Genomic DNA, 70926 nt, shown 5'->3' with positions numbered 1-70926 from the left:
AAGGCATGCATGCACTGTTCTATCTCTCTGGGCCTCCCCGAAGAATTTAGAAGGGCACTGGGAGAAAAAGAAATGGTTTAGAGTGCATGCTGTGCTTGTCCCACCTCATATAGCTGAGACCTATTTCTGTCCGGTGGTAAGTGGCTTGCCAGGAGTATGATGTACACTCTCCCAGCTGGGGCTAAGGCCACGGCTTCTAGAATGGCATTGTTTGGGGATACTGTGGAATTTCCACTGAGCTTCTAACACAGGGCTCAAGGTAGCTGCCTGCCACTCTGGGATGCTCTTGTGACAGTCACAGCCTTACGGAATTATTTCCCCGTGTCCTCGGCACCCAAGTGTTTGCCCACCTCAAGAATGACAATCGCTGGGGCTGGAGTGATAGCACAGTGGGTAGGGCATTTGCCTTGCACATTGTGGCCGACCCGGGTTCGATTCCCAGCATCCCAAATGGTGCCCTGAGTACCTCCAGGAGTAATTCCTGAGTACAAAGCCAGGAGTAACTCCTGTGCATCACCAGGTGTGAACCAAAAAAAAAGCAAAAGAAAAAAAAAAAAAAAGGAATGACAATCGCTATCGGTACCACTGCTGGGCATTCAGTCACTGCTCAGCAACGATTTTTTTTTTATTTACTTATTTGAGGGCCACATATGGCAGTGCTCGGGACTTACTCCTGGCTCTGAGCTCAGGGGTCACTCCTGGAAGGGCCTGGGGGACCATATGGGGTGTTGGGGATTGAGATGGGGTTGTCTTAACCCCTGTGCTCTCTCTCTCTTTGGTCCCAAACAATGGTTTTGACTTCAGACAAGCAGGATAGGACCATCCTCTGGGCCAGGACGCCAAAGTTAACAGCCCCAAACCAGGCTAAGGCAGAAGCAAAGAGGTTGATGGTGTCAGGGTGTCTGACAGTGACCTTGGCAGTGTCTGGAAAGTTGTGTCCAGGAGATGAGCATCAAGCATGGGCATTTCAATTATTCTGGGCATGTTTCTATTTCTGGGAGTGCTTACAAACTCTTTATTCACAAAAATGTCAGAATGTTAAGAGCAGCTGAGGGAGCCTTATAGGATTCTTTCCAGCTGTGGGTTTGGGTTTTGGGCCACATCTGGCAGTGCTCGGAGTAGCTTGTGGGCTCCTCTTTGGGGTGCTGGGGCCACGCAGTAACCTGGGATCACCCTTTGAGCTCTCTCTGGTCCCAGCTGAGAGTTTTGAAAGTCCTGGCACTCATGGACCAATGAATGGTTTCCTTTTAGTGTTTTTGTTTTGAGGCCACACCCAGCAGTGCTCAGGGCTTACTCCTGCGCTCAAGGATTTTCCTGGTGGTGCCTAGGGAACTGTATGTGGTATCAGGGATTCGAAATTCCAGCTGGATTTTGCAGGAAGTAAGGCAAGCGCCTCACCCTTGCACTATCTCTCTGATCCATGTTTCCTACCTTTCTGAGTTTCAGTTTCTACATCTGCCTACTAGGCTGTCATCAGGTTCTTGTTGGCATTTGTGGTTGAGCTATTTCTAGTCAGGCCTTCTATATGCATCAAAATGCAACTCCGTCCAGAAGGGGCTCAGAGAATGAGCCGGGAAGCCATGAGGCTGGCTTCTTCCTTTCATGTTGACAGAGAACTATGAGGTTCAGGACATTGGACCATCAGTGTCCTTCACCTGCCATCCTGAGGGAGAGGAGGGCAGGAGTGGGGTGACTATCTTTCTCACTGTCCTCCATTCAGCCTTCTGTGGGTTCTCAGCACCCTAGACTTAACTGCCTCCTAATGCTTGCTTAATGCTTGCTAATGTTTGGGTTCTTGGTTCAGAGAAGTCAAGTCCTTTAAAAATTATGTTTCTGGGGGCTGGGGAGATGGCTCAGTGGGTAGAGTGAGTTCCCTCTCCAGCACTGCATGATCCCTCAAGCACTGCCACTAATGACCCACCTCTTCCCAGTACCATCCCCAAAATAAAAAAAATATTATGTTCCTAGAATTCCTGGACAGTGCTAGGAGCAGACCACAACTCAAAGCTTTGTTACTGGCTCCAGACCAAAGCTGTACACTGGTTTCTTCAAACCTAAAAGTCCAGCCTGGGCCTGGGTATGTACCACTGGGCTAAAATTAGCTTGGCCATCTGCTGAGACAGCAGCTGGGCTATTCTGGGCCCAGCAGGCCTGCCTACAAGTGGGTATGGGTCTGGGGTGTGTGTGTGTGTGTGTGTGTGTGTGTGTGTGTGTGTGTGTGTGTGTGTGTGTGTGTGTGTGTGTGTGTGTGTGTGTGTACTTGGTGGGGGTGACAGTGTGGGAGAGGCTCATGGCTTCACAGTCATGGTGGATGACAGGAAGTGGGAGGGATAGAGCCACACTGAGGGGGAGACGTGTGTGATGGAAGCTGCAGCCTGAAAAGCCTCATAGCCTTGGGTTATACTACCCAAGACAGTGCAACAGGTCCCATGAAGCACAAGACCTTGATTCTTTTTTTTTTCCTCTTCTGCTCTTGGCTCAGTTTCTTTCCAACCTGGCACTATAGGGTGAGGGTTTTAGGGATCCAAATTCCTGAACACTTCTGAGCACTCCATTACTAGGAAGCCAGTCGCATATAAACTCAGCCATTCTAGCCCTCAGCTGGTCTATGGCTCCTGCCCGTTTGCTCTGGCTCAGGGCACACCTGCTCGGGGCCATGCTCTTGTGTCCCGTGGCTTTCTCTCTCTGCCAGCCACTGCTGACCAGCACTCTCAGCTGGACTAGCTCCACCCTTCAAACAGAGTCAGATTTACTGTTGGATTTTACAGGTTTACTCTGAGGATCTTTGTGGCTCTGGTTCTTTTCATCTCCATGGTGCCAGTCTCACCTTGGCTATTCAGTTGCTCCAGCTGGTGAGTTGTGACAGAACAAATGGGAGCGGGGTGGGGGGAAGATCAAGACCTATCATTGGTCTCTTAGTTATCTCTCTCTTAGTACTATCTCATTTGTTGTCTTATAAACCCTGATTTATATAGGGCATATTGGACCTGATTTGTTAGTTTCCACAAACACATTTTATTTAGTTATTTATTTTATTTATTTTGCTTTTTGGGTCACACCTGGCGATGCACAGGAGTTACTCCTGGCTCATGCACTCAGGAATTACTACTTTTGGCAGTGCTCGGGGGACCATTTGGGATGCTGGGAATCAAACCTGGGTGGGCCATGTGCAAGGCAAATGCCCCACCCACTGTGCTATAGCCCCAGCCCCAATTTTCACAAACACATTTTTACATAGGCATAATCAACTGGATCACAAAAACAATTAAGGGAGGAGAAACATTATAAATACCACATATAGGGGCTGGAGCGATAGCACAGCGGGTAAGGCGTTTGCCTTGCACGCGGCCGACCCGGGTTCTAATCCCAGCATCCCATATGGTCCCCTGAGTACCGCCAGGGGTAATTCCTGAGTGAAGAGCCAGGAGTAACCCCTGTGCATCGCCAGGTGTGACCCAAAAACCAAAAAAAAAAAAAAAAAAAAAAAAAAAAAAAAAAATAAATACCACATATATACATATATATTTATACACACACACACATACGCACATACATACTCAAGTCACTGTAAAGAACAGCAGACAGTGTGGAGGGTAAAAAAGCCCAGAGAACTGGTAAGAACAAAAAAGAGGAGGGGGCCCGGGGAAATAGTACAGCGGGAAGGCGCTTGCCTTGCATGCTCAGCACCTCATCTGGCCCCCCAAGCCCGCCAATAGTAAGCCCTGAGCACAAGTGGGTGTGGCCAAAAAACAGAACAAAACAAAAAATGGGACTGGAGCATTAACCTACGTAGGGCATTTGCCTGCACACGGCCGACCAACCCGGGTCCGATGCCTCAGGTCCTCTGAGCACTGCCGGGAGTGATTCTTGAGTGTAGAGCAAGGAGTAACCCCTGAAATAACCAGTGGGCGTGACCTACCTCCTCCACGGCCCCCAAAAAAGGAGAGAAAAGAAGGGCTTGCTGTCTCTGTCGTGAAGGTTCCTATATTTGCTGCTCCTATGAGTCGGACTGCAGAGCTGTATCTATGAGCTGTAAAACACAGCGCTGTCTAACACAGAAGACATCTGCTGGTTGGCGTGCGAATTACATAGCCTTTACAAGAACCAGAAGGTAGGGAGGAGGGCTGATCCTGAGTGACCGCTTTCTCTGTACAACGGGTCAGTGGCCTGTGCGGAGGCCCAGGCAGTGGGTGAAGGCGATACCTTTCATCAGAACCTTTGATGGGTCTCTGGGGAAGCCTTTCTCTCTCAGGGACTAAGATCTCCAACCCCACAGAACTCAAGGACGGGAAGCACCCGGTGGCTAGGGAATGTGGCTTGAGGAGCTCTTGGTGCTCGCTTCGGTTCCCAGACCTGTGCTTTGCTGTAGGGGAGAAAGCCGTGGAGATTCTTTACAAGCCAGAATCAAGGCTCTGGAGAGAGAGTAAGCCAGGAGGGCACTAGTCTTGCACGCAGCCAATCCAGATTCAATCCCTGGCATCCCATATGGTCCCAAGCCAGTAATGATCCCTGAGTGCAGAGTCAGGAGTAACCCCTGAGCACCGCCAGGTGTAGCCCCCAAACCAAGAAATGAAGTAACAGTGAAATGTTAATTCATTTTATTTTGAGACAAAGAGACAGAGAGACAGAGAGAGAGAAACAGAGAGGGAGAGAGAGAGAGAGAGAGAGAGAGAGAGAGAGAGAGAGAGAGAGAGAGAGAGAGAGAGAGAGAGAGATGTTCAAGAGTGAACGTGAACTTGAAAGAGTACCTCTTCATTTTTTTTTTTTTTGTTTGGCTTTTTGGATCACACACAATGATGCTCAGGGCTTACTCCTGGCTCTGCACTCAGGAATTACTCCTGGCAGTGCTCAGGGGACCATATGGAATGCCAGGAATCGAACCCAGATCAGCATCGTGCAAGGCAAATGCTCTACCCACTGTTCTATTGCTCCAGGCCCCTATTTTCTTATTCTTCATTCTGGGTCTGCCAAACAATTCTCAGGGGCCCAGGGAGCCCTTCCAGTGATACTTGGCTAACTAGCCAATAGTGCGATGCTAGAGACCAAGACTGTGGTGCTCTCAGGCCCTGAAGTTTTGTGGAGAGCACTGGGGCTGTGCTGGCAGAGTTTAGGGGACCATGTAATGCTGGGATCAAACCAGGATCCCACTAATGCAAAGTATGTGCTTCTGTTCCTGGTGTTATCTCCACAGCCCCGCATTATTCCTTAAAAGGAAAAAAAAAAACAACTGGGGAATTGAAATGGGACTTCACTGTATCATTGTATCACTGTCATCCCATTGTTCACCGATTTACTCGAGCGGGCACCAGTAATGTCTCCATTCATCCCAGCCCTGAGATTTTAGCAGCCTCTCCTTACTCATTTTTCCCAATGATTGGAGGCTCTTTTCAGGGTCAGGGGAATGAGACCTGTTATTGTTACTGTATTTGGCATATCGAATACGCCACAGGGAGCTTGCCAGGCGCTTCTGTGTCTATAATACTACTATCCTCAAATTTTGAAGCGTTGAGCACAGAAAAAAGGAATTGCTGCATTCTTCATGTATCTGAAGTTTCATTCCAATATGTACCACCTGGAAGACATTTAGAGTTGATTTACTAACACCATTTCCATTCATATCTCTACGCTTTTTTCACAGAATGAATTGCCTGATGCAGATTTAGGCCTGAGCACTGGGTGAAGGCTTTGCCACATTCTTTACATTTGTAAGGTTTCTCTCCAGAATGAATTCGCTGATGAGTAAGTACTGTTTAAAGGCCTTGCCACATTACTCACATTTGTTAGGTTCTGATCAGAATGAAACTTCTCATGTCAAGTCAGGAGTGATTTCCAGTTAAAGGCTTTGCCACATTTTTTGCACTGGTGAGGCTTCTCTCTGGAATGATGTGAGAGAGGCCTCACAAACATAAAAAATGTGGAAAAGATTGTAATCAACTCTCAAAAATGACTCAAGGTCAGAGAATTCACACTGGGGAGAAATCTACCAAATGTCAAGACTGTAGGAAGGTCTTCTGAGATTCATCATATCTAAGGAGACATAAGGTCATTCACTATGGAGCGAGGCCCTGCAAGTGTGGAGAATGTGGCAAAATCTTTAAATGGGCTACAAGCTTTCAATAGCGTCAGCAGCATCACAGTGGTGAGAAGCCTTACAAACGTAAAGAATGCAGTAGATCCTGTGCTGGAGCGATAGCACAGCGGGTAGGGCGTTTGTCTTGCACGAGGTTGAGGTCGACCCGGGTTCGATTCCCAGCATCCCATATGGTCCCCTGAGCACCGCCAGGAGTGATTCCTGAGTGCAGAGCCAGGAGTAACCCCTGTGCATCGCCGGGTATGACCAAAAAGCAAAAAAAAAAAAAAAAAAAAAAAAAGCAAGCAGGAAATCCTGCAGTTACTCCACAGGTTTGGCTGTGCATTATAGAACATATACTGGAAAGAAGGCTTATACAAGTCAACAATGTGGCAATTTTTTTTCCCATTAAATTAATTTTATTATTTTTATTTTAATTAATAGTTTATTTTTAATTAGTGAGTCAACATGAGGGTACAGTTACAGATTTATATATTTTTGTGCTCATGTTTCCCCCATACAAAGTTCGATAACCCATCCCTTCACCAGTGCCCATTCTCCACCACCCATAAACCCAACATCCCTCCCACCCTCCCCAGTCCTGTCTCCCCCCAACCCACACTGCCACTATGGCAGGGTATTTATTCCCTTTTGTTCTCTCTCTCTGATTAGGTGTTGTGGTTTGCAATAAAGGTGTTGAGTGGCCATTGTGTTCAGTCTCTAGTCTATATTCGGCCTGCATCATCCTTCCCCCACATGACCTCCAACCACAATTTACTTGATGTTCCCTTCTCTGAGTTGCCCAGAATGAGAGACCAGCCTCCAAGCCATGGAGACAACCTCCTGGTACTTATTTCTACTATTCTTGGGTGTTAGTCTTATAGTCTCCCATTAAATTTTTTTTAAGTCTCAGTCATATAATGATCAAATCCCCATCCCCTCACCAGTGCACAACATGTTCCACCACCAAGTACCCCAATATATCCCCCTCCCACACCCACCCCGCCACCTGAGTGGCTAATGATCTTCACTTTATTCTCTCTATACTTTGAATACTTTCAATATTTCAACAGAGAACTCACTATTATTATTTGGAATTTCCCCCCAACAATCAAACCTGCTGAAAAGGCATCATTTGATAATTTGTTTTCCATTGCTGAGAATGAAGATTATATGAGCTGCTGTGGCCACACAGTTTTGGATTTCTGTTATTTTAGCTCAGTTCACAGTCTAGATGCATTTCTATAAGAAGCCGTTGGGTGCCAAAATGGGTTAGTAGACCTCCCGGATCATAGTCTTTAAGGAGCAGAGATGCCGTTTTTGTGTGTGGCTGCTCCTGACCTCATCTGGGCAGAGAGCGTGCCTGTAACACCCTCATCCCATGATCTCCTGTGTGCCACGTCACTGCAAACTCATACCTCTGGGTTGTGAGTTCTAGAAGATGGCGGCCGCCACGTGGGCGTTGCTGCTGCCACTGCTGCCGCTGCCATCTCCCGAGTAGAAAGAGAGGGTTGAGAGAGTAAATCCTTTCCCCTCCCCGGGCGGCATGGGGTTGTAGCTCAGTTCAGTCTAGATGCATTCGTGGCAAATTTTTTAACCAGAAGGGAAACCAGGTTATACATCAGAAAAATCGTTCTGGAGAGAAATGTAAAGAATGTGGGAAAGTTTTTATCCAATACACAGACCTTACTCGGCATGAGATGATCCATTCTTTTTTTTTTTTTCAATTTTTTATTAGAGAATCACTGTGATGTACAGTTACAAACTTATGAACTTTTGTGTTTGCATTTCACTCATACAGTGATCGTTTACCCATCCCTCCACCAATGCCCATTCACCTCCACCAATGATCCCAGTATGCCTCTCACCACCCCTACCCCACCCCCCACCCCTACCCCACCCCCCACCACCCCACCCTGCCTCTGTGGCAGGGCATTCCCTTTTGTTCTCTCTCCTGTTGGGTGTTGTAATTTGCAGTAGAGGTATTGAGTGGCCTTCATGTTCGGTCTATAGTCTACTTTTAGTTCGCATCAGATGATCCATTCTGAGGATCACTGTCACTGTCAGTCATCCTGTTGCTCATCAATTTGTTCGAGCGGGCACCAGTAACATCTCCATTGTGAGATTTGTTGTTACTGTGTTTGGCATATTGGATAGGCCTTACAAATGTAAAGAATGTGGAAAAGCGTTTAGCCGATACTCAACTCTTATTCCACATCAGAGAAATGGGACTTAAGAGAAAGGAATTAACCCACTGTGGGGAATTCGAACTCCTAAGTACCTTGGTAACAAAACCAGCTCAACAGGTCAAAGCATTTCTGACGTTCAGATCTCAACGGTGAGAAGACCCAAGTTTCCAGTTTGCTTGGCAGGCTTAGGAGCGCCAATGTGAATCTAGCATATAGGACATGCCCTCTGCCATCCCAGGAGCTGCTGCTGTTGCTGCTGCTGCTGCGCGCGCGCGCGCGCGTGTGTGTGTGTGTAGGGGGGGGGGGTTTATGTGTGTGTGTGTGTGTGAGGGGGTGTTGCTTGATTTCACCTAGGGAACTGCTGAAAGGCACCATGGATGCTCATTCTAAGGCAAGTTCCAGGTCAAGCCTTCTACCAGTCAGTGGTACCCCAGGAGAGTGAAGCAGCCCTTTAACTCCCAGAAGGAAAAAAAACACAAAGGATTGTGAAGAGAGCCTCAATATGCAACCCACTGGTTAACACATTAGATTAAGTGGATGTTTCTTAAAGTGTGGGTCTGGGGCCAGAGAGATTATACAGTTGGTAAGGCACTTATTTGCCTTGCATGCAACTGACCTGGGGTTTGATCCCTGACACCACGTATGTTTCTCTGAGCACTGTGAGGAGTGACCTGAGCCCAGAGTCAGGAGTAAGCCTTGAGCTACATTGAGTGTGGTCCAAAAAATAAACAAAGAAAAAAAGTATGGCCTGAGCCATTTGAACACGATCCAAACACTAGACCACGTTCCCAGTTGGCTACCTGCAGGGATGCTCCAGCAGCCTCAGGAAGGCCCCCAGGGGTACAGCCAGCCTCCTCTCACGCACAGCACAGCACAGCACAGCACAGCACGCTGCATTGCCTGACAGGTTGTTCTTTACTCAAAATGGATTCAGAAATGTGACTCCTTCACAAAATCAGTGTTGATTACAGGGAACTCATTAAGCAATCATTCCAATCTAAAAATACTGTTTAGTCAGGGACTGTGGGGGTACTTGCCTTCCTCTGCAGATATGGTATGAAGCAAGAACATCCAGGGAGCCTATGATGGTTAATGAATGGCAGGATGACTGGGAAGGTTCAGGTCCAAGAGTCTAAGGATTTTCATGGACAGTACAATCACTGGGTAAAAGAACTATGACTTAGGCAGCAGGCAGCACAGTGGCTAGGGAGCATGCTTAGCATGAGTCCACCTGGGTTCGATTCCCAGCGTCACATAATCCCCAGAGCACTGCCAGAGGCCCCCAGAGCAGCAGTGGGGTGGTCTGGGGTATCCCCAACATGTAAGGGCCAGAGCAGTATTATATTCTTGGACTCTTGCTTGGATCCAATGGCCCAGTTAGCTGGGCTGGTGGGGTCCCAAAATCTCTTGAACCCTGTCTGGCAGGTTCCTCATCATCTCCTCCACCCATTGCACCCCTCCCCGGGGAAACAAAAAAAAGGACTTTATCAAGTTTGCTCACCTGGGCTCTACAACTGAAATCTAATAGCTTAACCTGGATTTGTACGATTCATGGTTTTCTTTTGGTTATGCCTGGTAGTGCTCAGGGGACAATGAGATGTCTGGGATCAAACCCAGGTTGGCTGTGCACAAGGCAGGTGTTCTACCTGTCGTACTATTGCTCTGGCCCCATACCTGCTCTTTCTTTTTTTTTTTTTTTTGCTTTTTGGGTCACTCCTGGTTCTGCACTCAGGAACTACCCCTGGTGGTGCTCAGGGGACTGTATGGGATGCTGGGAATCAAACTCGGGTCGGCCACGTGCAAGGCAAATGCCCTACCCGCTGTGCTATCACTCCAGCCCCCATACCCGCTATTTCTTGAGATACCGGCCCTTGAACATACTCTTAGACTGCTAAGGGGGCTCCCTGGCCCCTTGTCATTCAAGTTTAATTGAAGCAAGTCAAACAAGGCTGCTTCAGGATACAGCGAGTTCAAACCTAGTACCTGGTGTTACTACTTTAATGGAATTTAATAGAGAACTTTTTTTCTTGGTCTCCGGGCCAAGCTGGCAGTGCTCAGGACTGAAACCCGGTCTTCTGCATGCAACAGATGGGCTTCAGTCAGTTGAGCTGTGTCCCCGGCCCTCACTTTTCTTCCTTGCTGTCTTTGAGTGATGTGCTATTTCCCTCATTGAAAACCCAGTGTCACTCTGGGCTTCAGATACTTTTGCTGCTATGTCTTGCCAGTGTCTACTGTCTGGTTCTCATTCCCCTTCCCTAACAGGTCAAATGCAAGGCACTGCGTGGTTTTCGGGGAACATGCATAAACATCTGAGCACCAGCCTTAAAAGCCATGCAACAGGGTGCTTGTGAAACATTACCCCGAGACTGAAGATGCTGACACCAGCTCAGCGGCACTATAGGGCTAGTAGGTTGAAGTAATAGCAATGCTATAGTAATAGGGCCACTGTCACACTAGGCTGTGGTGAGCTTTACTGCCACGCAAATGGGGCACTCCCCTCAGGGTGCCTGACTGCATCAGGAACATACTGGTGTAATAGTGGAGGTCGGGTGGGAGTGGCGCCAGGCAATTGAGAAAGAGAACTAGTTCTTTAAAATCCATTTTGTGGGGCTAGAGCCATAGTACTTCAGCTAAAGTGCTCGCCATGCATGTGCCTGATCTGGGTTCAACCTCCCACATACCTCCCTGAGTACCACCAGAAGTAATTCCTTAGTATCACCGGGTATGAACCAAAAATAAAATCCAAAGAAATCTATTTTGCTTACATGAACCAAGAGCCAGACCGATCAATGGAAATAAGATTAAGGAACGAGTACTTAAAAGGAAAATACACAGGGGCTGGAGTGATAGCACAGTGGGTAGGGTACTTGCCTTGCACGTGGCTGACCTGGGTTCAATTCCCAGCATCCCATATGGTCCCCTGAACACCACCAGGGGTAATTTCTGAGTGCAGAGCCAGGAGTGACCCCTGTGCATTGCCAGGTGTGACCCAAAAAAGCAAAAAACAAAAAAGAAAAAGGAAAATACACAGGGTAGGAGTGATTAGTACAGTGGAAAGGATTTGCCTTGCATGCAGCAAATCCAGGTCTGATCCCCAGCATGCTATATGGTCCTCTGAGCCCCACCAGGATTCCTGAGCAGAGCCAGGAGGGAGCACTGCCAGGTGTCACCCATGAACAAAAACAATCTGCAAACAGGGAAACACAGGTCAGGAAATGCCTCCCTGACCCAGTAGAGGGCAGGAAGGCAGTTTTCACCTATGGAGACTGAGAACAAGAGAAGCCAAGGGTGAGGGGGCTAGAGTGCTAAGTACAGAGAGTAGGACATCTACATTACACTCAGCCACCAAGGTTCCACCCAATATCCCAGACAGTCCCCCGAACACCATCAGGAGTAATTCCTGAGCACAGAGTCCAGAGTTAACCCCTGAGTATCCTGGGTGTGCCTTCCCTAAGCCCCCACCAAAAAGAGCACAGCCAAAGGGAATAAAGCCAAGGGACTGTGGGGCGCTGAGAGGCAGAATGCAGAGCACCGGTGAGAGACCACAGAGTAGCACTCACCAGCAAGGAGAAGGGTCCAGACTGCAGGACCCACCTCAGACTCAAAACAGTGGGTGGGAGACGGTACAGCAGGAAAGGCGCCTACGTTGCACATGGCTGGTCTGGCTTTGACTCCCAGTACCACAAACGGTCCCCTGAGCCCCTCTAGGAATGATCCCGGAGCATGGGGCCAGAAGTAAGCTCCCTGGGCGTGGCTCCCTCAGGCCTCCAAAATAATATATTAAAAGAAAAAATTCAAGCATCCATTTAGGAACAAGCCAGTTTCCCGGTAACAATGGGACTTCACAGGCAGAGGTGTGAGCAACGTCTCCGAAGACTTTGTGGACCGCGGTTGTAGCGATTAACCAGATTGCCCCAGACAGAGTAAGACCAGACACACCAAACATACACACACACGAAAGGCATTTCCATTTTAATGGAGAATTACTATTAGCCCTTGGGTAGATCGGTGCTATAGCTTTAATTTGGAAGACAAAATTGCTTATAGGAAAAGTTGAATCTCAAGTGCAATTGTGAATTTACTGCATATTTCAAGTTTCCACATTCAAGTGTCTCTAGAAAAGGAAAGCACTTTTGTTTCTGAGTAGAGAAATTTTGGATCTTTCCATCCAAACCCCTCAAAAACAACAATAACAAAAACAAAACAAAACCCGAACAAACCGCAAAGCAAACAGAAACCAATACCTGAAGACTAAAAGGATGGCAAAAAAATCAAAAGCAAAGGAAAAGAAACCCAAAATAGTATGAAATTAGTTTTTATTAACCTGAAAATAAAGGCTTAAGATTTTTCCAAAATTAAAACTAAAGGTGGAACACGGGTGAAAAACCAAAACCAGAAGCGAAACCACCACGCCCCAACTTTACTTCTATTGTCAGTTGTACCTACCAGGGTCACAGCTGGCAGGGAAAAGAACCCCGAACCACCCCCACCCCCGAAACCCAACTTGGAGAGCTGGGTAACCATTGAACATGTGACCGTGTGACAGTGTCAAACCCCTGGAAGGAGACTTGAGTCTCGAGTCTGTCCCCTCCACTGCCTGGCTGGAGTCTCCTCTGGGGAGAGGCCGCGTGGAGCCCAGGCGAGTCTGTGCCACATAGGCCGCGGCTCTGTTCACCACAGGGACGTCTTAAAATTGAATTTCAGCTTCAGTAGATACTTCAAATTTACCTGAGCGATATCATAGATGATGTACCTGGAGGGGGGGAGTGGGTCAAGGAGCAAACAGGTGTTGTACCCAGTATGGCCCCGGCAGGCGGAGGGCTCAGGGCGGCCCCACACGGGGAGTCAGTCTGCCGCCTCCAGCAGGCAGTGGCCACTCACGTCACCCTGGTGACAGCAGAGCCTGACAAGCCTGCCCCAGGCCAACTGGCTGCCGAGAAGCAACTACGGTTCTGAAGGGTGAGTGGGGCGTTCAGCAGGCTGAGGCCCTGTTTGGCCCAGAAGAGAGGCCGGGAGCACGGGCCTGGATTCCTGTCTGCCACGCATGCTGACCTGACCTCTGGGGCCCAGCCAAGCAGGCATAAGGCAGGCACTAACCGGGGGTGCTGCTGGCCAAGTCCCTGTCCACACACAGCCGAGCCCAGCCACCTCAGCTCCTCAGGGAGTTCTGGGCTCTGGTGCCTTGAGGGCATCCAGGTGTGTCGAGTTGGGACGGGCAGCACGGGTGTGTGTGTGTGTGTGTCCATCCCAGCACCCTCCAGATCCCCCATCACGTGAAAGGATACTCATTATACAGAAGGCAGGTGTCGTTAACACCGGAAGGAATGCCGGTGCCCAGGGGCACCTCGACCCCATCCATGGTAATACTGGCCGAAGGATCAGGGGTTGTTTTGCCCAAACCTGCAATGCAAAAGGCAACAGAGATGAACTGTGAGAACAGCTGCCAGAATGTTCCGTGCTGGTGTGGTCGCTTTGATGTATTCATTTAAAAGACATGGGCATCCCATGGGGCTGGAGCGATAGCACAGTGGGTAGGGCGTTTGCCTTGCACGCAGCCGACCCGGGTTCTAATCCCAGCATCCCATATGGTCCCCTGAGCACCGTCAGGGGTAATTCCTGAGTGAAGAGCCAGGAGTAACCCCTGTGCATCGCTGGGTGTGACCCAAAAACCAAAAAAAAAAAAGAGACATGGGCATCCCCTAATTCTTCCTAATTGAAACAGTGGGTTGTATACAATCAGGTTCCCAGGGCCTTGGCCTTAACTAATCTTAACAAGAATAGCAGCAACCGCCCCCTGCTACCATGAGGTAGCTACAGAGAACCCCAGAGCAGGCACGCTAGGCGGGCAGCTGGAGGCCCTCAATTAGTCATCGCCTGGTGCCAGCTCCAGTCCTCCAAGATGCTCTGGGCCCCTGATACCACGATGGGTACCTTAAGTGAAGTGTTGTGACTCTCCCACAACTGACCTTTTCAGTACTGGTTATGGTCAGAGCCAAATAGTTTTAATCAATTTATTTGGGGAAGCGGCTCCCGGCTTGGCGCTGGGATGAGGAGAGGAATGTTCATGTGGTGCCTGGGAATGAACCTGGGCCTCCTGCATGCAAAGCATGTATACCAGCCACTCTGGCTATCTCTCAGGCCCCCAAACTGCCTTTCAAATATACCTCCAGGGGTTGGAGAGGTAGTACAGTAGGAAAGGTGCTTGCCTTGCATGTGGCTGACATGGGTTCGATTCCCACTACCACAAATGGTTTCCCAAGACCTCCAAAAAACCCAAAGATAAAACCAAAAATAAATATGCCTCCAGCTGTTGAAGACTTAGCAGGGAAGTTGGGATGAGCGCCGTTCGGGGGACAAAACCGGGCCACGCCTACCTTTTTTTAATATTTATTTTTTAATTTTATTGAATCACCATGAGATAGTTATAAACTTTCATGTTTGAGTTCCAATCACACAATGATCAAACACCCATCCCTCCACCAGTGCACAGTCCCCACCACCAATACTCCCAGTACACCCCCACCTTTCCCACCCTCCCCATGCCTCCATGGCAGACAATATTCCCCCATGCCTACCTTTGACACTGTGCTTGCCCTTGGGTAACTTGCTGATGTGCGAAGCGTGCTTCAGCTCATGCCTGTTTGAGAGAGGACAGTCGGAGGGGGCCTGTGAGGAGCTGTGGCCTGCCTGCTGTCTTGGAACTTTCTGCCCAGCCTACCCACTCCTGACCCCGTCCTGCCGATCACTATACCCAGCTCTGAGGGGCTCAGCGGCCAGGATCAAGCAGGATGTGGAACGATGAGTGTGCCTGCATGGGGCAGGGAACTGGCCAAGCTTCCAACTTGATGGAAGCACCAATGAGACGCAGTGGGGCAGAAGGGCTCTGGGCCCCCCAAGAAGGACAGTGTCCAGGTGAGCGGTGTTTCTGCCTCGGGACTGGGAAGGCCTTCCCAACCGAAACTGGTGGTTTCTGCCACCAGCAACCGACAGGCGGCTCCGGGAACGGTGGCGCACCATTTTCAAGGCTGTCTCCCCAGCCTAGGCCAAGGGTGCCTCCTCTCTCCCACCCCCATACTGCCTGTCGTCCAGCTCCAAAGCCAACTCACATGTTTCCGAGGGCGACTTCTCCCAGTAGGATCAAGCCGATGGGGTCTCCCTGAGATGTGTGGCAGTAGTTAGCGCTCTTGGAGACCATGTCGGCGAAATAGATTCCTTTGCCGAACATATAGCCTGTCTGGAAGAGAAGGGACCAGTGAAAGGGACCCGGACGCCTCTGCCCTACCACATCCAACATCCCACTTCCGCTCCTGCACGGGAGCATGAGGCCCGAGCGACTGCCTGGACAGGCCCTGCAGATTCCGCTGGGCTGCTGGACGCAACAATCTATCGGGACCCCCCTTAGAACCGAGCAGGGTGAGGGGCAAGCTTCACAGAGCGGCCGTGAAGATGAAGTATGCCAACCAGTCACGGCTCAGGCTGGAGCCGGCGCAGGCACGGGCTGGCTGCTCTTTTATTTCCTTTGGTAAGCCAAGGGGGAGGGCACTGGGGTATCTGCTGCCCCTGGGCTTCTTCCCTGTTACAGGCGTCCAGCTGGGGGGGCCGTGGGAGAGGGAAGTCTAAACACAGCTCGACCTATTGCCTGGACGCTTGGCTTTTGTTCCAGAGGCCGCATGCTCAGAGGAGCCACTGGCGTCCCCATCTCACCAGCCCAGTGCAGGGGGAACACGGCCCCAGGCTGGGTACCTACCACGGGTGCTTCCGGCGGGGCTATCCGCAGACCCTGCGACAGGATGCCCGCGAAGTTGGTGGTCCTGGAGCCGTGCCACAGCAGCCTCCGGTTATGAAGCTGCTTGAAGGGCTTGTAGCGCTGGTTCTCTCCTTCCCGCTCGATCTTAAATATCTGGGGTGGGGTGTGGGACACATGTGAGAGAAGAGCAGGGCCACCAGGGACTCCCGTCACCCAAAAGATCTGACCAGAGGGTTGGAGAGGGGGCACAGGTTAAGGTGCTTGGGTTGCAGGTGGCCGACCTGGGTGCCATCCACAATCAGAGGCCGGAGGAAGCCCTGGGCAGTGCTGGGTGTGACCCAGAAGGAAAATAAAGAAAAGCAGCTCTGACTAGAAATGAGAGGTGCCGTGCTGTCCACACTGCTCCAAGCTCAAGGTCGGCGTGTGTATGCGGGGGTGGGGTTGGGGTGGGAGGGGTGCGGCTCAGCCAGGACAGGATGTACCACCATGGGTCCCAGGAACACCCCACTCAAAACACTAGGGCTCAGAGGACCACATGGGGTGCTGGGGACCAAACCTGGGTCAGCTGTGCAAGGCGTTCCCTACCTGTGTGTGTTCACTCTGGCCCTGTAACACTCTAATTCTCATACCAAGTCTGGGGGTTAGGAAATGGAGCTGAGAGATAGCACAGTGGTTAGGGAGCATGCTGAGCAATCACCTAACCCAGGTCTGAATCTCAGCAACACTTGGTCTCTTGAGCATTGGAGGGCACAACCTTGGCAGCCCCAGGGTCCCCATGGTGGTCCCGGTACCTTGGCTTGTAAGACCTGTCTCAGCAGGACAGTCCTACTGCCTGGCCAGAGTGTCACTCAGGCGTCACTCAGCAATAGCTCATTGCTGGTGGGGCCCTGGTTATTCTGAGCACTGTTCAGGAGCCTCTACCCCCCATTTTTTTTCTTTCTAGGTCACACCTGGTGATGCACAGGGGTCACTCCTGGCTCTGCACTCAGGAATTACCCCTGGCGGTGTTCAGGGGGACCATATGGGATGCTGGGAATTGAACCCGGGTCGGCTGCGTGCAAAGCAAACACCCTACCTGAGGTGCTATTGTCCAGCACCCCACCCCCCACCAAATTTAAGGAAAAAGACAGCTGGAGAGATAGTTGAGAGGGTAAGGCATGTGCCTGGCATTTGCCACCCCCAGTTCAATCTCTGTCACTGCCTATGGTCCCCTGAGTACCACCAGGAGTGATCCCTGAGCACTGCTGGGTGTGCCCCTCAACAAAAACAAAGAGAACCACCCCCAAGCATAGTGTTACTTTTCTTTCCCCCCAGTAAACAAAGGAGTCATTTCCTCAGGTTATTTAAAGCAAAGCAAACGGTTTCTCGCCCCCCTCCTGCTGCTGGAGGAAAGCACCGGTGGGAGCACCAAGGCGGGGGAGGACTCACGTCCAGGACTTCCAGGTCGTAGGCATTGTGCGTGGTCGCGTGTGTGTTCTTGACGTACTTCCTGATGGTCTGGGCTTCTTCGGAGTCTTTATCCACCACCTGGAAGGCAGGTACCGGGCATTAGCGCAGCACCCTGGCCTCATGGGTGCCCAGAACAACCCTGTGGTCCAGCACAAACAGCCTGGGCCAGGGGTCACTTTCCTGGACTGCAACCCCGTCTCTCCTATCTCACCGCCGGTGTGCCCAGAGCGCATGGCTGAGCTGCCCCCACCTCCGTAACTGTCATGTGATCAACACGGAAGCAACACGACTGAGTCCTGGGAGAGGCTAGGGGTGCTCTTATTTTCATGATCATATCTGAGTTTAATCCAGGAATTCTGGTCTTTCTCACTGCTTCAAAATGAAAAGGCTTCAGGGGCTGGAGATAGTCTAGTGGGCAAGGTGCTGGTTTGGCACGTGGCTGGCCTGGGCTCGACCCAACGCACCAGATGGTCCCTGAGCAGCAGGAAGCACAGTATGGAGTAATCCCTGAGCACTATGTGGGGCACCACCGGTGTGGCCCCAAACAAAACAAACCAAAGGCTCCAGGTTATCAGAGAAAACCTCCATCAAAAAATACCATCATAGGGGCTGGAGTGACAGCACAGCGGTTAGGGTATTTGCCTTGAACCTGGGTTCGATTCCCAGCATCCCATGTGGTCCCCTGAGCATCGCCAGTAGAAATTCCTGAGTGCAAAGCCAGGAGTAACCCCTGTGCATTGCCGGTGTGACCCAAAAAGCAACAAACGAACAAACAAACAAACAAAAAACCATCATAAAGGAGGTGAGCCGGCAGTCACGCAGGCGACACTGGGAGTTCTGCACTGTCCGGGCCTCACACGTGCTCTGACATGACCAAGGGGCAAAAGCTCTGTGGAGCAAGCTAAGCCCTGCACAACACAGAGCACTGAGCAGGGTGATGATGTGGTCACAGCTGGGCACTGGGCATATACATATCCACCACTGAGGGGGGACACCAGTGACCAGCACACCTGTATTGTCACCACATAAGTACCCGAACACAGAAATGGTCTCAAAGAGTGATAGCTTGTAGGTAGGGCAGGTAGGGCGCTTGCCACGCACGTGGCTGACCCAGGTTCAATCATCTCCAGCATCCCATATGGTCCCCTGAGCACTGCTAGGAGAGATTCCTGAGCACTGAGGAGCTAGGAGTAACCCAAACATCACTGGGTGTGGCCCCAAAACAAAATCATACAACAAAACAAAAAAAGCAAATGAGAGAGAATCCCAAGAACTCAGGTAAAGGAGAACTTTCTTTAGGAGCCTTCCCCAACCAATCCTGCCACCTTCCGAGGCCCAGGAGAGGAAGTCGCCAGGCACACACACAGCTTCTCCAAGGGCAGCCAGCAATCCGCCCAAATGCTCTCAGGAGAGCCTGATGCACGGCCAAGCTTGGGAAAGCCGTGCTCTGTGTTGTGGGGTTCAGACAACGCAGGTGGGGAGGGGCCCTGTCACCTTGATGTCAGTTTTAAGCTTCTCGTAGTTGACGTCAATGGGGTCCTTGCCCGTGTCGTCAGAGCCGGCCCTGAGCAGGCTGTAGGCCACCTCGATGTCCAGTAGGTTGTCCAGCATTTCCACTTTAGCCTGGGGAAGGCAAGAAAAACCAGCGCTAAGAGCGCGGCCAAAGGGGATGGAGATCCAGTCCCGGAAGAGAATGCACTCCAGAAAGGGGGCACGCTAGAGGGCCAGGAGCACAGGTGGGGAAAAGCATCGCTCTGACCTTGGTCAGAAACCCCACTGCAAAGGAAGGGCGCAGGGACCGTGACAGCACAGGGACTAAGGTGCGGGCGGTGCACGAGGCCAACCCTGGCTGAATCTCTGCCACTGCAAATGGCCCCGAGTCCCGTTGTTGGAAGTGATTCCTGAGAGCCAAGGGATGAGGCAAAAAACCCAAAATAAGAGTCGAGAAGCAGCCCCTCGGCCCCTGCCTGGCGGGGGCATAGCGTGGACGAACCATTCCTGAAGACCGGCCCCCCCCCATGGCCCCGCAGCCCCCGCCACTCTTCCTCGGCGCTACCTGCACACTGTCCGCGTTGCTCAGGAGAGGCGGCTTCTTCATGCCGAAGTCATGGGGGATGAGGGTGTAGAAGCGATTGGAGAGGTCCAGGATCTGGGAGTCGCTGCTCCCCTGGGACACGGCCTGTTCGAGGGACCCAAGAACCTGGCTGAGCCCCCGGCAGATGGGGGCTGGTACCCACTCAAGCCAGGAGCCACGCCTGGGGAGGGTAACCAGCCTTCACCCTGCGGTAACCGGGCAGGTTCAGCAGGGCCATGCCTGCCTCGGCCCCCCTGTCCCCACTCACCTGCTGGACCTCACTGAGGATGGAGTACGCCGCCTGGATCTGCCTTTTGCTCAGCTTCCCCAAGGGCATCTTCTGAAGGTCAATCTGTGGAGACAGGGAAGGTTTTTGCTTTTGGGGCACCACGCTGCAGCCTGGGGCCAAAGCGCAAGACCTCTCTCAGACCTCAACTCCCAAGAGCTTCAAGATTCATTCCCACAACTGCCCACATCACCTTGGGAACCAATACCTGGAAGTCAACAGGTTATGGAGGAAAAAGGATGAGAGTGGGAGGTGTGGGCAGATGGCCTGGGCACCAGTTACTGGCTGAAGATGCCTTCACTTTCTACGTGGACCGCCCCTCTGGAAAACAGGGGGCGCCTCTTCAAAAGGCCCCAGCCCCCTGGTGACCAATACAGCGTGGGATGCTGCCAAGGTGCTGAGCCACTACTGGACCAGAGGATCCCATAGTCGGGGGCCCAGTGCCTGGTGATCCAGTGCGACTTTGGGGGAGGCACAGGCAGGAGTAACAGCCAGGAAGAAAGCAGCGATTCCTAGTACTCACCCAAACGACCTGCGTGGCCTCTCTTAGTGGGAGTGACTTTTTTTGGTGGCTAAAACCGTGGGTAAGTGGGGGACGACTGTAATGATCCTCCAGTTGTGCCCTAGTCCCCAGGCTCTTGATATTAGAACACCCTCCTTGCGAGGGGAGCTCCGAATCCCAGGGGGAGACAAACAGCTTGGATGGGGGGCTGGCAAGAAAGCGGCTATGTAACTGATCTTGAGCCAAGGTAGAGTGAAGACCTTCACCCAGACTTCAGGAAGGTGCTGAGAACCTTGGGGTTGGTCTGGCACCACAGGGTCCCCCGAGCAACACTGGGAGCAGCTCTGAGCACTGGTGGGGGTGTTCCCCAAACAACAAGCAAGTAGAAAGTGGCCGCGGGAACCACTGGGACAGTCTGATCAGGGCAGCAGACGCAGACAGGAGGAGGGAAAGCCAGCTCGCCTCGACAGCCACCATGGAAGGGTTGCAAGTGACTTGAGGCTGCTCTCTAGCAAGACATAAGATGTCAGACTGGTCTTGGGTCTGTGCCCAAGGATGACTGGGCTCTAGGAAGAAGAGGCTGCCACTCAGGCATGTCCCCTGCCCTGCGCAGTGGCTGGCTGGGAGCCTCTAAAGGATCTGAAGGGGGGGAGGGTAGGAAGGGAGGCAGCTCTCTGGTAAAGGTGGGGAATGGCCGAGGCCCACCCAGGTCTCTCCCTTCCCACTGCTCGTTCTCAGGACCCCGGGACTAGGGAAGGAAGTGGCAGCAAGCTGTTTGTCAGCTGGAGCACCTGTCTGCAGTGCCCCTCTCTCCCCCACCCCGCAGCAAGGACAGGGTTTGCCTGTCCAACACCCAGCTGCCTCTCACCCACAGCGGGCATGATTTCACCGGTTGTACCAAAGCTCTCTGTGGTTCTTTTGCGGGAAGAACCATCCATGCCCTGTCTGGCCCACCTGATGGGGCAATAAATAACCACGTCCACACAGGCTACCCAGGCCACAGGAGGGGGGCCCGGAGCTTAGGGCCAGCGCAGCCTCAGCCCAATGTGCAGGTCACCAGAACCCTGCTGCACCCTGGGAACAGCAAGCCCCGGCCTGTGCAATGACCTCGTATTCCACCATGGCCTTCTTCATGCTCTCCACGTCGAAGATCATCTTAATGAGCTCCTGCACCGGCTTGGGCAGCTTCGACTTGGTGCCAGGGTTCACGGTTAGCTTCTTCACCGCCTCCTCGTCCTTTGGGGGAAAAGAAGGTTGTTACGAGGAGCAAGTGAAGAGGTGGTGGCGTGTGAAGGGTTCAGATACAGACAGTGGGGGCACAGGATGGGGCTGAGTGTCAGAATGATTTGTGCTATGGCTGTGAGAGGTTGTGTGTCTGCGGAGACCAGCCCTCCTTCTTTCCCCCAAAGGATGAGGAAGCGACATACAGGCCGTGGCCCCTGGGGCTGCTTCTCTGGCACTGGCTCAGCCCAGGGCCAGCGCAAAGCTGTGTGTATGTACAGCTTTTTCTCTGGTCCCAAGGCTCGACCAACCAGCCTCACCACCTCTGAAAGCACACAGAAACCAGAGACCATCCTGCTCTGAAATTTTCATCAGTCTTCTCAGCTTAGATTTATGTTTTTACTTTTGGGCCACACCCAGCAGTGTTCAGGGCTTACTCCCAGCTCAGGGAACCATATGGGTTACCGGGGATCAAACCTGGGTTGGACACACTCAAGGCTAGTTCCTTACATGCTGAATTCCTGCTTGGCTCCCCCAGTTCTGATTTGAACCCCACTTATGGACAGACATCGAGTGGGCTCGATCCAGCAGCATTCAATGACAGACCGAACAACGGATCGTTAAGTATTTCTATTTCCCTTGGGAGCAAGAAACTGGCTTGGACTTCTGGCTATGTGTGTGGATTCTCCAAGCTGCAGGGCTAACCTGGGCTGCCAGCTCTCAGGACTGAAACATAGAGTGAAAAATTTGGCCCTTCAGGGGCCAAAAATTAAGCCTCTGGAGTGACAGTGCAGCAAGTAGGGCATTTCCCTTGCACTTGGCTGACCCGGGTTTAATCCCTGACATCCCTTACAGTCCCTGAGTCGTCCAGGGGTGATCCCTGGAAGCACCACTGGGTGTGCCCCTCATCCCCCTAACAAAACAAAAGCCTCTAGCTGGAATGCAACAATCACCCTGTGTTTAGGAGAGCATCTTCTAAGAGTTTTTCCACTTCAGACTTCACTGGCATGGAGTTTACTCATGGAAAAGTGGGGGAGGTTTTATTACTCAAAACGGCAGTCTTTCTGTCACACCCTGCAATGCTCAGGGCTTACTCTTGGCTCATTCTTGGTGGGGCTTGACATACAGGGCGCCAGGGATGGAATCCGGGTCAACCACATACAAGGCAAGCACCCTACTCACTGCCTCCAAGATTTTATGAGACGCTGTCTATGACTGTGACTCTTTTCTTTTACTGCTTATATTTCCTGGGACTCTCTCCTACCTCTGTGTGGGAACCCCTCCTCGCCCCCTCCCCCCCAATACATACTATATATATAGATAGATAGATATATCTCCAAGACTGGGATAGAACCTGGGGCCAAAAAGGCTGAGATCTTAAAAATATAAATGGCCAGTGACAATTAAACCAGAAAAAAAAAGTGAAATAGTTTAGGGTATTCTAGACACAGAGGCCAACATGAACAAAAACAGAACAGGAAACTGTCAACTGTCATCACCTTGCTCTACACTTTTTTTTTTTTTTGGCTTTTTTGCGTCACACCTGGCAATGCACAGGGGCCACTCCTGGCTCTGCACTCAGGAATTACCCCTGGCCGTGCTCAGGGGACCATATGGGATGCTGGGAATCGAACCCGGGTTGGCCGCGTGCAAGGCAAACGCTCTACCCGCTGTGCTATCTCTCCAGCCCCACCTTGCTCTACACTTTGAGTATAGACTGACATGGGAAATACCCCAAGTCTCTGCTTTACCCATTCGATTTTGATGTGCTGATTAACTGTTCTCAAATGTCTCTGTCAACTTAAAACAACTCATGTTAAGAATGAGAACAGGGCAATATTGTATTGAGTAACTGGCCAGCATGTGTGCTCACTCAGAGCTGTCCAGGTGACCCTCAACTTTTAAGTCTGTGTTTGTTGCCTTCTCTTCGAGTGACCCCTGCTGGACAGAGGCCAAAGGTACCAATCTGACTGGCATCAGACACCTCTGGAGACATCTACATTCTCTTATGAATGTGTGTTACCTTTTCTCTGTACTTTTAATATAATTTCTTTACTTGAAAAAACAAACAAGACAGGGCTGGAGATACAGTACAGCGGGAAGGGCACTTGCCTTGTAGGCAGCCAACCCAGGTTTGATCCTGGTACTGTGAATGGTCCCCCTGACCACTGCCAGAGTGAGTCCTGAGTGTAGAGCCAGGAGTCAGCATTGAACATTCCCAGATATGGCCCCAAAGCAAAAACAAAACAAAAACAACAAAAAGAAGAGAAACAAACAAACCAAAAACCACACCAAAATCAATCATGTGGGGAGAGCTGGCCAGTGAGGGCCAACTTCCCACCTTTCTTTCCTCTGGGAGCTGCGTGCCAGTAATTCTTTTAAAATTTGGTAGCATTTTGCCAGTAAAGATTTCTGATGCTGGTTTAAATTTTTTAATTTTTGGGTGGGTGTCAGGAAAAACACACTTTTTAAGTACTAAAAGTATAGAGAAAGGGTAACACAATCCCTGGTGATGCTCAGGGATTACTACTGGCTCTGCACTCAGGAATCTGTCCGGGCAGTGCTCGGGGGATCACTTACAGGATACTTGGGATTAAACCTGGGTGAGCCATGTGCAAGCACCTCGCCTGCTGTCCTCTTTTCAGCCTCATCCTGGTTTATTTTTCAAGAATGTGTTTGGATTTCACCAGGGCACCCCAGATGGAGCAGGTGCAGTCTCCCCACCTACTCCAGATGGAATCCCAGCAACCAAAAGCTTCCACAAGCAAGGCCCAGGTATGCAGGTTCCAGGACTGAATCTCCAGGCCGCATGGCTCCAGGGTCCCCACCTGCCCAGCAGCCTGGCTGCCACGCCCACAATGTGCCTCCAGGTGCCATCTTAGTGCACCAACAGCCCTGGCCCAGAGACTCCCAACTGAATCCCAAAGTGAGTTAGTGCCATACAGAGATGTTTTCAGAACCCAAACATTTACAATCTAGAAATTTACATTTACAATCGTGGCCGTGCGAGCTCTCATGATATTCAAAATGAGCAATGGAAATAAATAAAATAAATTATCTAGCGTCTGCCCCTGGCAGGTAGGCTTGAATGGTGGTGGTAAATTTTGAGCAAAACAAAATGCCCTCAATTAGAGAGAGAATATTGGGGAAATTATCTACCACAGAGGAAGAGAGAGGACTGGGATGGGAGGTGGGGTGGGTTGGAGATACTGGGGACTGTGGTGATGGAAAATGTGCACTGGTGGAGGGATGGGTGTTCCATCATTGTATGGCTAAATCTCAAACACGAAAGCTTTGTAACTATCTCACGGTGATACAATTAAAAAAAAAAAAGTAATGTGGAGTTCATGCCCAATTCAATCGGCTTAATCAATGGCTGAACAAATAGCAGCACTCCTACATTATTAAAAAAAAGAAAAAAGAAAAAAAAGAAATGTGTTTGGAGAGATAGGTACAGTTAGTTGGTAGGTTGTTTGCCTTGTACATGGTCAACCCAGGTTCAAACCCATATGGTCCCCTGAGCTGGGCTGGGTATGATCCCTGAGTGCAGGGCCAGGAGTAAGCCCTGAGCACTGCGAGGTGTGGCCCCAAAATAGAATGAATGAGCTACCCCTCCCCTTACCTGGCCATAGTCAATCTCCAGAGGGTAGAACTTTTTGGGATACTTTGTGAAGTTTTTGGAATGCCAGGCGTTCCCAGTTTTCTCTTCATATAATTTCATAAAATGTTCAAGGGCATCCTCTTTGGATGGCATCGCCTCCAGTTTGTTGCTGCCAATCACGGTGCCCACACGGCCCCAGGACCTGAATATCCAGTACCTGTGGAGGAGAGAGGGCAGCAGCGGGAATCAGTCCCACACTGTTCACTTGAGCAAGTCAGAAGGCTGTGACAGAGAACAACAGGAGCCCGTGCCACCCCCAGGGCCCTCCTTTTCAGGCCTTCTATTCAACCTTTGCTTGAATAGAAAGATCCCTTTAAAAGGAATTAAAGAAATTTGAAAATGTGTTGCAAAGAGGAGCCTGAGCTATAGCACAGTGGGTAGGGCATTCGCCTTGCACATGGCCGACAGAATTCTATCCCTGGCATTGGAATATAGTCTGCCAAGCCAACCAGGAGTGATCCCTGAGTACAGAGCCAGGGGTAAGTCTTTGAGCACTGCTGCATGTGGCCCAAAGCCAAAAACAAACAAAATGCCAAATAACAGGATTTAACAGCCAAGTTTAAGGAGCACTTGGGGAGATGGGGGGGTGTTTGGCACTGCGGGCTCTGACCTCTACAGAGTCATATAGCTAGCAAGTATTATCTGAGAGTCAGTGCTCAAGGTGCCCCATCACAGACCTTTTCTAAAAATAACCAGGTGCTTTGGGCTCAGACCAGAGACCAAGATGCAACAGGACACACAGTGGCTTGAAGGACAGGACAACTCACCTGGAGACCCATCATCTCCATCCCTACCAATCAAGGGCAATGAGTCACACGTGCCCAGCTCCCCATTCATTTTTCTTGGAAGAACCTGAACTTGAAATTAAGGTGGCGATGCACATAGCTGTATTAGGAAACAAGATTTACGCTTTTTTTTTTTTTTTTTTTTGCTTTTTTGGGGTCACACTCGGCATTGCACCGGGGTTACTCCTGGCTCATGCACTCAAGAATTACTCCTGTTGGTGCTTGGAGGACCATATGGGATGCTGGGAATCAAACCGGGGTCGGCTGTGTACAAGGCAAACGCCCCACTCACTGTGCTATTGTTCCAGCCCCAATTTACGCATATTTTAAAGCGAAAACCAAGACAGTGAATGGGAGACTGGGGCTTCCTCTTAGTTTTGCCAGCTGCTGCCTAGTGGCATAAAAAATTGTTCTCTGAGGACTCGTAAGAGTGTAGGGGGTAAAGGCCTTTTAGTCCCGTCTTCGGGTGGTCCTGGGCACTGTATATGGTATCCTGTCCTGAGCACTGCCAGGTGTGGTTCAAAACACAAAACCTAGGGGCCAGAGAGATAGTACAGTGGGGTGGGTATCTGCCTTGCTTGTGGTTGATCTGGATTCGATCCCTAGACTCCCATATGGTCCCCTGAGCACTGCCAGGAATTATTCCTAAGTACAAAGCTGGAAGTAACTCCTGAGCATCATCAGGTACAGCCCAGAAACTAGATGCGCGCATGCATGCGTCCATATGTGTGTTCTGCTGAGTTTTTCCCATGATGATGTTAGTGACACAAAACAACCACCCACCCATCTGTCCTACTAAAAATATGTTTGGACCCTAAGTGTCCCCACTGGAAACTGGAAAAAAGCTGGATTTGTCAGAATGCCTGTCTCACCCATGTAACATCCTGGGTTGCATCTCTGGTACCACAATAAACAAAATCCGCCAACCATCGGATTAGTTGCCAGAAAGGTAGGCAGCTCCACAATTGCACCAGAACCCTGTGAAGGGGCCGGGCCACTTTGGTCTCGGCAGGCAGACTGGGGCAGACAGGGGCATGTTGCCACCTTGGCAAATCCCTCTTCTCCCAGTGCGACAGCAAGCACTGAGTTCTGGGGGAAAAAAATGCTCTGCAAGCAAGAAGCCAGTTTCTATCCTTCCCATCCCAGCCAAGAGCAGGACATAAAACTGCATAACAAAGCATTTCTTCAGAAAGGTTAGGTGGCCTCCAGGGTGGCCCCTGATACCCACTGGGATGGCCAACGCTGGTGGCACTTTACTGTACACGAGGCCCGTGCTGCCGCCCAGGTGTGGACTCTCGCTTCCAGGGGCTCCGGGTCCAACGGAGACAACCAGTAAAACCTTTTATTTCCCCTGGGTCAAGTGTCTGTGTTTTTGCAAAGAGGATTAGCACATGAAATAATTTTCATTCCATAGAAGCTACTTGATGGGGGTGGCGTCTTCCCTGCCCTCCTACCGGCCTCTCTAGGCAGGTGATCTTGGTGACGGCTGGCCGGTCGCCACCTCTCACTCCCCACGCCCCCGGATTCAGAGGCTGACCGCACAGCACCAATGGGCCCCTCCTCTTGTGGGGCGCCGCGCCCCCAGCAAGCACCTGCTCTCCTTGTCGTCTTCCAGGAGCTGCAGCTTGTAGTAGGAGTTGGTGCCTTTGACGATGTCCACCAGGCCCAGCGTGGCACTGAACACCTTGCCATTCTTCTCCAGCACATGCGCCGAGTGCTCCAGACCTGCCACGGATGGGCCGGCGGGCTCAGCAGGTGGGCCCACACGGTGCCTAGATGCTCAGGACTGGAGGAGGGGAGCAAAGGTGCCCCTGGCCCCCAGCCTCACACTGCCGCTTACCGGAATCGGGATCCACGGCGGCCCCACCCTTCAGAGTCAACTTCATTCTCTTCTCAGACTTGTTGATTCCTGGGAAAGAGAAGCATTAAGGGTGAGGTTACAAGGGGGAGGGGATGGGAGGACAGACCAAGCGGGTGGTCTGCAGGTGCCTCCCCAGCACCCCACAGGCCCTGCCAAATGCCCCCAGAAAACGGAACTGTCCCAAAATACCCTGGCCCCCGGCAGTGCTCAGAGTGGACTCCTGCTGCTGTGCTCAGGGATTATGCCCAGTGGTACTTTGAGGTGGGATGCCCGGCATGGAACCTAGGCCGGCCACATGCACGGCCTCCCCGCTATGTATCTCTCCGGCCCCTAGCCTGGCGCCTGAGCCTTGAGGAGGGACAGCTGTGGCTCACCTTCCTCTTTGATGGAGCCCTTGCTCTTCTTGGACTGTGCAGTCCCTGACTTTCCTTTCGGGGCAGAGACTTCAATGGGCTCTGCCTTCACCTCAGCCCCCCAGGGGGACAAGATGTGGGCAGAGAGCAGCTCCTGAAGGCTCTTGGTGGAGGCCGAGACGTCCTGGAGGAACTCCTCAGACACCACCCGGATGTTGGCCTCCCTCACCTCCTCCATCTTCTTGCTCATCTTTTCTACTTCCTCTGCATGGGAGGAAATACAGAAAAAGGTTAATGGTGCAGTCAAACCTATACTCAGGGGATTCCAAGTACCCCTGACCCACAAGACCTCCTTCCCCTCCAATGCGGTATATCCCTGCATCTAAGGCAAGGCACCACAAAATTCATTCGCCTTCTCCCAACCATCCCCAGACAGGTCCGGGACCAGGACCGCTGGGGGAACCAGTCCTGAACAGGAAACAGTGTTTCTGAGCTCTTGAGAAAGTAGCAACATCTGCGAACACAGTAACTGTCCTGAAAACAGCTTGCCTTTCCCTCCGCAGTTCCCACAGGCGCTGAAGCCCTGTGCTTTGGGGAGAGAAGCTACCAGGGCCTTCCAGGGCAGGGCTTGCAGCCGACGGTATCAGCAGCGGCCTGCAGTGGCGGGCTGGGGACACGAGACAGGTATGACACGTCCACAAGCACCGCTTCCTTCCTGCTGAACCTGAGCCCCAATGCTGTCTGCGCCCCAGACAGATCCCCCACCCCCACCCCACGCTCCCCCGAGCTCACAGCGGGGCTGGAACTTACTCTTTGTGCTGACACAGAGGGAGGCCTTGTTGGCGGTGCCCGTCACCTTGCCCCCCAGTTTCTCGATGGTGGCCTTCACATCCTCCTTGTTCTGGGACAGTTTCCCGAGAGTCAGAATCTTCATGTTGTTCAAGGGCTTATCTGGGGTAGGACGGCAGACTCGTGAGGCAGGAACAGACTCATACTCCCAGGAAGAGGGGAGCAGGGTACGGGGCGGAGGGCACCCACTCAGGGCACCTGACCAGTGCGAATACCAACGAGTTATCAGGAAGGTGGAGACAGGCCAGTAAATAGACCCTGAGGGCCTGCCCCTGTCCCCCCAACCCGCCAAGGAATGACGGGGGGGGGGGAGGAGCTGTGCACATGAACCCATTCCTCTGCCGCCCCCACCTCATTTTGAAAACAATTTGCAGCTCGTTTTGGGGTGTTTTTTTTTCCTCGTATGTCACATCTGTAGGTGCTCAGGGGACCCTCCTTAGTGCTGGTCAGCTGTGCGCAAAAGCAAGCGCCTAACCCCTGGACATTCTCTCTGGGCCCAAGCTGCAACTCTTAAGCTGTATTTATTACTTACATCCACATCCAACACTTAGATGAGAGTTTGGGTGCTGGGGCAGGCTTTGACATAAGCGCCACCTGGGGTACCACCCCCACCCCAAACTTGACTGGTCCAAATAGACACCCAAAGTTCTGGCCAACAGAACCACAGGAAGCTGACAAAAGAGCAGCTGCAGCTTTAGGGCCCCACAACTGACACCAGGCCACAAGGCACTAGGATGGACAGAAAGCCTGTGTGTGTCGCCCTGGGCATGGGGCCCAGCAGGGCATGTCCAGAAGGAGTCGTGCAGAGTGAAACCTGTCGGGGACACCGAGGTCTTAGCTGGCTGCTGGCCGAGGGCCCCTCAGAGGCACTGACTGTGTGATCCCTCAAGAACAGGGCTGGGATGCTGCTGACAGTCCCCCTCCTGCCTCCACATCCACGTGCTCTCAGACCACAGCGGACTCAGGATGCCGCCCAAGAGGCCGGGAGGGGATCAGGGAGAGGCAGCCCAGCCTGTAGACACAGGGGTCTCGGGGTGACTGCAAGTGGGCGTGCGCCCCTCTGGGAACGCACCCTTGTTTTCACCTGAGCAGTGCTCTTATTTCCACTGACCACCCTGATCTGCAGTGGGGGCTCAGCTGGCGTCATACAGGCGCAGGATGTCGGATGGGGACAAGGCAGGGGAGTGAGTGCTGGGGAGAGATCTGGAAGGCTGGTCCCGGGAAGCCTGCCTGCAGGCCTTTCTCAGGACAGAACCTGGGGATGGACAGCAGCCAACTCTGTACATCAGGGCTCCGCCCACCCCAGCCCTACCTTGCGGAGTCGAGTTCACAGGCGCCTCTGGGGCTGGGGCCGCACAGAGTGGGGGTTCTGCTGCCACCACAGGAGCGGGGGCCTCGGGGGGGAAGATCCGGTCCTGCTTCTTGATCTTCAGTTTCTTGAGATGGGCAATTTCTCGGAATTCCTGAAGAACGTGTTTATTAAGAGTTAAGAAACCAGCCTTGCTGGAAATCAGCAGTTTTTTGCACTCCACAACCAAGACAATATTGAGAGGACTTGGCACTTCTCCAGTCCCCTAGGCCTCACGTTGGGGTCGCTCCCTTCCAGCCAGGGAAAACCTCCCCCCAAATCAGAAAGGAGATAGGGTCACTGCTCCTACTTGGGGTGGTTTTGAAGGAGATTTTAGGGGGCCTGGGAATGCTCAAGATTTTATTCAGGGCTGGAGCGATAGTACAGGGGGTAGGATGCTTGCCTTGAAGGCAGCTGATCTGGTTTGATGCCCAGCATCCCATAGGGTTCCCCAAACACCACCAGGAGTGATCCCCGAGACCAGAGCCAGGATTAACCCCTGAGCATTGCCTGGTATGGCCCCAAAACAAAACCAAACACTTCTCATATAAAGCAACAGAATTTCTGAGCTCATCCCCTCACCCACCCTTAGGAATGTTCTACTTCAAGATAGTGGAGGAAAACTGCTAACAGGCTATTTCCAACATAAGCCGAGCAACACAAGACCCTGTACACAGAGAAGGGAAAACAGGTCTGCCCTTGAGAAAAGCTTGGGTCTTAATCTTAAGAGTGGACTCTTAAGATTAAGTCTAATACAGGGGGAAAGTGGCATGGTGAGGGGACAGGTGTCTGGCAAGTCTGGGAGGACTGCTTGGCAGCAGTGTCTGCTAACCGAGCCAGTACCCAGACACTCGGGAGCTGCCTCCGCAGGGGAATTTGATGGATCTATTGGGGTACTGGGGACTTCCATGTCCAGGAAACCCAGAGAGTGCAGTGGGTTGCCTTTTCACACCTGCCTTGCATGCACCTGACCCAGGTACCACTCCCAGCACTACATATGCTTCCCTGAGCACTCTAAGAGTGACAGCTGAGCAAAGAGCCAGGTGGATCCCCTGAGCACCGTTGGGTGTGGCCCCCAAACAAAAGAGCAGGACCCCCAAGTTTATAGTTCCCTAATGCTGGGAGTGCTGGGCCCAGGGCCCAGGGCAGAGGGCAAGGGGCAGGGGGCAGGGAGCAGGGGCGTTTAACACGGGACATGGGAAATAAGTGTAAATGGCTGATGGAGCTGGATCAAGGGCAGGAGGTGAGCGTGACTCCATAGGTCCAACCCCTGGGGTCAGCACAGCTGCCACGTGGGGCAGGCAACTCCCTGATTTCTATGAGCACCAAGTACTCAATCTAGAGAGATGTGCAAGCAGAACGCTCTAAAGTACTCAGTGCAATGCACTCGGCAGACAGACTCTATGACTACAAATTAGCCCATGTTAAGTCCTCATATACTCTCAGAGGAAGAGGGATTCAAAGAGCAGAAGAGGGTCTCTGATGTTTGCACACCCCCAAAAAAACAGAGACAATATTCCAGCAGAACTGGTGGAGGGTGAGGAGAATGCCAAGATCACATCTGTTTTGCAGCAATTATTCAAAATGTGTGCAAGGTCCAGGGAGCAATTTGGAGGCTGCAAACAGAGGAATAGGGAGCCAGCAGCCGGTCAGCGAGGGCCGCTGGGAACTGATGGCTCACCAGGCACCCCTGCAACCCAACCCAAGGTACAGGGCCAGCCCAGCAGCCCCCAGGCTCCCCCAAGGCACAGCTCCCCGCTGGCATAGATCCAAGTGAGGGTCCCAGCCTAAGGTGCTATCATCACGCTGTGCACTGAAATCGCAGCCTCAATTATGAAGGACAGACCACAGTTCAACACCCTTAAAACTCTAGACCTAATGCCCCCTTGAGTACTGAGACCCGGACTTTAACTTCCGTCACAAAAGCATCAACAATCCATTTGCTTACCCTCAGGGCTTGGGGCTGAGGGACATGGACAAAGCAATCAATCCCAGAAGGGAGGACCAGGTTTTTCTACCAAGAGAACCCAGGATCACCCCCCCATGCCACTTTACCTTTGGAGTCACCCAGTCCTTCCGGCTGGGTGTCTGCGTCTTGAACAGACACTTGGTCCAGGCAGTGATGTCGCCAGTGCAGTAATAGGCATCGCTCTTGAAGACCAGCTGGCCCGAGCACTCTTCACAGGGTAGGAGCGCCCCAAATGCCATGCCGTCTGCCACGCGGTCCAGGATCTGCAGGCAGCCAAGAAACACATCAGGGGAGGAGCTGCTCCCCTGGGACACAGTCCGAGAGGGACGGAAAGCTCTGGCACTCCCCCAGCCCTGGGCACCCAGTGGACAGTGGGAGGCGGAGACCTTCCAGCCTTGGGCTCCTCCTTGTCCTGACCCCTCCCACCCTGTGCTGCAGAATGACAGGGAGAGTCAAGAGCTTCCAGGGCCAGCGCCCAGCAGCAGTGACTGCTCAGCAGGAGCTGGCCGGAAAGGGGGTTGAGAAGGTCAGCCCCTCCCCCTAGCGCTCAGAACCCCCCACCCCTCACCCCCGCCCTGGGGAGTCTGGACAGGGGGCAACAGAAGGAGCCCCAAGGCCCATGCATGTGCCGCCCACACAGACCACTTCAGTGATCACCTGAATCCTCTGTCCAGGGTTAACACAGCTGCAAGTCTCCCCATCTCTCACTGCTCCACAGAAACCAGTGGGCGGCACGCCCCCCCACCCCCCACCCCGTGCCCACCTCGCTCACTCACCGCCGACTCTCCAGAGGGCACCTGCTGCTTGTTGAAGATGAGCAGCTCCTTCAGGTCATTGGTGGAACACACCTTCTTCAGCTCATCCTTGATGTTCCAGATCAGGTCATTCTGGGCCTGGGGACGAGAGCCAGCAATGGACCAAGACACCCCAAGACACCCCCTCCCCTCTTTACCGAGAGACGCCCAGTCAGACCGTCCCACCAGGGTCTTCCTGCGTGGGGCTCCACCCACCCCTCCTTGCAGACAGTGAGGAGGCCAACCCAAAGCCCATCGCATTGCTTTCTGCCATGTGCACTCCTGCAGGCTCAGGGAAGGGGGCTGCTCGGGCACTGAGGACCCTGGAATTAGTCCCACGGAAACAGTACCTAATGGATCTCTACAGCGCGAGATGTGAGAAGGCTGGTGACCCCTGGCCCCCGGCCTCGTTTCTAACTGCTGGTCCTGGCTCGGTTAGCAGACACTGCTGCCAAGCAGTCCTCCCAGACTTGCCAGACACCTGTCCCCTCACCATGCCACTTTCCCCCTGTATTAGACTTATCCCGGTCCAACTTCAGAGTCCACTCTTAAGATTAAGACCCAAAGTTTTCTCAAGGGCAGACCTGTTTTCCCTTCTCTATGTACGGGGGTACTGTGCTGCTCGGCTTATGTTGGAAACAGCCTGTTACAGTTTTCCTCCACTATCTTGAAGTAGAACATTCCAAGGAGGTGGGGGAGGGCGGGGGAGGGGATGAGCTCAGAAATTCTGTTACTTTATATGAAAAGTGTTTTTGGTTTTGTTTTCAGGCCATACCCGGCAGTGTTCAGGGGCTAATCCTGGCTCTGGTCTCGAGGTGATGGTGCTCGGGGAACCCTATGGGATGCTGGGGATCAAACCAGATCAGCTGCCTGCAAGGCAAGCATCCTAACCCCTGTACTATCACTCCAGCCCTGAATGAAATTTTGACTGTTCCCAGGCCCCCTAAAATCCCCTTCAAAACCACCCCAAGTGGGAACAGTGGCCACGTTTACTTTCTGATTTGGGGGAGGCTGTCCCTGGCTGGAGGGGAGCGACCCCAACATGAGGCCGGGGGGGGGGCTGGAGAAGTGCCAAGTCCTCTCAACATTGTCTTAGCTGTGGAGCGCAAAAAAACTGCTTATTTCCAGCAAGGCTGGTTTCTCAATTCTAACAAACACGTTCTTCAGGAATTCTGAGAAATTTCCCATCTCAAGAAACTGAAGATCAAGAAGCAGGACCAGATCTTCCCATACCCCCCCGCCCCAAGCCCCTGCTCCTGCGGTGGCGGCAGCACCCCCACTCTGCGAGGCCCCGGAAGCGCCTGTGAACTCGACTCCGCAAGGTAGGGCTGGGGTGGGCGGAGCCCTGATCCACAGAGTTGGCCGCTGTCCATCCCTGGGTTCTGTCCTGTTCCCATCTGACATCCTGCACCTGCATGACACCAGCTAAGCCACCCCTGCAGAGCAGGGTGGTCAGTGGAAATAAGAACAACACTGCAGTCCAGCTCAGGCGAAATCAAGGGTGCGTGTGTTCCCAGAGGGACCTGCGCCCACCCGCAGCCACCCCTGTGTCTCTACAGGCTGGGACGCCCCACCCTGATTCCCTCCCAGCCTCCTGGGCAGCATCGAGTCCTCTGTGGTCCGAGAGCACATGGATGGGGAAGCAGGCAGGGGACTATCAGCAGTATCCCAGCCCTGTTCTTGAGGGGTCACACACCTTCTGGGGGGGCAAGCTTCTGGGGGGCCCTCGGCCAATGGAAATACAGACACCCCCAGCCCCCATGCCCAGCTGCGCTCAGTTACAGAAGGGGAGCATATAATTGTAGAGCACGCGACACCCCCTTCCTTAGCATCGCCAGATGCAGGGACAAGGGCAACACCAACAAAGGCAGCACTGACTACTTCACCACTGGAACCAAGGACAGGTGCAGGACGGAAACAGCCAGGGCGAGGGGGCAGTGAGCAGAATGACACCCACAGTCCTGGGCAGAGAGCACCCAACCTAAAACGCCCAGCACAAGATAGCACCAGGACCACCCACACCAGACCTGCTGCATCAAAGCCAACGGATATTTCTGTTTGCTTCTTGTTTTGGGGTGACACGCCCAGGGAACACTTCTGGCAGGGCTCAGGCCTTACCTGCCCTGGCCCCGCAGCAGAGCACTGCCTCGCAATGCACACATACTGGCTTTTGGACAACCCCCAGCAGCACTCAACGGAACGCCCATATACAGCCCATATGCAGTGCTGGGCAACCATCTTGGCTGCAAGCAAAGCGCCTTAACCTCAGAACCATCTCTCTGGCCCAAATTTGTGCTTCTCATCGAGCAACTGGAACCAGATCAGAAACTGCTTCCAATTTTACACCCAGAGCCCGACTACTCCACAGAGTGAAGCAGATGGCTTGTGGAAATCATGCGCCCGGGAAGAGACAGGTTGTTTTCTCGAGTTTTCCCCACACCCTGTGTTCTCTGATCCTAACTTTTATGTGGCTTCAACACACGTGGAATAGACACAGGGACCCAATGGCATCATCTGGTCAGTGACCACTGAAATCAATGCTAGTTTTCTCCTCCACAGGCCTCTTCCTTTTCCTTTTTTTTGTTTTTGGATGAGACCCTGCAGTGCGCAGGGCCTAGGGCCTGCTTACTCCTGGCTCTGTGCTGAAGGATCGAACCTGGGCCAGCCACGTGCACGGCAAGCTCCCTACCTGCTGTGCTACCTCCCCAGCCCCAGCCCTTCCCTTTCTTCTTCCTGACAAGGTGAAACTGACAGAAAGGGTCCAGGAGAGTTCATGGCCAGCTTCAACCCCCCAGCACAGGGCCGGCAATGCCCCAATACCCTGTGAGTGACCAAATCAAAAACAAACAGACAAAAGAGCACAGCTGGGTGAGGCCCGAACCCCAGAAGTAAAGACCAGCTCCCTCCCGGAGCTGCACCCAGGTGGGGGATAAGGATCTTGGGGGCGGAGGAGCGGAGTGGGTGGGGAGTGTTAGCCCCACTGATACCTCAATTCAGTGTGGATTTTTTCAAGTAAGGACTCCTTGGCAAGGGAAACAAACGGCCTGAGGGAAAAGCCCAACTCTGCAACAGCCACCCACGTGGGAATTCCTAGTGGTCTTGGGGAGCAAGGACCCCCGCCCAGCCTGCTTCCCGAGACAGCACAGGAGGAAAGGAGACCCAGCTCCGGGCTTACCTTGAGGGCCTTTTCCAGCTTACTGTCCTTGTCTTTTTCCTTCTTCGACTTCTTCTTGGCCACCTCCTCTAGTCCATCCACCTCATCGCCTTTTCTCTTTCTGCGACACAGGATGTAAGAGAAAACCCAGGGACGGCTGTGACGTGCCTCCCGGTGCTCACTGGACTCTGGTCAATCAGCCCTGCATCATCCTCAGCAGCTCCTGAGCGCCACCCAGTGCTCACGGGAGCTCACTGTCCCGGGGGCAGTCTAAACCCGCTTCCTCCTGCAGCTAACTACTAATCCACTGCCAAGGAGGGGCCCAGCGGCCGCAGGGCTTGGGGACCACCTAGCTCAGGGAACAGGGCTCAGAACCCAGGGGAGGCTGGACACCTGTGGATCTCTGGGGACAAGTGAGATGACTGGGAGGTTCCAGCAGCTCTGCTCAGGGCAGGGACTGGACAAAGATACAGCTCAGGTGCCAGGTCTGTTCTCAGATGTGTCTACAGTGCTCTGCCATTTGAAGCCCCTACGAAGGGGCGGGAGAGAAAGTACAGGGGCAAAGGCGCTTGCCTGACCCTGGTTCAAATGATGGCAGCAAATATGGTCCCCCAGCATGGCTAGAGGGTCACTTCTGAGCACAGATCCAGGAATACACCTGAGCCCAGCTGGCTGTGGCCCACCCCCCAACAATGAAGCCCCAACAAGGGACTGCCCAGCCTGTCTGCCCCAGCCGGGCCAGCAAACATCCTGTACTGTGGGCAACTCCTGCACTCCCCCTCATGATGGAAGACAGGAAGACACACGCATCTCCCAAGCAGGATTCCAGGGCGTGTTCGAGAATGGTCCCACGGGCCTCAGAGGGATCGGGGGCTTTCGTGTGAGCCCCGGCCCCCCAACTCACCCTTCACCCTTCACTGCCGGGAGCTGCTTCTTCAGGGCCTCCTTGTCCTCCGCCTTGAGGAGGCCGAAGCCCTTGAGCTGGGTGGCGCTGTACTCGGGCCGGAACCCCAGCCCCTCCCTGTTCTTCACGAAGCAGTTCGGGTGGTACCAGCGATCGATCATGCCCAGCTGTGGCTTCTCTGGGTCCAGCATTTTCTTGGACAGGCGCACCTGACCCTGCAGGAAGACACCAAGGCGGTACCGAGAGTGAGAGAGCAACAGCGAGAAAAGACACACGACGGCCCAATCCTGAGGGGACGCGAGCCAGCTGGGGTGCCCGGCATCGGGGGGGTCCCCAACCCCTATCCTATACCAAGGGCCACAGGAGTCTCAGCTCTTCGTGCTACCCTCAATCCTCGGGACCCCATGCACGTCAGGGTGAGCGTAACGGCCCCTCACCTACGCATCTGAGCAGGGGAGAAGTGCTACCATTTCCAGAGACACAGCTGGGGAGTGGGCAGAGCACCCCTGAAACAGCCAAGTGCCAGTGTAGACAGGACCCACGACACACCAGGACGCCAACCTGTGGGCCCAGCTGCCAAAGCAGGCCCGGGCTAAGCAGAGGGGTTTGCACAGCCCTAGGCTCATGTATGTTTGCTTGCGTGCTCATATGTATGTGTGGGGACAGGGGTGGTCCTCACCCACAGGAAGATCCCCTAAACTCGTCAGACTAAAATCCGACCTGCCATCCTGTCTGGCTCTCCCCTTCTCAGGAGCTTCCTGCCCGAGAGCTCTGGGCCCAGAAACCTCAGGCCAAGAGACAGAGGAGATGCCGCGGAATGGAAAAGCCCTTTTCAGGCCCAGCCTCCAGAATGAAATTCTGGCTTTCAGTACTCCTTACAATTTCATTTTCTTCCCTTCTGAAATATCTGGGTTCACGTGTTTCCAGCATAATCCCCCGAGGAGGTAAAAACCCTCCATCGGTCCTTCCGCGAGTCGGCTGCAGTACTTGTGTATGGCTGGGGAAGGGAGCCACAGGGAGTGGTCTACCCATTGGGGTCAAGCCCAGTTTCCTGCCCAAAACTCCAAGGAGGGAGCACTCTCCTGGACGGAACGTTTGCACGAGGCTGGGGCAGGGGACGAGGCTGCTGCCTGCCTGTGTCCATGGATGTGTGAAATGCTTTGCAGCCGCTCCCAGGTGTCCTACGAGATGCAGCCACGAACTCAGGCCTGGCCTGTGAGTCACCAGGGCCAGAACTATCTGAACCCTGCTGCCTCCTGCCCCCAGCAAGGTATCAGTGGTCTTTTAGTCACCAATGTGGAGCGCACACTCAAACACACACCCTCTGGCCCCGCTCTCTCTCTGGGGATTAGACCCAGGATGTCAGAGAGGCGAGGCGCTCCACCACCGAGCCATGTCCGGGGAGCAGCCACACCGTCCAATGCCCAAAACGCCCTCACCTTTTCGATCTTTTCCATGCAGCCCTTGCACGTGCTTCTGTTGGACTTGGCGTACTCGGCTGCAAAGTCCCCCAGCGTCTTCTCAGCTTTGCTGCCAGCTCCATCTGGGCCTTTGCCTGAGGAGTCAAGCGCAGACACCTCAGCAATTGGGGCAGGGAGGCACTGCTCCGGATTCTGCCACCGTAACACCCTGGCCTTGGGGATGACCAAAGTCGTTCCCCCTGCCCCTCCCCACTCATCTACACTCACTTCCTACCCCTGTAATGGGCGAGCACAGCTGTTATTCTGGCATTAAGATAAAGAACTGAGGACCCAACAAGGGCCCAACTGGCCACATATCTAGCCTATTCCGGCCACCTTCTAATTCCCAGGGTACTTTTACTCATCAAAGCACTGAATTGAAAGTAGCACCTCAAAATAGAAACAGATGAGTGCTTAAGTAAAAACAAAATGAGAGGTAAACATGTCACTTCTAATGAAAGGTCGAGGGGCTGGAGAGACAGGATAATGGGTAGGGTGCTGCCCTGCATATGGTTGACCCCAGTTTGATGCTCAGCATCTCATATGGTCCCCTGAGCACTGCCTGGGGTAATTCCTGAGCACAGAATCAGGAGTAACCACTAAGCATTGCTGCATATGATCCAAAAGCAAAAACCAAAAAAGGGGAGAGGGAAGGCTGAGCACTTAATAAAGGTCCTGGGAGTAAATGGTCAGGCACGTGGGACAATGCTAAGTTCTCTTCTTAGAGAAAAATCTGAGCCTGCAGGTCTGGGACTTTCTCACACTAGGAGCAAGGTCAGGCTGTCTTCTCTCATCAATTCTGTTCTAGAAGTTCTAGAAAGAACATTAAGGCAACAAAAAAGACATAAAAGATATAAAGTTAGGAAAGAACTAAAGCCTTCTTAACTTACAGTTGACAAAATTGTACAAGCAGGATACCTTAAAGAATATACAAAAAAGCTACTATCTGATTTTGCCATTAAGAGATTTTTAGCAAATCTGCAGACTACAAGGTCAATACATAAAACATATATACTAGCAATAGATGTATTAAAAAAAATAGAGCACACTACTATCTGAATAGCACTGAAATAGAGAAAATAAGTACTTAAGATATATATTCAACAAGATAAACACCCCCTTCCCCTGAAAACTTAAAGCTTCTGCTGAAATTAAAGACCTAAAGATCCACTACAGGCTGTTGCTTTGAGGCTACACCTGGCTGTGCTGGGGAACTGTGAGGTTCTGAAAGTCAAACCAGTGCAAAGACAGGTGCCGGGGCTGGAGCAATAGCACAGCGGGTAGGGCATTTGTCTTGCAAGTAGCCGACCTGGGTTTGATTCCCAGCATCCCATATGGTCCCCCGAGCACCACCAGAAGTAATTTCTGAGTGCAAAGCCAGGAGTAACCCCCGTGCACTGCCGGGAGTGGCCCAAAAAGCAAAAACAAAACAAAACAAGTGTTCTACCACTGAGCCACATGTCTGGTCCGCGTGTTTTTCTTGCAGGTAGGGGTCCCTGGTAAAGGAGATTTTCAGGAAGAAACACCAAAATGTGATTTAAAGAAAGTGCCAGGTCACTGAAGTAGCCTCACGGCCCCAAGTAGGGTAAACCCCCTTGGAAAAGAAGGCTCAAGAAGAAAAAGACCCCATCGAGAGTTCAGAGCTCCTCCCCATGGTCACATCCTAGTGACAAAATCCCAGGGTGGTAAAAGCCACCGTATAATCACCTCAGCAAAGGGCAAGCAGTTTATTCCGGACCTGGAGCCTGCTGGCTGGCATCCTGAGGGGTGCGATTCCTTCCTCTCCCTCCTCTTACTCCCTCCCTCCCCCTCTCTCTAGCCAACAAGCTTTGATGTGTGCTCTTGGCTGCACTCTGCTTGAACAGAGTATCTCTTCCTCTCTTCTGCTCCCCTCACATTTTTCTAAATTAAAACTACTTTATTTCCCCATGTTACATACTCCGGAAATTTCTTGTTTTCTTCAAGGGAAGGCCACACTCCTGGAAAACCAGAGCAGATTCTTCTTTTGCTGCAAAGAGCAAGTTTTCACCCCAGCCTGAGCCAATGCTCCCCATGATTAAGGACTAGGGTCCTGGGGAAAATCCCTGCCAGCAGATGTTGGGCACAGCCGACAGCGGGGCGGTGAGGGGGAATGGCTGAGAGTGTCTATGGGCACCTGAGTGGTGCTGACCCTCCCAGGCATTTTCCGGGGTGAAGGACATGGGTCCAGCAGGAAGCAGTGGACACTCTTTTCTCCAGGCTCCCCATGGGCAACGCCAAGGTTAAAAGTCTAGCCTCAAGGCAAGACTGGCTGGAGCTGATTTCCAGCTCACGGAACATGGAGGAGGCAGTGGAAGACAGTGGGGTGGCTCCAAAGAAAATTATCCATAAGTTGCCACACAGCCTGGCACTTCCAGTGCCAGGTACCCGCTTAAAGAGAATGGAAGGCTGTGTCTGGAGTTAAGAGTTGCCCGACAGAGCAACATTCTTCACAAACATCCAAAGCTGAAACAACCCAAATGCCCATCGGTGGATGGCGAATGGATCAACAGAACACGGGCTATGCATCTGAGGAATCTTGTTTGGCCCTTTCTGAAAGAAACAGACCACGAGAGACCATGAAGAAACTGACCATGGATACATCCTGAAGACCTTAGGCCAAGTGAAGTAAAAGTCTGACAGAGGGGGCCGGAGCGATAGCACAGCGGGTAGGGCGTTTGCCTTGCACGCGGCCGACCTGGGTTCGATCCCCGGCATCCCATATGGTCCCCCCAAGCACTGCCAGGAGTAATTCCTGACTGCAGAACCAGGAGTAACCCCTGAGCATCGCTGGGTGTGACCCAAAAAGCAAAAATAAATAAATAAATAAATAAATTGAGAGTTTATGAAATTTAAAAAAAAAAAAAAAAGTCTGACAGAGACTGAGTGAAAATCCAGGGCAGAGTAGAGGTTGTGGGCTGGAAGAAATGGGGAGGGTCCACGAAGGGCCAGAGAACCAGCTCGATGGGCTGAGCATGCACAGGGGCCCAGGAACCGGAGCAGCCCCTGAGGGCCACTGGTGTAGACCCCCCAAAACAAATGAAATAATATGGGAGAATCTCAACTCATGACTTAATGGAGCAATCAAACCCTAAAATTGATCATCTCCATTATTCTGAACATCAAAAATTTTTATTATATCTGAACATGATTTTTTTAATATGCTTGTCTTCTTATAAACCTGACACACTCCAGACACTTTTTAGCAAAGTTACTGTTCTCTAATTATTCACAACTCCGAGCCGTTTCTCTGATCTGTTTCCAACACAGGCAAAAATAGCTCCTGGGAGGGCAGATGCCCCTTGACAGCACAGAGTCGCAAGAATAGGTTAAACTGGGTCAGGGAAGGAAGGCAGAGAGAGACAAAAGCAGGCGTGGGAGATTTTCAAAAATGACAGAAACGTATTTAAAATGAAAAGATTGGGTTGGAGCAATAGTACAGCGGGGAAGGTGCTTGCTTTGCATACAGCCAACCTGGAAGTTGATCCCCAGGAAGTCATTCCGTGCCCCCCCACCCCCCCACCCTCGGCACTGCCAGGAATATTTCCTGAGCAGCACCGGGTGTGGCTCAAAAACAAAAACAAAAACAAAACTAAAAGGCACTGAACTGGAGAGAGAGCTCAAAAAGCTGGAGCACTGTTTGGCATAATGGGAAACTGGGTTCAATTCCTGGCATCATCTGACAACGGGAGCACTGAGCCAGGAGTACACAGAGCACAGTGGTGTGGTCCAAAGTCCCACCCCAAAATAAAGTAACATAGAAAATATCCAAGAGGCTTGTGTATGACAATAATAAAACAAAACAACCAACTCAAGTGCCGGGAAGATGCTACAGTGGCTGAGGTGCCTGCCTTGTACATCAGGTTGGATTCCTGGCACTATAAGGAGTGATCCCTGAGCACAGAGCCAGCCCCTGAGCATAGTCAGGTGTGATCCCAAAACACAAACAACAGTAAAAAACAAAAAGCAGCTGGAGATAATAAAGCAGGCTGGGCACTTGCCTGGCCTGGAGATAATCCATGATCCCTAGAATCCTATATGGTTCCTGGAGTATTCCTGAGCAGAGTGCCAGGAGTAACCCCTGAGCATCGTTGGTATGGCCCTCTCACAAACAAACAAACAAACAACCCACCCCCCCTAAAGTCTAGTGAACAGGCAAAAGATCCGGAATAGCAATTCGGTGGACTGAAGAAACTCCAAGATTTCTATAGGGCCTCTTGGAGTAACCCCAGCACTGCTTGTGGCCCCAACAAACAAGACATGTAGAGTCATAGTATCAAGGCACTGGAAATAGCAGAAGATAAGACCAATAGATAAACAGAATCAAGAGCCTTGGAGTAAGCCCAGACATAATTCAACTGATCTTTGACAAAGGAGCAAACAGTACATGCAGAAAAAAAGAACCTTTACACAAATAATACTGTAACAACTGGACACAAAACATTTTTATCTAGCACAGACTTGAAACTCTTCATAAAAACTAGCTCAAAATCAATCACGTGCTGGAGACACACAATGGGGGTTATAGCACGTGGCTTGCCCGCAGCTGAACCCAATTTGAATCCCAGCACCACACATGGTCCCCGGGCCCAGCCAGGAGTGATCCCAGACCAGAGGCAGGAGTAAGCCCTGAGCATGGCCAGGGACGCCTTCTCCCATAAAGATGCTCCATGATAGACTTAGATGAAATCAAAAACTCGTAGAGGAGATGGCACAGGAGAAAACTGAGATGAATCTGGATACTCTGATAGCTTCAGATACAGCACTGAGATATAAGCCACCAAAGACAATGGTTAATGAGTATCACTGAAAAGAAAAAAAAAAAAAACTTGTACGGCGCCCGGGACAGCTCACTTGATGAAATGTCTGCCCCACAGGCTGAAAGCTGTGAGTGTGGGGGATGGGGGACAGTGCAGGGTTCAAGCACATGCCCTGCAGGCAGCTAGGGTCAACTGGGCATGTCTGGACTTTCAGCATATACCAAAACAGCAGTAAGGAGGGAACCTAATATAAACTTCTGTGGCCAAGAATCCAGCTCAGTGGTCAACAATCCCTGACACCAAAACCACCAGCATCAACAAAATATTTAAAACTTCTGCTCTGTGAAAGATAGTACAAGGAGAATGAGAAAACTAGACAAAGCAAATCGCGAGCTGGGAGAATATGTCTGCACAAGGCACCTCTTAGGAAGGACTAGTATCCCAAACCTGCAAAGGATTCCTGGGACCTGGGGCCGGGAGGTGGCCCTATGGGTGAGGCCTCAAGTCTGAGCCCCCCGCACCACCCCACACTGCAGACCTGAGATCCCAGTGCCACACATGTGCCACCTTCAGTCCACTGCTCAATGATGATTTTCAGGGGGAGGTGTAGGGGATTTGGGGGTCACACACACACTGTTGCTCTGGGCTTACTGGTGGCAGAGCTCGTGTGCAAGGCAAGCACCCCTATCCTCCTTACTCTCTCTCCAACCTGACCGAATTCTTAAAATGCATGGGGAGGGGGGGAGCAAAGAGATAGAACTGCAGGCAGGAGGCCAAACCCAAGTTCAATCCCTGCTTCCCATAAGGACCCTCAAGGCTGCCAGGAATGAGCCCTGAGCACTGCTGCGTGTGGCCCAAAGACCAAACTCAAATAAAATCTAAATGGAGCCTCTGATGGGAAAACATGGATGGTGGGCAAGCCCGTGTCCCTGCGGACAGGAACTCTACTTTCTGCACACCTGCAGCTGAAACACAGGCGGCACCATCACACGCCTCGAGCCTCTGGGCGAATGAAGACCCTGCAACTGGCTCTGTGCCGCTGAGTCAGTACCTCGAGCTCCGTGCTCTCTACGTGTGCACATGTATGAAGGGGGGGAGGGGGCGGCCCACTACACTCAGAACCTCCCCGCCCTGCACACACCTGTCATGCCTCCAGCCTCCGCCGTCTTCTTGACTTTCTGCTGGTCGTCCCAGCGCAGCTCGGAGAACCCGTCCACCTCAACGTCGGGCTGCTGGATGGAGTGGCCGACCTTCCAGAAGCAGGTGAAGTGGTACCAGTGCGGCACCTTTCCATCGAACATGGGCGACTGGCGGGAGGGAAACATGTAGTTTAAGCCACAGCCACAGGCACACAACACGGCCGTTTCCTATTGTGCAGAGACCAGTCTTGCCTTTGCCCTCTGCGGCCTGGGGAGAGAGCACCCCGGGTCTGATTTTCCTGGTGACGCGGACAGGTGCTCGCTGCTGTGGCCGAGCCTGCTCTCTCGGAGATGGGGACTCGCAGGCCCTTTCCTCCAGCTCTGCCAGAAGCCGGCTGGCTGCCCAGGGCCTAGTGGCTCACAGAGCCTTTACGGGCGCAACACGAAGAGGAAAGTCCCAGATAATGGGCCAGGAGAGAAAACAGGTCAGAAAAGTGTCAAGCTCAACAGTGGCTCCAAGTACCCAGCAGCCAGACAGATGCGAATGGAAGAAATCACCTTCCAGAGAATAAGAAGAGCTTGGAGGCCGCGCAGACCAGAGGGCAGATCATGGAACTCCCTGGCCTCCAGGAAGGGGCTCTCTCAGGGGTGGGAAAGGCGGCCCTCCCCCACCCAGCATCCCCGTTTCTTTCCTGACACATCATACATGGGCAGGTGCTGGCACTGGGCTCAGGGTCTGCGTTGCCTGACTGGGCAGAGTGAGACCCACAATGGTGCAGATTCAGTTCCTGGCGCCCTCAGACTATTTCTGGTGGGAACTGGCAGCCCGACATCACGGATCACTGAGGGGAGCCATGTCACACGAATGGCAAGTGACTCAGCCCCATCTTGAACCGTGCACCCCGGCTCTTGCCACTCCACTGCCCAGCAGGAAGCACAACTTAAAAAAAAATACGTGGTTGCCAAGAGGGCCCCAAACATCTTCTCTAGTCCAAACACCAGGCAGATGGAATGAAAATATCCTAACGGTGCAGAAAATACACAAGACACGGAACTCACAGATGGAGTTTGCGGGGGAGTGGGGGGGGGTCCTTCCCATAAGCCCACTCCCACACGAACATGGTAACACCTCCAGGCAGCCTGGAGACCAGAGCTCACGGCGGCCACTGTTCCTGGGCCGAGGAAGCACGCCACTCCTCGAGAGTGGGAGAGCACGCCTGCAGCTCCCACGGCAGGGAATGAACTGTGGCAGTGCTCCTGGGCGGGCCAGCTGCTCCAGTGGCACGTGCCTCAGTCTTTTGGGGGGGGGGGCACCTTCCCTGCTGTCCTACCTCAGCACGAATAGAGGCATTCAAATGGAGAAAAAGAGGAGCCTTCTGAATCCAAGAACAGAAGAGGGTCCTGGCACCCCCAACGCATGCCAGAGGCATCCCCCTGAATCCACTCCCGCTCCCAGTCACCCGCTGACCAGGCAGCCCCCATACCCTGAGCAGCGGGCGTCTCATGCAGGCTGGGCGGCGCCAGTATCCTAGTCTCCGTGTCCTCTGGCCCTCAGGTCCCAGGTGGGCCCATGATGCAGCAGCCCCCCGACAGGCTGGGGAACTCTTACGGTCTGCTGCAGGGTCAGGCTCCAGTGAGTTGTGACTTAAGGACGGGCACAGCACTGTCCCTGGGGGCATCCCCAAAGCCTGAGAATGCCTGACCAGTTTTATTTGCTTAAGACTACTTAAGTCTTTGTTTTGGTTTTGGGGGTCACACCAGCAGTGCCAGGCCTGCACTCAGTCTCTCTCATCTCACTGACTGTGAGCCGCAGGAAGGGCTGCTGAAGCCTCCAAGTCCCCGCCTCCCCACCCTCAGCTGCAGAGCGTGTGCGTGTGTTCAGCAAACACTCAACTGAAGAAACAACCCAGGTGTGTCAGGGCCTCAAGCCATTTTCTTCAGGCTAGCAACCACCCCCTCGAAAGACCAAGGCCAACCAGAAAGTGAGCCCGTCCCACTGGGCCCGGCCCCTTCTCTCCCCAGTCAAAAGGCTCCAACCCCAGCTGCCCCAGGCATTCCAACTGAAGCATCAGGTAAGAGTCCCAGGACAATCCTCCTATACAACTGTAAATGAAGGTATTTAAGTCTAAGAATGAGAAGAAAGGGTTCTTTCTTCTTTGGAGCAACACCCTGTGCTGCTCAGAGACCACTCCCCCAGTGCCTCGGCTGGGGGAGGTGGGAGGGGGCGTTGGATGAACCTGGGCTGGTGAAGTCACAGAATCCCTCAAACTCTCCAAGTCCAGGATTCTTTCTGACAGACATCCCCGCAACAGCCCACAGGACCAACAGCCCACAGGACCAACTAGACATTCTAAAGAAAAACTCGCCTTTGATCACTAGGATAGGAAAAGCACACTTACTTTTAACAGTAAAGAACTTAACGCGCTACCCAGTAAGCCCAACTAGGTAGGGTCCAGCAGGTCAGGCTTTTATTAGTTCTGATACCAATCCCTCAGTGGGGCAATCCCATGCTACCCATAACACCTTCTCCCCCACTTTGCCTGTACCTAAGCTTCCCACCCCTCCCCAATAATATAGGATCATTTGGCTACTGGTAAAATCGGCAATGTAAAATTTTAATATGTAAAACCAAGTAAACAAATGCATAAAGGAAGCCAATTACATTAAATACTGAAAAAAGCATTATAGTTATTAAACTAGGAATGACCCATAAGTTGTTCTTTTCTTTCTTTCTTTCTTTCTTGCTTGCTTGCTTGCTTGCTTGCTTGCTTTTTGGGGTCACATCTGGCATTGCACAGGGTTTATTCCTGCCTCATGCACTCAGCAAGTACTCACGGGACCATACGGGATCGTGAGAATCGAACCCAGGTTGGCTGTGTGTAAGGTAAACCCTCTAACGGCTGTGCTATCACTCCAGCCTCCAACCCATAAGCTTTAAATAAAGCAGTCAATAGCAAGATCTAGTGTCCATTATAACTTCTGTTGGAAACAGCAATGAGAATAATAGAATTTTCAAGAAACCCCCATAATTGAAGGCATATGAAAATAACTATTATGGGGGGCTAGAGCAATAGTACAGTGAGTAGTAGGGCACTTGCCCTGCATGCAAGCAACCAGGGTTTGATTCCTTGGCACCTCAGAGTCCCCAGAGCTGACCAGGAATGATCCCTGAGCAACACCAGGTGTGGCCCAATACACCAAAAAAAGGAAAGGAAAAAAAATTACTGGTGCCGGACACCAATGAGACACTGTTAGTAGGCCTTCCATTCACACCCCACCCCAATAATAGGTCAGAATTTCCATATAGATGACTAAAGATGAGATGGGACTTTTTCAGTTTGTTTGGGAGCCACACCCGGTTGATGCTCAGGTGGTGCAGAGGGACCAAATAGGATGGGGGGAGGGGGGCGGGAGCGGGGACAGCCCTGCTCCGCAACTTCACTAGACCCCCCAACATCCAGGAAGCCGGAAGCTCCCTGCTGGAGCCTCTCCGCGCTCCGCTACAGAGCCTGGAAGCGACCAGGTTCTCCCAGAAGGCTGAGCCCCCGCCCCTGTCTCTACCAGACTGCACCAAACCCAAACCCTGCTTTTGCAGGCTTTTTGCAGCTGGTGTCCAAACCCTCCACCCCAGTACTGAGGCTGCAGGGGAGGCTCTTGGGTCACGCCAGAAGCATCTGACTGCCTGGCCTCAGCACGGGAAAACCAAGTTAGTCTGATGAAGAGCGCTGAGCCCGAAGAACCAAGGGGCGACGGCAGCTGGCGGGGAGGGAGTAGGCGCGATCTGGGACCTGGAGAGGCAGGAACCCACTGCCAGGGCAGGGGCACTCCGCTGCCTCGATCCATTGGAGGGTGACCCCCCACCCCAGTCTGTGCAGAACCCCAGGCGGGGAGCCCCCGCAGAGCCCCTGTAGGTCACAGAGCTGTAAATGCATCAGAATATGTCGGCGAGGACGACCCCAAGGGAATGCACGGTACAGAAATGGCACTCTCCTGCCCAGTTTTGCATGACTAAAATAACGAGGGTGAGCGGGTGTTGAACTGATAGCAAAAAGTTGCCCGCTGCCTGCCCTGCCCCCCCGCCCTCAACCGAGACTCGAGATCTTTCCCCAACAGGGTTCGGTCAAATCTCGACGCGCTCCCGAGACCACGCACTCATTTCCGCCCGCTTCGGGGGAGGGGCGAGAGAATAAACAACCCCCACCCCCGCCCCCGGCCAGAGCCGCGGCTCGGAAAACGACTCCCGATCTCACAAAGCACACGGCCTCGCCCGCTGCAGATTGGATTTCCCGGGCTTTTCCTGCAAGCTCAGCAAGACCCTTCCGGGAAGGGGCCCGGGGCCGCAGATGGCGGGCCGCGGCTCGGGGCCCCGCTCCCCCCGGGCCCGCACACGCGGAGCCGCGGGCGCGCACAAAGCGGCCGGCGCGCCCGCACCTGCACCATGATGGCCATCCGGAGCGAGTCCTTGGGGATGCTCTCGCTGCATTTCTTGCAAGAGGCGCGCCCGCTCTTGGCATACTCGACCCTGTAGAGCTTGTCCGCCGACTCCGCCATCGTCCTCCTCGTGCGGCTGCTGCTGCAGCTCTGGGAGCCCGACCCCGTGACCTGGAAACGCGCTGCCGGCCGCGCTCAGCCGAGGGCCCCGGGCCGCCGTCGCGCACGCCGCGCCGACCCCGCTCCCGGATAGATTGCTGATGCCTGGCCGCGGGAACGCCCCCGGCGCGCGCGCTCCCGGGGCGGGCCGTGGCGCGTGCGCCCTCTGGCGGCCGGGGGCGGGGCGGGGCGGGGCGGCGCCTGCGGCTGCGCAAGTAAACTGGTGGCTGCAGGCTACTGGGACGCGCCTTCTGGCACTGCCAGCATTATGCCCACTCCCTCCACCTTTTATTTTATTATTTTATTTATTTTTATTCTTGGCGCCTAACACAATTGGAATTTTAAAAAATTTTAACTTTTTTTAAACAGCATGATTTATAAAGTTCATAGTACAGCTGTTTCAGGCATTCAGTATTCTAACACCAGTTCCACCACCATGTTCCTGTACCTTCACCAATGTCTCTAGCTCCACACCCACACTACCTCCCAAGCCTGCTCCCTTAGCAGGCACGAATTACTTTACTCTATATTGCCTATTAACAGCGTGTGAATTTTACTTAAGTTTTGCTTTTGGGGGGGTTGTTTTTTGGGGGGCCTTCGAAGCAGTGCTCAAGACAGGGGAGGGGAGCTATGCCAGGATTCCTGGCCAGTCCATCTGGGCAGCAGGTTGTAGGATAACATTGGTTTGTCCTTTCTCCCTTGCTACAGGGAGCTCAGGTTTATTGGGTTATACTCATCATAGTGCTCCCCAGTCACTCCCATTCCTCTGTGCTTATCCGTAACTTCTCTATGTTCACTTCTCCAGTTAATCAGCATTTTTTTCCCTAATCAGATTCTGTTAACTTGTAAGGTCAGATCCTTCTAGGCCACTGAACTTATATTGTAAGTTAATATTGCCTTTCTCCTCTCATTATATCTTTTGAATAGTTTAAAGCAATGTCCTTTTTTTTAAAATTTTTGGGCCACACTTGGCAATGCTCAGGGGTTACTGCTGTCTCTGCACTCAGGAATCACTCCTGGCAGTGTTTGGGGGACCATATGGGATGCTGGGAATTGAAACCGGTCCGCCACCTGCAACACAAACACCCCACCCACTGTACTATTGCTTCAGCCCCACAATGTCCTTTTTGTATGGACAAAGGAAGACAGTTAATATTATGCGACCTCATTTCTCTTCACAACTGGTCTGACTCTAGTGGGGTGCTCCTAATAATAATGGTGAGGTTTGTGTTAAAATATTGAATGTAACCAAAGTAAATAGAAAGTAAAGTGAAATTTATCAGTTACAAGGCAGGGGGGGGTGGTGTGGGGGTGGGCGGGATGGGAGGTGTACAGTGGTTTTTTGTTTTTTTTTTTTGTCTTCGGTGGTGGGATATGGGCACTGGTGAAGGGATGGTTTTTTCAGCATTGTATGACTAAGACTTAAGCCTGAAAGCATTGTAATTTTCCACATGGTGATTCAATAGAATAAAATTTAAAAAAATATTATGCTTTTGTAACTTTGGAGTAAATTGTCTCCAAACAATCTGCACTCCAGGGCATCTGCTTTCTTGACTTAAGCCTCAGTTGCCCTTAGTTCCTAGCACCCCCAAAAGCAGAGTCCCGACGAGGGACTAAATGGACCCAGGGCAAGCTGTGAGCTACCCTGGCATCAAAATGGGCCAGGCCAAAGTGCCACAATACTCAACTATTAAGTTGAGAGCATGGTCATGGACAAATGCTGTTATGATCCAAAAGTAATGACGAGATTAGGACCCTGCAAGGGATAGAAAAGACTAATCTGGCCTGAGCACTGTAGTCTGAGATCGAGAAGACCCCAGGAGAGCAATTATAAAGCTTAATGTATCTCTTACTGTGTCCATACAAAATGACTAATATTATGAGTGTATGATTGTTGGACTAAGGAAAGGAGAAACACTCCCATAATTGGAATTTCAGTCTTGGGAGATTTGTCCTGCTGGATGAGAATCTGTCTTAGAAGAAGATTCCCCTGAGGGAAGGACTTTACCTCTGTTAGTTGTATGAGCACACTTATGTGTAAGCTCCAACCCCTCATGCTTGGGGATTTAATAAGGCCGTAAGAGGTGGCTAGGGGAGGAGAAGGAGAATGAGAGAGCAAGAAAGAGAATGAAGTAGCATGCAGGAGGGAGAAGCAGAGGGAGAGTCAGAAGTGAATGAAGATGAGGTTGGAATAAATGGCAATTGAGACCAACTAGCCTGACCCTCATTCGTTCCTTCACCTGCCCATTGCCATCGGCCTCCCCGGGTTGGGGGAAGGGGCATGAGACTACCGAACGCCATAGGTGGTTGAGAGAGAGAACCGCCATGTTTGGCTCCCTTGTAATTTCTTTAGTGAGAATATAGCAGGTCAGTGAGAGGACTTGGGCATTCCTCTCACCATTTGAAATTATGAAAGGTATCACTGTATCACTTTCATCTCGTTGATCACAATTTGCTCGAGCAGGCGCCAGTAACGTCTCCATTCGTCCTAGCCCTGACGTTTAACAGCCTCTCTCTACTCGTTCTTTGTTGGAGTATAGCTCTAAACATTTTAGGATAACATTGATTTGTCCTTTCTCCCTTGCCACAGGGAGCTTAGGTTTAGACACTCCTGGAGACACTCCCTTCCTCTGTTTATTTGTAAACTCTTCTCTGCGCCCTCCTTCCCAACCAGCTAATCACCTTTTCCCTAATCAGATTCTGTTATCTTGTAAGATCAGATCCTTCTAAGGACTCTGAACTTGTATTGTAAGTTAGTGTCTTTTGCATAGTTTACCTTAGAGGAATGTCCTTTCTGTATGGACACAGGAAGACAGTTAATATTATGCTTTGTAACTTGGGAGTTGATTGACTCCAATAAGACTTACTCCTGGGCATCTGCTTTCTCGACTCAGTTGCCCTTAGTTCCTAACACCTCAAAAGTGGGGTCCCGACGAGGGACGGAATAGACCCAGGCAAGCTGTGAGCTACCCTGGCATTGAAATGGGTCAGGCCAAACTGCCACAATACTCAACTATATGTTGAGGGCATGATCATGGACAATGCTGTCATGATCCAAAGGTAACAACGAGATTAGGACCCTGCTGGGGTTAGGAAGATTAACCTGGCCTGAGGACTGTGGTCTGGAATGTATAATGAGATGTCCTCAGGAAGAACCAAACTTTAAGTTTGATATATCTCTTACTGTGCTCATACAGAATGACATTGCTAGAAATATTAGAAGTAGATTTACTACAACTATGTAAGTGGATTACTAGCTGAGGAAAGGAGAAAGCGACACACCCTTGTTTGGATCCCACCCTTGAGCAGATCTCCTAGTAATCTCTTTAGATGAGATTTTGCCCTTGAGGAATGGTCTTACCTCTCTTTGTTGATTTGTTAATGTTCAGACCCACCTTTGTGTTACCACCCTATGTGATTGCTATATAAGTTTAAGACTGTAAGATCTGGGGGCTGAGAGAGAAGCAGAACGGGAATGGAGATTGGAATAAACTGCAACTGATACCAACCAGCCTGCACTCGTTCCTTCCTTCGCTTGCCCATCAGCCTCCCTGGGGTGGGGGAAGCAGCATAAGACTACTGAATGTGGGTGACAGGAGAGATAGAGCCCTACTGGCCCCCTGCCTCTTTTGTGAACACACAATTCTTCCTAGCGGTGCCATATTGGAGGCTCTTTCAGGATAAGGGGAATGAGACCCATCATTGTTACTGTATTTGGCGTATCAATACGCCAGGGAAAGCTTGCCAGGCTCTGCCGTGCAGCAGGCTAATTTCGGTACCTTGTCAGGTTCTTTGAGAAGGAGAACTAGGCTATAAGATGTCACATGTTTCCGGGAACTTGTTTTATAGTCTCTGGATCTTGGCCATTGATGGGATTAAATGGTGCCAGGGCAGTTTGTGGGTATGGCTTCCAAGCTACTAGAAAATGGGGGGTCTGGGTGGAGGAGGCCCAGTCCTGATCCAAGCAGGCTTGGAGGTCTCAGCCCCGGGTCCTGCACACCTGGGTTCCTCTGCCGGTTCCTTCATGCATGAGGCTCATCAGAACGTGTGGAGAGGGGCCTTGAGCATCGCTGTGGCTGGGTTCCGGAGGTCTTCGGCTGCTGGGGCTCTGCTTGGGGTGGGGAGGGAAACTCAACTCGCCCTGCTCTGAGGGGCCCGATGAAGACAGCCAGGTGTGGGAGGGGCAGGGGGTGGGGGCGGGAGGGCGTGTTGGGAAAAGAGACTCTACATTGCTCTCTTCCTGGAGCTTTGTTTTACAGGTTTTATAGTCTCTGGATCTTGGCCATGATGGGATTACACAGGCACTGGGGGCAGTTTGTGGGTGTGGCTGCCAAGCTACTGGGAAATGGGGAGTCTGGGTGGAGGAGGCCTGTCCCGACCCGAGCAGGCTTGGAGATCTCAAGCCTACGATAAGTATCAGCCTAAAACCACTAGATTTTGTTATTTCGTGTAGAACAGTGTTGTTATGTCACTATTTTAAAACACCTTTATGCATTTTTATCTTCTTCATTGAAGTTATGAAGTGTGTCATACTCAGTTCTATTATAGAGAACAAGAATTACAACCAGGATAAACAAAACTCACCAAAAGAGGTGTTAAGCATAGAGAAAGCTAGTAGCCTAAAAGATATGGATTTCAGTTGACTAGACAAATGGGTTGTGAGACATACAGAATTCCCTAAATTACTGAGTTGTTTAACCTGTTGACTATAAGTCAAATCAGTGGAACACATGACAGAATTTTTTTAGAGTAACTGAATCAAAATGCATGTTCATTCTACCTCTGGGTTGACAACTGTGACACTTGGTTGGAGATAACAGAAGTCCTAGTTCTAAGTTTGTATGTAATCATAAAACAATCCAAGTAACCAAAGTCATACTTAGAAGAAATTGGGAAGTATTGCATTACCTGTTATTTCCTGTAGAACAATGTTATTATGTCACTATATTTTAAAAATCTTATGCATTTTTAAGGTTTTACCTGATTTAAAACTATGCTATGCAATTATAATAATAAAAACAGCATGAAAGTGGAATAAGGATAGACTCTGGCCAACGGGTTAGATTCTAGAACCCAAAGGCAAACGCCCAGAAATATGGTCAACTCATTTTTGACAAAGGAAGTGGGTACATGAAATGGAGTAAAGATAACCTCTTCAACAAATGGTCTTGAGAAAACTGGAAAACCATATGCAAAAAAATGAAGCTGTATCCATATCTCACACCTTATAAAGAAGTCAATTCAATGTGGGTCAAAGACCTTAAGATTATACCACTGTAGCTTTTCACTGCAGTCCTGTTGTTCCTCAATTTGCTCGAGCAGGTACCAGTAACGTCTACATTGTAAGACTTGTTACTTTTTTTTTTTTGGCATATCGAATATGCCTCGGAAGCTTGCTGGGCTCTTTGAGATGGAGGAATCGAACCCGGGTTGGCAGCATGCAAGGCAAACGTCTTACCCGCTGTGCTATTGCCCCAGCTAGGGTTAATCTTTGAAACAAAAAAGGAAGAATCAAAAGAAGAAATACAAATAGCCAAAAGACACATAAAAAATTGCTCTACTTCACTAATCATTAGGGAGATGAAAATCAAAATAACAGTGAGATATCATTTTTTAATTTTTTAATGTGTTTTATGTATTTTTATATGTGCCACAGAGAGTGGCACACATTAAAAAGAACAAGAGCATCCAGTGCTGGCATGGATGTGGGGAGAAAGGGACTCTCCTTCATTGTTGGTGGGAATGCCGACAGGTCCAGCCTTTCTGGAGAGCAATATGGGCGTTCCTCAAAAAGCTAAAATTGAGCTTCCATACCACCCCACAATACCACTTCTGGGAATATAACCTGGGAGGGACGAAAAACACACTGTAGAAATGCCACCTGCTCTTCTATGTTTATCATGGCACTATTCATAATAGCCAGGATCTGGAAACGACTCATGTGCCTGCGAACAGACGACTGTTAAAGAAACGGTAGTACATCTCACAATAGAATACTATGCAGCAGTTAGGAAAATGAAGTCATAAAATTTACTTAAAATGGATGGACATGGAGAGTATCATGCTGAGCAAGCGCAATGAGCCAGAGGAGAAGGACAGGCACAGAATGATTGTACTCACTTGTCAGCAAGAGGTGTGTGGAGAGAAGGAGAGAGACTTGGCTCAAGTTCATTGCAGTTTTGCATTGGAAAAACAAAACAAGAAAAACAAACAGGGCCAGTAGATGGTGCAAAAGGCTGAGCTCAGACTTCGTATGTGGGAGACCTGGGTTTGGAGCCAGCACCACATGGTTTCCTGACTACTATTCAGAGGGACCCCAGTACTGTGCCAGGAGTACTCCTGAGCACTGCTGGGTATGCCCTCCCCCAAAGCAAAACAAAACCAAAAACCCCATGTGAAGAAAAACATATAAAAACAGTCATAAAGAGTGAAAACCTTTTTCCTTCTCAATCTTTTCCTATTTCCACATCCAGAGGTTGCTATTCATTAGGGTTCTTCAGTTCTGGCAAAAAAAAAAAAAAAAAAAAAAACGGGAGCCAGAGACGGGTGGAATGGTTGGAGCATGGTGCTACAGGTGGACCATGAGCAAAGCATGTGTCCCAACCCTCTGAGCCATCTCCCACCCACACAAATCTAACTGCAACCCCAAGGCATGGGGAGGCGGGGGTGACTTCAACGGTCCCTGAGCTCTGTTCAGACACTCTGGGTTTTGTACTCCTGGCTCTCTGCATTGCTAGTGCTCTGGTCATTAACTCAGTAGTGTATTTAGGTTACATCTTGTTAGTCCTGCCTCCCCACCCCATGTCTGGTGGTGTTTATTTTTTTGTTTTTGGGGCACATCTGGTGAAGTTCTGGGCTTACTCCTGTCTCTACAACTAGGAATCACTCCTGGGAATACTCCAGGGATCATATGGGATTCTGGGGGTTGAACCTGGGTTAGTTGCATGCAAGGCAAGCACCTGACTCACTGTACAATTGCACCAGCCCCTGTATCTGGTGATTTTGTTTGGGGAAGCAGGATGCAGATTATACTCTAGTATTTGGAGGTGCCAGTGGGTGATCTTTTGAAATAGAAGTTTCTCTTTTTCTTTTCTTTTTGGGTCACACCTGGCGATGCACAGGGGTTACTCCTGGCTCTGCACTCAGGAATTACTCCTGGAGGTGCTCAGGGGACCATATGGGATGCTGGGATTTGAACCTGGGTCGGCCGCGTGCAAGGCAAATGCCCTACCAGCTATGCTATCACTCCAGCCCCAGAAGTTTCTCTTTTTTTATTAATGGGAATTTTATCAATTCTTAATATTAATAAAACAAAAATTTTAGTTTTTTTAAAACAGAGTATTATAAACACAGAACTTCAATTTATAAAGAGTTAGTTTTTTATTAATAATTAGCACTGTAGTGCTGTTGTCCCATTGTTTATCGATTTGCTCAAGCGGGCACCAGTAACGTCTCCATTGTGAGACTTGTTATTGTTTGTGGTGTATCAAATATGCCGTGGGTAGCTTACCAGGCTCTGCCATGCAGGCGGGATACTCTTGGTAGCTAGCTGGGCTCTCTGAGAGGTACGGAGAAATCGAACCTGGGTGGCCTTGTGCAAGGTAAATGCCCTACCTGCTGTGCTATCGTTCCAGTCCATTAATAATTAATAAAGCTAAAATAAAACTAAACTTTTAATACAAGGCTGGAGAAATGACTTAAGGCACGAGAGCATATGCTTGGCATGTGGGAGGACCAGGTTTGATCCCTAGCACCACATGGTCCCCTCCAAACACCCCAGGAGTTATCCTCAGGACCAAGCCAGGACCAACCCCTAAACACTACCAGCTGTAGCCCCAAGACAGACAACAACAAAAATAATTATGTAGCTTTGAGTAAATGATGCAGGAAGGGGCTAGAAAATTACTTGTGTGTGTGTGTGTGTGTGTGTGTGTGTGTGTGTGTGTGTGTGTGTGTTTGAGGGGGTGGGGGCAGAGGGCTCCTTCCCAGTGATGTTCAGAACTTCCAAGTGTCCCACCAGCAATTCTTGGCTAGCTAGACTGGCAGTTCAGTGCTGCTGGGGTCTGAGAGGCTGGGGATACCCGGCCACCCTGTCAATGCTGGGGGCCTGCAGGGCTTCACCCAGAGATGCTTGAAGGTGCCCTGTGGTGCCTCGAATCTCATTCTAGTCCTTTGCATGCAAGGCCTGTGCCCTAAGCTCTGTACAGTCTCCTGGGTCCTATACTTGGTTTTCCAAAGGGTTTTCCCATCTGACTTTATTTTCCCTGTTTACACTTGACTTCTAAATGCTCTTTGCTGTACATTAGTTTACCCAGTATGTTGGAAACATGACACTAGAGAAAAGTGCTTTTGCACAAAGAAGAAAGGAAATGAGGATTAGGGGACTGCAGTGGGTGGCTGCAGCGGGGTCTGTGGTGGCGGGCAGGGCAGGGCTGTTTCCATGGTTACCGCAGCGCATCGCCTCTGCCTGCCTTTGCTTGTTTTCCTTCTGCAAGAACCACAGTATCAGCAGCCTTGTGCACCGCCACCCCCCCCCCCCCCCACTCCCAACCCCATTATATAAAACATTCACAGCTTCCAGATGACCAAAATAAAATCACATTGTTTCTAGTCTGGGGAAGCCAAGATTCCCCAGCAGTCCCCACACCTTGGCTAGGGCCCTCTGGGTCTTGTTTCCGCATCTGACGGTGCTGGGGCTGGAACACAGGTCTCCAGGCTCGCTCGTCTGGCTCAGGCGTCGCGCTGGGTCTTGACTGTGTCCCTGGCTTTGGGGCTATAGGTGGTTCTCCCCTCTCTTCTCCCGTGACTTCCTCCTTGCTCAATGGGGAGTCTGTAGAATACTACGGAAGACTAGGCTGTGACGCGGAGGGGCAGGAGGTTCAGGATGCCTGTTGGTTCAGAGTGGGGCCAGGTGTTAGGGAGGCAGACAGCAAAAGGTATGTGTGAGGTCTCAAAAGCAAGAAGGCTGAGCAATGTTAACAGAGGCCCAGCAGCGTGGCTCCAAGCCAGGCGCCAATCCTAATTTTGCTACAAGTAGGACGAGCATAGATCAGTACTGGGTGACCTCTGAGCGAATATTAGCTCATTATATAATCATTATAGTGTGTAACATGTGAAGATCATGCCTGCCGACTCTGGGATAGTTTATAGTCACCAGGACAACTTGGGCGAGTGGCCAAATGTGGTCAGGACCTCAGACCCCAGGTATTTATGAGGAGAGTGGGAGGGAACAGGGAAGGAGGGTTACGTGAAGGAGTGAAGCAAAGACAGCTGTTGGCTGCTCCTGTGGAGTTCCCACATTTGAACTTGTAGTGCGAGGCCGAGAAGGAACCTCAGATGTTCTTTTGCAGGCTGCGCTTCAGCAAAACAAGCATTAGGCCTTAGTTTCTGTTTCCCTTAAAACCATTCCCTGAGACAGCCCTGGCCCTAGACGCCTCTGGCCAGTCCTATGATAAGCAGGATATCTCTGGGCACAGCTGGTGGGCATAACCAATTAGCTCACAGACTTGTGACTGCTTCTTGCAACTGCTTCGTCGCAATTCTTGGGAAAACTGCCAACACTGCTTATGTTGCTTATGCAGCGATACGCCATATAATGTTCCTGGGAACTTGCGTCGGGGTCCTTGTCAAGACTTCACTGCATTGGATGAGGCTTGGACTCTAGCTCGAGCTAGCAATAAAGAGTGCCTTGCATTTGCATCCTCGAGTCTGGTCTGGTCAATGTGCGAGTGACATAACAAGAAGTCCCTATCACTTCTTATTTTTCTTTTTCCTTTTTTTTTCTTTGCTTTTTGGGTGACACCCGGCAATGCACAGAGGTTACTCCTGGCTCTGCACTCAGGAATTACTCCTGGCAGTGCTCGGGGGACCATATGGGATGGTGGGAATTGAACCCAGGTCAGCTGTGTGCAAGGCAAACACCCTACCCACTATGCTATCACTGCAGCCCCTTCTTGTTTTTCTTAAATACTTTGCCCCAGCTGAGTGCTAGCTTTGCAGACTTGCCTCCTCTTCCTACAAAAATTAGTGCTTGAGGGGCTGGAGAGATAGCACAGCGGGTAGGGCGTTTGCCTTGCACGTGGCCGACCCGGGTTCAAATCCCAGCATCCCATATGGTCCCCTGAGCATGACCAGGGGTAATTCCTGAGTGCAAAGCCAGGAGTAACCCCTGTGCATTGCCAGGTGTGACCCAAAAAAGCAAAAAAAAAAAAAAAAAAAAAAAAATTAGTGCTTGCCCTAATCAGAGAGAGAGAACAAAAGGGAAGACCCTGCCATAGTGGCAGTGTGGGGTGGGGGGAGACGAGACTGGGGAGGGGGGGAGGGATGTTGGATTTACTGGTGGTGGAGAATGGGCACTAGTGAAGGGATGGGTTATCAAACTTTGTAAGGGAGAAACATGAGCACAAAAATGTATAAATCTGTAACTGTACCCTCACGTTGACTCACTAATTAAAAATAAACTATTAATTTAAAAAAAAAACAAAAATTAGTGCTTGGAGGGGCTGGAGTGATAACACAGCGGGGAGGGCGTTTGCCTTGCACACAGCTGACCCGGGTTCGAATCCCAGGATCCCATATGGGCCCCTGAGCACCACCAGGGGTAATTCCTGAGTGCAGAGTCAGGACTAATTCCTGTGCATTGCCTGGTGTGACTCAAAAAGAAAATAATAATAATAATAATAATTAATGCTTGGGGCCAGAGTGAGTACAGCAGTTAGGGCGTTTGCCTTACACATGGCCAACTCAGGTTCGATCCCGGGCATCTCATAGGGTCCCCCAAGCACTGCCAGGAGTAATTCCTGAGTACAGAGCCAGGAGCAACCCCTGAGCATCGCTGGGTGTGTCCCAAAAAGACCACACACACAAAAGAAAATTAATATTTGCTTTAATTAATTTCATGCTCACCATGAAATCCTTCTTGAGAGACACAAGAATCTGGCACCAGGAGCTGTGTGTGCTGGTGGCGCATTGCCTTTGTGCCAGGAATGGCTGTGAGACCCAGAGGGCACCTGAGACAGGCAGCTTCTGGGGCCAGAGCGATACTACAGCAGATAGGGCACTTGCCTTGCAAGAGGCCAATATAGGTTTGATCCCTGGCATCCCATATGGTCCCCTGAGCACCACAAGGAGCAAGTCCTGAGCGTAGAGTCAGAAGTAATCCCTGAGCATGGCTGGGTGTGATCCAACCCTTCCACTCAACGCCCAGACCAACAAACAAAGAGGTAAAGAAGCCAGCTTCTCTTGGGAGTCAGAGCTACAGTACAACAGTAGGGTGCTTGCCTTGCATGTGGCTGACCTGGGTTTGCTCCCTGGCACCCCACATGGTGTCCAGAGCCTGTCAGGAGTGACTACTGAGCACAGAGCCAGGAGTAAGTCCCGAGCACAGCTGAGTATGACCCAAAGCCATTTTTTTTAATTAAAAAAAATCCAGCTTCTCTGGCTAATTCATGCACATATAAACAAATCTAGGCTCACCTCAGGGACACTGTGACTCAATTTCTCAGCACTGCAGCAAAGTGAATATGGCAATTGAGTGAGTCAGAAATTTTTGCGTTTCCTGGTGCAAAAAAATTATAATACATATTATATATGTCTATGTATGTACGATAACATTGGTTTGTCCTTTATCATTTGCCACAGGAAGCTTAGGTTTATCGGGTTACACCCATCACAGTGCTCCCGAGTCACTCCCATTCCTCTGTGTTTATCTGTAAACTCTTCTCTGTGCTCCCCTCCCCTCCCCTTCCCTCCCCTCCCCTTCCCTTCTCTTCCCTTCCCTTCCTCTCTTTATTCCTTTCTTCTTTGGTCTAGGACAGAGATTTAGGGGGGTACAGGGACAGTACAGAGGGCCTGCTAGAAATGACCTCTGTGCACAAAGCCAGGAGTGATCCCTGAGCCCAGAGCCAGGAATAAATCCTAAGAATATCCAGGTGTGGCCCACAAACAAACAAACAAACAAACAAACAAACAAAAAAGAGTGAAGTTTTATGGTGAGGGAGGGAGAAACTTTAGGAGAACTGCCAGGAAGCAGGGGAGGGAGAGTGGACAGGAACGGTGGGTGCCCACAGGAATTCTATTTCTCAAATGACAGCAAAGTCGTGAGAAATGTAGATTTTCATTTCCTCATATCTAATTTGAAAATCGCCTCCTTATTCTCTTGGTGATCGAAGCAATCTTATTTTACTTCTTGTTCTTTAAAAACATATAAAGGCGGAAAGGAGCAAGCTCTCACCAATTCAAGAGGGAAATAGCTTCTGTAAGTCATAGTTAGGTTACATTAGAGCTGAGAGTATCTGTTTATGAAACTGCTTTAGAAGTTGTTACATAATTCTAACCAGACTGTAGATTTCCTAGCCACAATCACATCTATGCCTTTTCAACAGTTAGGATTTATTATTCAATACTTTAATAATAATTTTTTTAAAAAATAGGGTTCGAGTGATAGTATTGGAGTAGGGTACTTGCTTTGTACACGGTTGACCCAGGTTCAATACCCAACACCCCATATGGTTCCCTGAGCCCCACCAGGAATGATCCCTGAGCTCAGAGCAGGAGTAAGTTCTGAGCACCAACAAATGTGCCCCCCAAACAAAAAACAAGCATAAAAGCATTAATTAGAACTAAATATACTTTTGTAATATACTTGTGTAATTTGGCTTTAGGGAAAGCTCTTATTTGTTATCTGGGCCATACCTGGCAATACTCAGGGGTTACTCCTAGCTCTGTGCTCAGGAATCACTTGCTTGGGGGACCATATGGGATGCCAGATCATCTCTGTCCAAGGCAATCTCTGTCCAAGGCAAGTACCTGCTGTACTATCTCTTCAGGCCCAAGGGAGGGCGCTTCTAGGTGGGGCACAGGAAGCCCAGGATCTCTTGGGAAAATTCTCAACCAGGTAAGCCTGTGGCTCCATCAAGGGTCCAGGGATGTGGTGCTGCTCCAGCCCTGTGGTGTGGGGATTCTCCAGGCCACCCCAGTGGTGTTTGAAACCCTCTGGGGCTGTCCCAGGGATGCATATGATCTTGGGGCTCTTGCAAACCAGGCTCAGCCTCATGCAAAACATGTGCCTTAGCCCTGTACTATCTCTCTGTTCCCATAATTTAATATTTTAATATTGGATTCCCTCCCCACCCCGAGCAGTGACTTCCCTTCTAGAGTCACCTTTAGAATTTCCTGGAATCTTAAGAATAGTGTAAGGCAGGGGCTGGAGAGATAGCACAGCAGGTAGGGCGTTTGCCTTGCACTCGGCCAACCTGGGTTCAAATCCCAGCATCCCATATGGTCCCCTGAGCACGGCCAGGGGTAATTCCTGAGTGCAGAGCCAGGAGTGACCCCTGTGCATCGCCAGGTGTGACCCAAAAAGCAAAAAAAAAAAAAAAAAAAAAAAAAAAGAATAGTGTAAGGCAGCAAAAACAAAACAAAACATTGCCTTCAGGATCTACGGTCTAGGCCAATGTATTGACATGGTGGGTAGCTGCGGGAGGTGGGTGTGACCGCTGGGGCTTCCAGAGGTACAGGGTGGTGGTGGAGGGGGAGCCTGCCCACTCCAACTCCAAGAAGACCCTAGAGTTCTAGTCTGGGAACCTGGGTACCTGAAATGTTTCATAGTTTGGTGTGTCTCTGCAGAGAGTATTCTTGAAGAGGTGGAATTGAACTTTTGGTGTGGCTGCAGCAGTGAGGTGAGGTGTAGCTGCCAGGGCTTTTGTACTTGACTCCCTGCCTAGGGCGCCCCAGAATTTCCAGCAGCAGGAAGCTGGTGTGTCTATGAAGTTTAGCTGTTTGGCTTGCATCTCCTCTGAGATTTAGTCATGAGTCCATAGAGCAGGGCCAGTGGGTGGAGTCATGATGGCTGCAGATCTGTCTAATTTCTATTTGTTTGTTTTGTTTTGCTTTGGGGTCACACCTGCAGATGCTCAGGGGTTACTCCTAGCTCTCCACTCAGGATTAACTTCTGCTGGTAGTTGCAGGACCATATGGGACACTGGAGATTGAACTGGGGTTGGCCACATGCAAGGTGAGTGACTTACTCACTGTACTATCTCTCCAGTCCTTATTTCTTTATTTATTGTAGTGCTGGGATTTAACACAGAGCCTCACACACTTAAGGCAAGTACTCAATTGCTGAGCTTTATTTAATCCCAGGCTCCTAAACTCTCTTTCTTTTAAAGCCATGGTGTCCTTTTACTTGTAGGGTATTATTAATTCTTGAAAAAATTTAGGTTGGGATTTTTTTTTTTTTGGAATTGTTTCATTTTTGGGCCATGCCTGGTGGTATTCAGTAGCTATTCTTGGTCTGGGCTCTGGGGTCATACCTGGTGGTCAGGGATTGTTCGGTGCTGGGGATCAAACCTGGGCCTCTTTGCTTGCAAAGCACATGCTCAGTTCATTGAACTATATCTCTGGCATTCATTTGACCCTTGGTGGAAGGTGCTCTGAAGTTTGGGGAGACATTAGGGGAAGAATTGTACATAAGGAGAATGATATCTAATCCAATAAACCAGAGTCTCCGAATCAGCATTGGTTCCATCACAGAGAGGCAAATACAGGATATTAAAGGTTAATTTAATTAGCTTTGATTAACTCCCGGTCATTGCTATCAATCTTTAGAATTCTTTCCTAGGCTGCAGAGGTAGTGAAGGAGGTAAGGTGCTTATCTTGAGTGCAGCTGACCCTGGTTTTAATCCCTGGTGCTGCATGTGGTTTCCCAGGCACTGTCTGGAGTGGCTCCTGTGCAAACCTATAGTAATATCCCCCTAAACACCGCTGTGTGTGGCCCCAGCTACTCTGTCACCAAGAAAAAAAGAAAAGGAATTATTTTCTTCTGTAGGAGAGAAGAGAGCGACAATGTGCTTTTCTAGGAAGTTTTTGTTTAATAAATGAATAGGAGACTGAAGAATGAAAGAGAGAAGGATGGGCATCTCTCAGGGAACCCAAACACAAGGAAATAGGTTTATAAAACATGATTTTTTTCTTTTTAAGAATTATTAGCTATTGATACCTGTGGATTATGCCCTGAAAGTGTACTCCTGTGATAATCTGGAAAAATGTATCTACAAACTGACTGAGAGGGTGGGAGAAGCCATTGCATTCAGAAGTTAGTAGGATTATGGACAGGATGGTTGGAAGATTGAACCCATTGGCCACTCTTCAATGCTGCTAGTCTCTTTCTTCATCCTGGTTTCTTTACAGTAATGGGAAAACCCTGATATTTGGTTCTAGAGAGGGACCTTCATTCCATGTGGGTGAAGATGAAGGATTTTTGTGATCTTTCTTTTCAGGTGGCTCATCTTCCTAAATAAAATTAATCTGAAGTAGACAAAGTTTCCCCTTCTTATATGGTTTCTTTCAACTAAAAGAAAAGATCTGGGATTCATTCCATTAGTGAACATAGCCCTGGAGACCGCCCTTGCTACATGCATCAAAGGTAAACCTTAATTTCTTTTTAAAATTAAAAAAATTAATTAAAGAATTGTGATTAAAAAATATATTTTTTGTCTTAGGTTCATACCCAGTGACACTCAGGGGTTACTTCTGCTCTAAGCTCAGGGATCACTCCTGGTGGGCTGGGAACGGTGGGGTCTGCCCAGGGGCCTCAGAGTAGAGGGAAACTTGAAATTGCTATTGAGGACCTGCAGATGGGGCTCATGAAACTGCCAGGGAATTTTTTTCATCCCATTGGAATTCCTGGAACTTCCACGAAGTTCCTATCTGGCAATAACTTACACAGACGCTCCTATTTCCTCATTCCATCCCACCCTTTTCTTCTGGTGAGTTGCCCTATAAGATACCCAGGCAGTTCCACATTGGGTTTGACTTCACTGGCCTCTTTAGAGAACCTCACCCGGGAGTAACCCAATAAAGCTAACTTGGTTTTCTTTTCCTCTCAAACCTTTCAGGAACCATATGGCATGCTGGGGATTGAACCTGGATTGGCCACTTACATGGCAAAAAATCTATTCACTGTACTCTCTTTCTGGCCCTTTAATTTTCTTTATTTTCTTTCTTTCTTTCTTTATTTAAATTTTAATTTTTATTGAATCACCATGAAAAAAGTTACAAAGCTTTCAGGTTTAAGTCTCAGTCATATAATGATCAAGCCTCCATCCCTTCATCAGTGCACATGTTCCACCACCAAGAACCCCAATATACCCCCTCCTACACCCCCCCACCTGAGTAGCTAATGATCTTCACTTTACTCTCTCTATACTTTGAGTACATTCAATATTTCAACAGAGGACTCACTATTATTATTTAGAATTTTCCCCCAACAATCAAACCTGCTGAAAAGGCATCATTTGATAATTTGTTTTCCATTGCTGAGAGTGAGGAATATATGAACTCTTTTTTGGATTTATGATATTTTAGTCATTAAGTTCAGAAAGATTTCTGCCAGAAGTCCCCGAAAGACAAGGCCGAGAGAGAAAAATCTTTCCCCTCCCCAGGTGGCCTGGGGTTGTAGCTCAGTTCACAGTCTAGATGCATTTCTGTAAGAAGCCGCTGGGTGCCAAAAGTGATTAGTAGCCCTCCAAGATCATAGTGTTTTAGGAGCAGAGGAGCTGTTTTGTGTGTGTGTGGCTGCTCCGGTTCTCATCCAGGTGGGCCCTTTAATTTTCTTTAAAAACAAAGTTTTTTAAAATTTGTGGTTTGGCCTCACCCAGTGGTGTTCAGGGATTATTCCTGGTTCTGTGCTCAGGAATCACATGAGAGGCCTGGAATAGAACCAGGGTAGGCGACATGCGAGGCAAACATTCTATGCACTGTACTATCTCTCTGGCCTTTGAAAACAATTGGAAGCCAATTAAAATAATCACAAACAGGCCCTTCAGTGGCTTGTGGACAAGTTTGAATTTTATCCCACCAAAAGAGAAAAAGTCATGGCAAAGTCTACCAGCCAAGTTTGTCTCATGCCAAGATTTTGAGTTTTGTTTATCAATATTCATTATAGGATTTTGTCATCTGGCAAGTTTTATCCTATGTTTGTCTTGATCCTCACCAACCAGCATGTGAATAAATTTAGATATAGGTCAGAAAAACAAGACAGGCAAGTTTGATTGCTGGATTCATGAGCAAATCTATGAGGGTCATCAGTTTCACTAGAAAATGACCTGCAATTCGGCTGGAATCCAAGGAACTTAGAATTCTGAGCTTTGCCTGGGTCCTCAGAAGGTTTAACTTTAAAAGGGTAAGGTTGGATAGCCAGAATCTGTAAACAACCTAAGTGTCGAAGAACAGACAAATGGTTAAAGAAACTATGGCACATATACACAATGGGATACTATGCAGTTGTGAGGAAAAATGAAGTTATGAAATTTCTCTATAAATGGATGGACATGGAGAGTATCATGAGTCAAATGAGTGAAATGAATCAGAAGGAGAGAGACAGATAAAGGATGACCACATTCATTTGTGGTATTAAAAAAAATATATATATATATATAATAGAAGACTAGTATCCATGGCTAGGGAAAACAGGGGTTAGGAGTACTGGTCAATGGTTGGAACTAACCTCTAGAAGTATGTGTGGGGCTGAGGATAAGTAAGATAGAGAAGAGACCAGTATGACAATAATAGCTGGGAATGATCATGCTGGACAAGATCTGAGGGTTAAAAGTAGGTAAAGGGATATTATTTTTTTTCTTTTCTTTTTGGGTCACACCCAGCGATGCTCAGGGGTTACTCCTGGCTTTGCACTCAGGAATTACTCCCGGCGGTGCTTGGGGGACCATATGGGATGCCGGGGATCGAACCCAGGTTGGCCGAGTGCAAGGCAAACGCCTTACCCGCTGTGCTATTGCTCCGGCCCCGGGATATTTTTGATAACCTTTCAATATCACTATTGAAAACTATCCAATGAACTTTTCTACTTTGCAATTGAGTCTAAGTATCTTTATTATTCAATATTTTTATGCCCAAAATGGGGGGGGGAGATAGAGAGAGAGAGAGAGAGAGAGAGAGAGAGAGAGAGAGAGAGAGAGAGAGAGAGAGAGAGAGAGAGAGAAGAAATGCTCCTGCCATAGAGGCAGGCAGGGGTGGGGTGGGGGTAATGGGAGAGAACCTGGGGACACTGGTGCTGGGAAATGTACACTGGTGGAAGGGTGCATATTGGAGCACAGTAGGACTGAAACCCAATCATGAATAGCTTTGATTCTCACAGTGATTCAATAAAAAAGTTGAAAAAAAAACAGTAAAAGGGCAGATTGTAATGAGCTCAGAGGCTCAGAAGGAGTCTTAGCAGAAAGAATTTGTTTAGCAGATGAAATCCATGCACTGTGCAGGCTGAAGTTGTGGGAGAGAAGCAAACATCCCCGAAAGAAAGCACAAAGATGGCACTGAAGGTGGGACCTGCGCTCTGAGAGTGCAGCCTCTCAGCCAAGCATGGGGAGGGAGAGGAAGAGAGAGAGATTTTTGGAGCTACCTTCTTTCAATCTGGTGGCCATAGTTAATTTTAAAATCCTTTGCGGGGCTGGGGAGATAGCATAGCGGGTAGGGCCTCGCGTGCCGCCACAATTGTGGCTGCTGTGGCTTGATTTTCCCGCACTGAAGCAGATGATGCTGGAGCGGCAACTGCAGGTCTGTTTGCTCGTGATTCCCAGTTCTTCAATATTCTCAAGAATAAAAATGTTGAGTAATAAAGATGCTCAGACTCAGTTGCAAAGTAGAAATGTTTATTGGAAAGTAGAAGAGAAAAAAAAGGAGCTCCCCAAGTGGGGAGGAACTTCGTATAGGACCAGAGTTAACTATGGCTCATTGTATGGGAGTTTTTTTTTTTTTTTTTTTTTTTGCTTTTTGGGTCACACCTGGCGATGCACAGGGGCCACTCCTGGCTCTGCACTCAGGAATCGCCCCTGGCCGTTCTCAGGGGACCATATGGGATGCTGGGATTTGAACCCGGGTCGGCCACGTGCAAGGCAAACGCCCTACCCGCTGTGCTATCTCTCCAGCCCCTGTATGGGAGTTTTATAGGTCTTTGTGTTGCAGGGAATGCAGAGACGTTAAAGTTAAGGATTTTCCTGTAGACTCTTTTAGTTGAAAAGTGGGCTCTTGGCTAATGTTACAGAGGATCCAAGGATCTATCAGATCCTTGCCTGGCCATTTGCCTTATATTTTTCCTCATCTTAGCCTCCCTCTGAGCTTAAACTCTGGGAAAAAATTTTAAGATGGACAATTCTATCAGAAAAAGCCCAGGAATTTGTAGGAAGTAAAAACAAAATAAACCAAAACGGGATTGCTCACAATAGCTGGCAAGGGTAAACTGAGGTCTCCTCTTTCAGGACCACATATGGTTCCCCAAGCATCACCAGGAGTGACTCCTGAGCCAAGAGTAAGCCTTGAGCAGCACTGTCTATGGTCCCAAAACCAAAAGATTAAAAAATGAAAAAAATTTTAAAAAGAAGAATGAAAATGTTCTTTTGAAAAGAGGCAATTTTAGACTTTTGGTTATTTTAAAAAATTAATTAATTAATTAATTTTTAGTGAGTCACAGTGAGGATACAGTTACAGATTCATACCTTTTCGTGCTTGTTTTTCCCTCATGCAATGTTCAAGAGCCCATCCCTCCACCAGTGTCCATTTTCCACCACAAATGAACCCAGTATCCCTCCCACCCCCCCATCCCGTCCTTCTGACCCCACTCCGCCTCTGTGGTAGAGCATTCCAATTTGTTCTCTCTCTCTCCTTTTGGGTGTTGTGGTTTGCAACAGGGGCATTGAGTGAACATCGTGTTCAGTCTCTAGACTACTTTCAGCACGCATCTCCCTCTCCACACAAGATCTCCAATCACATTTTACTTAGTATTCCCTTCTCTATTTGGGATGACTTTCCACCAACATGTGAGACCCACTTCCAAGCTATGGAGCCAACATCCCGGCATTATATACTACTATTCTTGGATGTAAGTCTCCTACTCTGTTATTTTATATTCCACAGACGAGTGCAATCTTTCTATGCCTGTCCCTCTCTTTCTGGCTCATTTCACTTAGCATGATACTTTCCATGTTGATCCACTTATATGCAAAGTTCATGACTTCATCTTTTCTAACAGCTACATAGTATTCTATTGTATAGATGTACCAAAATTTCTTTAACCAGTCATCTGTTCTCGGGCACTCGGGTTTTTTCCAGATTCTGGCTATTGTAAACAGTGCCGCGATGAACATACAAGTGCAGATGTCATTTCGACTATACTTTTTTGTTTCTCCAGGATATATTCCCAGAAGTGGTATTGCTGATCAAATGGAAGCTCAATTTCTAATTTTTTGAGAATTGTCCATATTGTTTTCCAAAGGGGCTGGACTAGTCGGCATTCCCACCAGCAGTGTAGAAGGGTCCCTTTCTCTCCACATCCTCTCCAACAGCAGTTGCTTTTGCTCTTTTGGATGTGTGCCAGTCTCTGTGGTGTAAGGTGGTATCTCATGGTAGTTTTGATCTGCATCTCCCTGATGATTAGTGATGCAGAGCATTTGTTCATGTACCTTTTAGCCATTCGTATCTCTTTCTTGGAAAAGTTTCCGTTCATTTCTTCAGCCCATTTTCTGATGGGGTTGGATGTTTTCTTCTTGTAGAGTTCAACCAGTGCTTTGTATACTCATGATATTAATCCTTTATCAGATGGGTATTGGGTGAATATCCTTTCCCATTCTGTAGATTGCCTTTGTATTCTGGTCCCTGTGTCTTTTGCAGTGCAAGAAGCTTCTTAGTTTAATGTAGTCCCATTTATTTAACTCTGTTTTTACTTGATTGCTTAGTTTCATGTCATCTTTGAAGATACCTTTAGCTTCAATATTGTGAAGGGTTTTGCCGACCTTGTCTTCGTTGTACCTTATGGATTGTGGTCTGATGTTGAGGTCTTTAATCCATTTTGATCTGATTTTTGTGCATGGTGTCAGGTTAAGGTCTAAGCCCATTCTTTTGCATGTGGTTGTCCAGTTATGCCAGCACCATTTGTTGAAGAGGCTTTCTTTGTTCCACTTCACATTTCTTGCCCCCTTATCAAAGATTAGATGATCATACATTTGGGGTTGTGTGTTGGGATATTCCACTCTGTTCCATTGGTCTGCGGCTCTGCTTTTGTTCCAGTACCATGCTGTTTTAATTGTTACCACTTTGTAGTAAAGTTTAAGGTTGGGGAGGGTGATGCCTCCCATCATCTTTTTCCCAACAATTGTTTTAGCTATCCGTGGGCGTTTATTGTTCCATATGAATTTCAAGATTGCTTGGTCCATTTCTTTGAAGAATGTCATGGGTATCCTTATAGGGATCGCATTGAATCTGTATAATGCTTTGGGGAGTATTGCCATTTTCACAATGTTGATTCTCCCTATCCATGAGCAGGGGATATGTTTCCATTTCCTCATATCTTCTTTTATTTCGTGGAGTAGCGTTTTATAGTTTTCTTTGTAGAGGTCCTTTACTTCCTTGGTTAAGCTGATTCCGAGGTATTTGATTTTCTGGGGCACAATTGTGAACGGGATTGCTTTTTTCATGTCCCTTTCCTCTGTCTCATTGTTTGCATATAGGAAGGCCATGGTTTTTTGGGTATTGATTTTATAGCCTGAGACCTTACTGTACAGGTCAATTGTTTCTAAGAGTTTCTTAGTAGAGCTTTTAGGCTTCTCTAGATATAGTATCATATCGTCTGCGAATAGTGAGAGTTTGATTTCTTCCTTTCCTATCTGAATGCCCTTAATATCTTTTTCTTGCCTAATGGCTATTGCTAGTACTTCCAGTACTATATTGAAAGGAAG

General features: G+C 50.2%; 1 protein-coding gene across 1 annotated transcript; it reads right to left on the bottom strand.

The window, feature by feature from the left end:
• Positions 1 to 12204: 12204 nt before the first annotated feature.
• PARP1 (poly(ADP-ribose) polymerase 1) lies at positions 12205 to 49298 on the bottom strand. The gene is made up of 23 exons (XM_004605427.2): positions 49025 to 49298; positions 44596 to 44761; positions 38656 to 38771; positions 37217 to 37431; positions 36334 to 36433; positions 33141 to 33257; positions 32451 to 32627; positions 30360 to 30510; positions 29009 to 29149; positions 28220 to 28462; positions 27825 to 27893; positions 27577 to 27709; positions 25161 to 25356; positions 21425 to 21553; positions 19798 to 19881; positions 19512 to 19634; positions 18950 to 19078; positions 17435 to 17533; positions 16007 to 16159; positions 15366 to 15493; positions 14835 to 14896; positions 13545 to 13659; positions 12205 to 13012 (listed from the first exon to the last, which is right to left on the bottom strand). The coding sequence occupies exons 1-23, from the start codon at positions 49142 to 49144 to the stop codon at positions 12931 to 12933; spliced, it is 3048 nt and encodes a 1015-aa protein (XP_004605484.1). The 5' UTR covers positions 49145 to 49298; the 3' UTR covers positions 12205 to 12930.
• Between the last annotated feature and the right edge of the window lie 21628 nt (positions 49299 to 70926).

The sequence above is a fragment of the Sorex araneus genome, chromosome 9 (assembly GCF_027595985.1).
Source record: "Sorex araneus isolate mSorAra2 chromosome 9, mSorAra2.pri, whole genome shotgun sequence".
Lineage (NCBI taxonomy): Eukaryota > Metazoa > Chordata > Mammalia > Eulipotyphla > Soricidae > Sorex > Sorex araneus.
The sequence above is the reverse complement of the archived record's forward strand: the minus strand, read 5'-3'. Positions and strand labels throughout refer to the sequence as shown.

Bases quoted from the DNA above. Each gene is read 5' to 3' on its own strand.
- PARP1 (XM_004605427.2), bottom strand. From the start codon at position 49,144: ATGGCGGAGTCGGCGGACAAGCTCTACAGGGTCGAGTATGCCAAGAGC. The intron at 14,897-15,365 runs GTGAGTTGGCTT...TCTCTCAAACAG, and splicing joins GAAGTCGCCCTCGGAAACAT to GCATGAGCTGAAGCACGCTT. The intron at 13,013-13,544 runs GTATCCTTTCAC...CCCCCCCTCCAG, and splicing joins ACCTGCCTTCTGTATAATGA to GTACATCATCTATGATATCG.